The sequence below is a fragment of the Plasmodium vivax genome, chromosome 13, assembly GCF_000002415.2.
Source record: "Plasmodium vivax chromosome 13, whole genome shotgun sequence".
NCBI lineage: Eukaryota > Apicomplexa > Aconoidasida > Haemosporida > Plasmodiidae > Plasmodium > Plasmodium vivax.
The window spans coordinates 5146-66790 of NC_009918.1; the positions used below are offsets into that span (position 1 = coordinate 5146).

Genomic DNA, 61645 nt, shown 5'->3' on the forward strand with positions numbered 1-61645 from the left:
ATTAATACTTTCTTTTATAAACACTTAATTTATTTTTTTCCTACTTTACGTTTCTCTTGTAGCGAAATGGAACATTTCCGCAAAAATATTTTTATAGTTAATTTATATAGCATAATAAAAGATACGAACTTGTCAAAATTCAAAAAGGTGTATTTTTTCTAAGGGTACGAATAAAATGCATGATGTTTCCACGAAATTCATACATATAGCGCTCTTTTTTTTTAGCTGTATGTACCCCTTACAATATATGCGATTACACAGCGCCGTTCGATGCGTTTAAACGCGCGCGCGTTTCGTCACTCAGCTAAAAGGACGACTTCTGCAAATTATGAACGTTTACACAAATGAGAGTGAAAAAAATCGAGAAATAAACATAAAAATGCATATATACACAATGTTGCAGCTTTATCGTTATAATGTGAGAACACTTATCATCCTTCGACGTTGTAAGGCATTTTTCTTTGCAAGTACGTTTGCGTTTTTGTGTCAAGAAGATGTATAAAGTATAATGTTTCGTTTGCATCGAAAATGGGTTAAAAATATATGTGATATAAATATAACAGCCAATGTTTCTATTTTACTGGGGTTTTAAAATCCTTCGGTTGTAAATAAAATCACGCGCTATCTGTCCTTCGCCAGTCAACTGCTATCTCCATAAGGGTTAAAAAATAAAATTTGCCTTTGCGCACGTGGATCGTTCAATCACGTAAAAATAGCGATGCAATTAAATCCTTCAATGTGACATATATATATAAATATATGTGTATGTTCATGTTTATGTAATTACGTTCGAGCAAATTTCAATTCGACGGATTTTCCTCACATGCAAAAACGTTCTGTTCTGAACAATTCTTCCAAATGTGACATGAGCACAAAAAAAAATGCACATGCGCGGAATTTTTTTCCTCGAATATATAGAACTCCTCCTTTGATGCTTTCCTCTTTCATATATATTTTTTGTTCCTCTTTTTCGAGCATGTTTTTGCCTCTTGTTTTTGTGGCCCCTCTTTCACGGCACTTTGCCACATATAATTCTTCCCATTTTTTCGCCTTTTTTTGTTTCTCTCAAAATTGAAAAAACTGATCAATATCCTCTTTTTTTTTGAAACGTAAATATGCAAAACGTGTACATGGAAACTTATGTGGACTGGTTGTTTTGCCCACTAAGGGGCCAAATTTTGACCGCAACAAGCATTTTTGTAACCAGCACAAATTCGCACCACTGAATGCATGCACATGTTAAAATAATTAAAAGGCAAAAATGAAAAAAAAATTATCAACGCTTTTCAACATAACGATTGCAACTTTCATTTAATTGTACATATTTAACTGTACATATTTAATTTGTAAAGTGAACACAAAAAATACATTTAATCGATAAGCGATCAAAACGCAAAGTAATTCATCAAACGATAGTTCTACAACGCAGTGACCCCTTAAATAAATAAACGTGTGATTATCTGGACTTAACCAAAATGAAGGCGACAAACCATTTAAGCGTTTTTGCCTTATTTTTATTTATAATTGCAATAATTCCGTGCTTGGCTGTTTATTCGGACATACCCATTGAGAAATTAGACTATGAAACAATTAAGGCGAATGAAAAAATACGATCCAAATCAAGAAAGGATGAACTGATCATGTTGTCACTTGTATGTGGAAGCATTCTTCTAGCCTTTGCATCCCTGTGGGGAATCAGAATTCATCATACATTGAAATATGACCGAAGAGGCAAAGTCACAAATGATCAGGAAACAATGACCCCGATGGGGGAACCCACAATGTCTTTTGAAGATGACTTGTTGCACCAAGAAACAGAAGACACCTGAATTACTCTGGTACTCCTGTGCCGTACATTTGGTGATATATTTTTTTTTTTCTTAACCATCCAATTCGTCGAAATAAGAGCGTTAAAATTTTCAGCTGTTCTGTTATTTTGCTGCTAAATGTAAATAGTTACATAAATGTGTGTTGTATGGCAGCAGAATATATATATTTTTTTTTATTTTGTACCACATAGTGCATCATCATAGAGCATTTCAAATTGTGTACGTAATTTCTTTTCCTTTTTGAGCACATTTTTTCTTCACATAGGACACTGTATAGAGAATTCTTTTATTTTCTTGTGCGTATCGATATTTTACCTTTCCTTAAGTACTATGCTGCGCAATTTTTTTAGCTTATATGTTTTATATTCCAACGAGTGAATTCATTATTAGACCCCTTTACAGATTCATTTGTAGCATAAATGGTGAGTTGCATTAAGCCGCTCCTTGCATGCATGTGCACATCATTCTTCACACAGGTTCATGCGTATGTAGAGTACCAGCCCAGTAACCTTGTTCGTAAGCAATATTATAATATATAAATTATAAAGAACCATAAAATTGAAAGATTAAGTACGAAAATAATTTTACACTTCAATCATTTAGAACAACTTTAAAGCGCCAAATAGTGTTAAGGCAAGAAAGGGAGGGAAAGGGGGATTCCTATCCATTACGCCACTGCTGCATTGGCGAGAAAATAGATACCCACATTGAGAGTTCAAAATGGGAAATTCCCTCCAGAGCAATATTTTTTTTTCCCATCATTTCTTTTTTTTCAATAATCCAACGGTTCACTTCACACTTTGGAAGCATAACTCAACGTAGCATAATGTTGTGGATGCAGAAAGACAAAATTACTGCCATACTTTAGGCAATTCGCTGCATATCTCTCATATCCCTTTTGTGAAAATTGCACATTTTTGGCATTTCATAATATATTCATTTTTTAGTAAATTTTTCACTTACTTTATTCTTCGATCAAATTGTAAGCAAAAGTAAATACGTAAAACTATAACAAATTAAAATGACGGTCGAACGAAAAAACGATATTTAATGAAAAAGACACATTTTAAACAGTGTAGCAACAACACAATAATGACTACAAGTTTGATAAATGAACTCACAAAAGGAGCATTACATGGTAAAATTTAAGCATATTTCTTACCTACGCAATAAATTTATAATTCTCCGTTTTAATTTACAAAAAACACACAAAGTTCTACACAAATGTGAGAAGTACTATTCTGCAAAATTATGATAAAGACTATTCTTCGTGTACTCTCCTGTACAGTTTTCTATGCGGTTCTCCGCACATTTCTCACAAGTGGATACATTGGCTAATACAACCATGAAGCCACAATTTCCTCGAATTGCTTCAAATAGTTGTAATTAATTCTGGAAACACCTATTAACTGTGAAAATGAAAAAAAATTCCGAAAAATACACACGTTTTCAAAAATAAGTTCCATTTATTGGGCTAAAATGCCCCTTGTAAAGGCACTATTAAATGATGCTCATGTTCCTATTTACACATACGATATTTATTTTTTTGTAATGTGTTACTTCTTTCAATATTTATTACGATAACAGGAGATGTCTTCCCATTTTTATAATAATTTTTCGATTATTTGATTTCCCCACTCTTTATAACATACTTTTTTGAAGCTCCCTTGACAAGTTACACTCAGGAATTCTTGCATAGGGCCACCCTTTTCCCATATCCTAAGAATCTTTTATGCAAATACGTAAACAGAAGCTATTTAAAAGATACATTATTTCTTTTCTTGATACCATGTTGATTAATTTGTTTTCTATTTTTTTCACTAAAACAAAACGGCCATCCTGACTCCTACCCACTTTTTCTTTTTCCATTATTATTTGGTTTTGGGAATAAAAAAAGACACGGATTACTGCGTTTATTCACCTTTTTAAGCTAAACCCCCCTGAATTAGAAAGCTAATATGTTCTTCTGAGTATATTTAACCTAATCAAAATTTAAATTATCCGCTTCTTCTTGCTCCAATGTTTCGGAAGATGTTTCTGTGTCTGAATCTGTGTCTGAATCTGTGTTCTCTTCGCTTTCAGACTCTTTCCATAAATCATGAGAAGAATCTGATGAATTTTCTGAGCTATCTGAATCTACTTCGTCTGTATTTTCTTGAGAATCATCCTCACCATTATTTCCTTGAGAATCCTCCTCATCGTTGTTTCTTTCAGAATCCTCCTCATCCCTGTTTCCTTGAGAATCCTCTTCATCATTGTTTCCTTGATAATCCTCATCGTCCATATTTCCTTGATAATCCTCATCGTCTATATTTCCTTCAGATCTTACCTTAATTAAAATATCGCTATCGTAACAGTTAAATTCGTTTGTTTCACATTGAACACTAGGCTCTATTGATGGTTTGTTTTTACCCAATTCTTCCTTATCTGAAGTTGTGCTACTAACCCCAGGATCTTCAAGTTTAATGATTTCTGAATCATTAGAAGTTCTGTTTTTATATGCATATATTTCCAAAAGTTTGCTATATTTCTGCTTTGCCATTTCCTTTTCAAATTTAGTTATAAATATATTTCCGTATTTACGATTCGGTACTCTTGGAACAAGAACTGGTTCTTCTTTGATTGCGTTATTTTCTTCTGAATCACTTGGCCTTTTCCATCTATACTTACGTTTGCTTTTACCATATTTGGGAGCTGTTATAATTTGGGTTCTCCTTTTTCTTTTCTTTTTGGTTGTTTCTTCTACTTCTTCTTTTTTTTTTCCACCTTCTTCTACAGTAGTAGCTTCTGTTTTTTCATTTGTCGTCGCATTTCTGCTCATTCTGCTGTGGTAATTGCATTGTTTACCTATATTCTTGCAACATTCTCTATACCACCTTCTTCTTTTTTTCTTTTTTTCTTCTTCCGTGTCTTCTTTTATAGGTATAGATTCAGTTATTTCCTTTTCTTTCACATCTATATCCTCGAGCATTTTTGTATCGATTAATGACATAAAATTGTCCGAAAAACTCACATTGTTATCTGTTATAAACTGCATTAAAAATTCATCATTATTATCCTCTGCAAGGTTAGAAAAACAAATAAAATGATGAACATTACAACATTTACATCGCTAAGAAGGTGCAATTATTCATGTGTTTCCGAGCTTTTTTCACTACATATACGCATACATACATACAGATACATTTTTGACACCTTTGCACTTTCCTTTTACCTTCTCGTTCGGTAAGGATTTTTCTTTTATATACTTCTTCTCTAGTTTTAAAAAATGTCCATAATATGGAACCCGAAAATTTCCCTCTTTCCTTTGTACGTGCAAATTCGACCAAAAAAATATGCACCACTTTGCTAAGTAAAGCTGCGAATATAGCTATATTCCACAACGTAGTCATTTTCATTTTTGCTGGGTGGTTAAATTATATAAAAAGTCACAAAAATTGTTATGGTATGTATATTTTTCTTTATTGCCATACATATGGTTATGCATTTTTTTTTATTTTTTTTTTTTTCCTTTCACCACAGTATTGTATCTCTTATATAATGCTTAACACGCATTCAGAATTTTTAATTCCCTCGTAATACTTTTGGTTTAAGCATTTAATTTTCCTGTCCTGTAAAACATAAAACTGTATGTTTATTTTTTATGTAGAAAAAACATAAAACTGTAAATGCAAGCGCAAACATAATTTACGATTTAATGACGGTTAAATTGGGGAAAATTTATTTGTTCTATTTAATCATATAGACGTTAAACCTTTTGTGTTCTGAACCAAGTCGCAGACTATCGAACAAGCATAATTATACGAAATATAATGCAACCATTTTTGCATGCGTTCTGAAGTAAATTCTCAAATAAAATAACGAACATTTTTCGACATATTCATGCGTAAAAAAAATTGCGTTTATTTTTTTTTTCCCTCATCATAAATTTTTTTATGGGGCCTTTTCCCCCTTTTTTCATACAACTGATTGATTGCTACATGTGCAGCATATTCGAACGGATCGTCCCTACTCGAAAATAATAAATTTGAAGGCGTAAAAAAAAAAAGAGGAAAAATTTAAACGTTAACACATATGCCTTACATTTATGTAACGATTCAGGTAAAAGGCATAAAAGCTATAAGAGAACAGCCCTGATACATGATGCTGAACGTACAATTGTATAAACAAATTTACATTATCTTGCGAATAGCCCCATTTTGCTAACAAAAAGGAAATAAATACTTTCCTGAAAGAAGGCATTACTCAAGTATTTACGCCCAGTCAAAGCAGCTAGATTTAAAGAGCAAAAAGAAATCTCTTAAATAAACAAAACGGAAAAGATAAATCCGCTTTGTTTATTATTCCGTGTGGAATGCTTTCATACATTCATGTGCGTATAGATACATGTACACAAGCAAACCTTCGAAGGTCTATTGCAACATCGTTCATCATTTGAAAATAGCATTTCATAACATACGCAAACTTGCACAATGCCGAAATGGGACCTTCCACAGGAGTAGAATAATTTTGTTTTTCACGCGTCGCCATCTTTCCATTTCACCATACAGGCTGTATATATCACCTTATTTTAAGTAAAATAATGAGCCTTTTCCAGGTTAATTCATTTATTTCAATTTTCCCCATATGCCACATAGACTATTCGCACATTTTATAACCGTCAAATTTATCAAAAAGGTGTAATGTTACTTTTTTTTAAGAGACCACAAATGAAGCAAAGTTTCAGGCAAAACATGTAACAGTTTCCCCCCAAAAAATAAAATGGATCAACGAGTTACCCATTTTTTTCACGCATATAATTTGTAGCCAAGCAATGTGCAAACTATGTACTTCCAACAATCGCGTGTGACCCTTCCTCTTTTTTCAAAAAGGCTAAAAATGGAGTGCGGTAAAATATGTTGCAACATTTTTTTTTTTTTTTTTGTACACTTCGTATGTAAAATCTCCTCAGCGCAAAACGCATTTTTATCTGTGTGAAAAAAGATCCTTATTCAATTAAAAATACGCAAATGGCATTTTATTTTGCTTTGCTAAATATCACAAAAGGCCTGCTGCTTTAATTTCCCACGGTGACTTTTTCTTCCCCAAAGAAACAACGCGAAAAAAAAAAAAAATTGCGCCGTTTTAATGTGAAAAATGAAATACCCATTCAAATTCATGAAATGTTAAGCCGAATTAATCCACAAAAAAATGACCAATTTTTTAATTACTTTTTTTTTCCTGTTAAATGGAATAAGCGCTTTTTTAATAAGGCAAAGGAGCACAACAAAATGTTCTCACCTTCGTCGTAGCTTTCTTCATGATTAAAAAATGCATACCACATATATGCATAATATGCTGGTACAACACAACAACGCTTAAAAATGCGAGCATATAGCAATATGCAAATATTTGATCAATTCGCTTAATGGAAAACAAGCGACTGTTTTTATCTTTCGCGTAAACTTCAAAATTGTATGCCAAATTTAAACACGTTATAGTCGAAAAGCGCGTGTTGCCAAAAAATGGAAGAAAAAGGCGAAGCAAAAAATGAGGAAACAGGCGAAGCAAAAAATGAGGAAACAGGCGAAGCAAAAAATGAGGAAACAGGCGAAGCAAAAAATGAGGAAACAGGCGACGCAGAAAGTGGGGGAAAAAACCTATTTAAAATTGAAAATTACAAAATAAACAACGCAAAGTATGAAGATATGTTAAAAGATAAACAAAGCGAAAATGAAGCAAGTGATAACATTTTAATAAAAGAAAATTATAAGCACGCCGAAACGGAAAATCAAAAAAGTGACAGTCGTGAAATGAAATTTGACAAAAGGGAGTGTATAAATGTTGACCTCACCAGCCAAATTAGCGAACAGGACGTAACGCAAAGTGTAAGCAAAGGAGAAAAAAAGAGAGACAGTTTGCCGCAAAATGAAAAAGAATCCGAACTTTCGGCGGAAAAGGAAAGCCAAATGAGTCAACCCAAAGCTGATGAGGCAAATCTGAAAAGGGAAAACTCCCCATTGAGTGAACCGAATAGGAAGGGGACAAGCGTGAATAAGAAAAACGATTGCGAAACTAGTCATACCGACAAAGAGACCAATCTGAAAGAATACTACAAAGACTTGCCAACCGTTATAATCGTAATCGGCATGGCCGGAAGTGGGAAGACGACCTACGTCGGGTCATTATATAACTATCTAAAAGTAGAAAAAAAAAAAAAAGTATACACAATGAACTTGGACCCAGCTGTTAAGTACGTGCAATATCCAGTAAACATAGATATACGAGATAGCATAAAATATCACGAGATAATGAAAGAGTATAAACTAGGGCCAAATGGCGCAATCATGACTTGTTTAAATTTATTTGCCACAAGATTTGACAAAGTTATTGAAATATTGGAAAAGAGGAAAAATAAATTACACTACATCATTGTGGACACACCGGGGCAAATTGAAGTATTTAACTGGTCAGCAAGTGGCAATATCATTTTAGAAACCCTATCAGTTAGCTTCCCTGTGGTCATTAATTACATTATTGACACTGTTAGATGTGAAAGGCCCATCACCTTTATGTCCAATATGCTTTATGCGTGTAGTGTTTTGTACAAAGCTAGACTGCCCTTTCTGGCTTGCTTCAACAAAGTTGATATTATTAAACATGACAAATGCATCGAGTGGATGAAAGATTATGACAGTTTCAATGATGATGTTATACATGATGAGAGCTACATGGCTAGCTTTAGTAGATCGTGCGCACTCATGATTAATGAATTTTACGAGGGCATAAAAACTGTAGGCATTTCTTCCAAAACGAATGAAGGGTTTAATAGTATACTAAAAAATTTAGAACTCTTGAAGGAGGAATATATTAACGAATATGTAACTTCCATTGAGAAACAAATGAAAAGAATTAAAAGAAAAAAGGAAAAAGATATCAAATTGAAAATGGAAAATTTGCTAATCGAGAAACAAAAGGATCTCTCCAGTTCGAAAAATAAAAGTGTAAACTAATGAAAAGGGAAAGAGAACGAATGAGGGCATTTTGGGGGGAGAACCCCTTTGTTTTGTTTTTCCCAAAGTTGTGCCCTTCCCTGGGTTGGGAAATTTGCCCAAACGCAGCCCCATGGTTCAACCCCTCGAAAGGCAAAGGGTGCATACGTACATGCACACATGCGCGCATAAGCAGCAGGGTTGATTCGCTATCGCTATCCCCTTTTACAAGATCCAATTTGGCAGAGCACCCTTTTGGACCCTTAAAGATCGACCGCGTCTATAACGCATTTGAAAAATTCGAAAAGGAACGAATTTTCACGATTCATGTCTGCTGTCTGGATAGGAAAAGCAAAACATAATTTGTAGTAAAAAAGGTGTACTTTGTGTAAACGTTTTTATCAATTTTGAATCGTTTCTAAATCCCCCTTTATGCAGTTCTTTTACTTATTAATGTAGTGGGCATGTCTAAACGTTTCTATGCTTACGCATTTATGCTTACCTTTCTACTTTTTTTTTTTGATAAAAAAACGTAGTGATGCATTTCTTCTGATTACTCGTTTAAACCAAGTAATGCGTGAAAAATGCGTCCCCTTTTCTCATTTGTTTTTACAACCTAGCAGAGGCAGTTTTTCCCCAATTGAAAGATCAATTTTGCGTTAAACTATTCTTGACAGTTGTTAACTGTTTTAATTTAATGCAGAAATTTTTTCTTAATTTTTTTTAATTTTTTAACTTATTTTATTTTTTTTTTAAGTTGTAAAAGGAAAAACTTTCATTCAATTTTTAAGTATTTTCCCATTTGAAGTTGTGGAAAAAAATAAAATGTATGTGTGTACATTTACACATACCATGGAAAGATATTTATGCTTATTATTATATAAATATGAATGCGCATTCATTTTATCGTTATTATATAATTAATAAAGAAAAGGGGGGTTATTCTCCCTTTCCAGAATACATACTGCTTCAGAAGTGACGGCGACTTCGATTGTCAAACAAATGTTAACTTCAACATTTATTTGAAACAATGGAAAGTACTCGTGCGCACTTCTATGTTTTGTTTTTTTATATTTTGTTTTTTTTTGTTTTATTTTTTCTATTTTTTTTTTTTTTTTTTTTTTTCGATTGTTTTTTTCTTTTCTTTTATTTTTTTTTTTTCTTCTTGTTTTTTTCTTTTTTTTGTTTTTCATCATTTTTTTGTTACATTTTAGTTTTCATTCTTTTGCGTATTTTCACATCTGTATGTTTAAGCGAAGCTTGTTTGCTTAATTCATTTCAGTTCCATTTTAATCATCTTTTTTTGGTATCACTTTTTTTTTAATCTCTAATCTTGCGTATGCTTGTGTGTTCTCCATTTTCACTTCATGTCCTTTTGGATTCTTAATTATGGTATGTTAACTGTATATTTCATTTTTCAGTATGACTACTTCTTTGTTCAGTTTTATCTGTCTGGTTAGCTCATTTTGTCCAGTCTGTTTAGTCCTCTTTTTTCGCCGTTTCACTTCTGTTAATCATGAAGAATTAGAATTGCAAGACGTCCAGTCGTATGTCCATCCAATTTTTAGCTATCTTATTAGGCTTCTGATATGTTAATTAAAAATTTTCATTTGTTCAAAAGTTGAGTTGCATGTTGTACTTCCTTTTCATGGCTTTAAAATGTGGTATAAAAATGTGTGAGATTTGTAAATTCTCCTTAGGGTCATAAGTGCAGGTAGTGTGCTACACTGGGGGGATAATACACTTAATCGTTTCTGATTGGTGTGCAAATTGGCACAATTGCAATACTCTTCATTAAACCGTTTGTACGATTCTTCAAACGTACTTTTTTTGGATGGTGGCTCGCGTAACATCTCATTTTTCTTCCCCAAATAGCACATATCTCCTACACTCCCAACGTGCGGGTGCACCTTTGCGCAATTTTTCCCCTTACGCAATAACATATTGAGCATTATTTGAAACTTCTAAATTTAAACTTTCTGTTCTACTAAGATTATAGTTGGTGATCGCTTCCAATCGCTCTAAAGTGTTCAAAGATAAGAGCTTTGAAATGATGTTGACTAGCTTATCTGAGTAAATATTTGAAATGTCCTTAACAATATAGTTTTTATAATTTTTATCTTCAAAGAAGGAAATCATATCGCTCATGGTGTTGGCAGAAAAGGGAGATGACAAAGTGGCTAATTCGTATAAAATACATCCAACTTGAAATAAATCACTCAATTTATTTGTTTTTTTTAATAAAATAGATTCATAACTTAAAAAGTTTAAAGTCCCTAAATTATCATTTGACCCTTTTTGTGATATTCCAAAATCTCCTATTTTAATCGTATCATCCTTAATAAAAATATTTGTACTTTTTAAATCACCATGGGTTATTCCATTACTATGAATTGAATTTAATCCATTCAATATTTGATTAAAAATGTTAAAAATTTCACTCTCAGTGTACATTTCATTGTTCATTTTTCTTTTTAAAATATCAGCATATAAGTCACCTTGACTACAAAATTCAGTTATAAGTGAGAGGGAATCATTCTGCTTAATAAAGTCTACAACCTGGACTATATTTTCACAATTTTCCAACTTCTGCATTATATGCAATTCATTCATGTATCTATTTAAGTCACTTTCACTGGCTCCATAAATGTCATATACTTTTGAAATAAAGGCTTCTCCAGTTTCTAATGACCTTATTAAGTGTATTTCACTATTAGACGTCAATGTGTCTAAAACGGTTTCAAATTTATATCCATAATTCATATATGCGCTTTGTTTCTCGTCCGTGTTGCTAATTGATGGTAATAATAAGGAAAGCATTCTACGGATTGTAATAGAAAAAGTCAGAAAAACGACCAAAAGAAAAAACAAGAGAAAAAAAAAAAAAAAACAAAGAAAAATGAAAAAAAAAAAAAGAAAAAAAAAACGTAAATGTAGAAAAAATAAAACGAAAAACAAAACAAAAAACAAGACAAAAAAATAAAACAAAAAACAAAAGAAAAAGAAAACAAAAAAAAAAGAAAAAAAAAAAAGCATAAAAAGAAACAAAAAAAATGTAAAAAGAGATAGATAAAAATGGTAGCAGTTTAACAATAATACAGTTCGTATTTTGGAAACGCCACCGTTTTAACTGTGTTAATCTTTTAAAATTGGGAGAAGAGAACGATTATCAATAATGTCGTATAAAATATACTTTTTTAATATGACACTATGAGAAATATTTTTTAATATCATTAAAATTGAAACAAAAACAATTTTTAATGTGAGAAAAAATGTTTTAAAGTTTTGTAACAAAAAAAATAACGTTATTTTTTCTTTTGTTTTAAAGTGAAAAAAGGAAAGAAAAAGGAAAAAAAATTAAGGGAAAGAAAATATTTTGTAAGAGAAATTCGTGAAAAGAAATCACGCGCAAAAATGAGAAAACATAAATGGCCCCATAAAATCCCGCGAAAATAGCCAAGAACTGGCAAAAAAAAAGAGGGGGCGAAAAAAAAAAAAAAAACACAAAGCTATAAAAGTGCCTTGCACACGAAAAAACACAAATCGTAGTACAGATTCCGCTGTGTCTTACGCGGGACTATGCTACCCCTTTTTTTCGCCCCGTGTGATGGTGTATTTTGCTTTCTTTTTACATTTGCATGTCGTTTTCTGCGTATCTTGAAAGTTTGGCCCCGCTGAAGACATGAGAGACAGCATTTCGGATTTACTATACAATCAATCGTACCTTTTAATAGCACCTATATAGGTGCATCTGTGCTTACGTTCCAGTTTAGTTATAGTTAATGCTTATTATGCACATCATATATAAAAGTAAAAACGTCCCGCGTAAAAATGCACTTGCTGGATTCGGTGTTTTTTCTTTTATATATGACGTGCATAATTTCACTCGATAGGTATTATACATAGCAAATAATTCTATGACACATTTAACAATACAAATGCTCATTTGAAGCGATGGGCGTGTAATTTGAAGGGGAAGCATCTCCTCTTCCCTTAACATTACACGGGAGGGGGCAGATATTTATGCGTACACGCTAACGCCACATTTTTTGCAAAACGTGACATTCGAATAGTACTACTTATAATATCACAAACACTTACACATTACATACTCTACAATAATGATAATAAAAAAAAAAAAAAAATTAATTCCTAGGAATTGTCGTATCATACTACTAACGGGTACTATGCGAATAGCAAGCAAAACATGTAAGGATCGCTTCACATGAAGCCATGTACTTAGGTATCCCGCAAAAAATATAAAACATAAAAAAAGCATAAAAGGAATGCTTCCATTAGGTTCAAAATTTTATGCGAAAAACGCTACTGTGTCAAGGTTTGGGTAATTAGGTGTTCATAGAATTATATGAATATTCTCATTTTTGGCAATTCATTCTGGGGGGAATTCTAATTTGGGGGACTCATTAAAGGTTTATTAAACGTAAAGCTAAACCTGTGCAAATGCGTCCCTAATGAAACGATCCAGCCTATTTGTGTTAAGGTTCTTCATCCCTTCCATAATATACAGTAATTTATTACACAAGTACAATTTTTCCCCTCATTTTTACGAGAAGTTTTTCTCACCATTACTCATTTGAGGTAATTCTTTCTCAGCATTTTTCCCTGGGTGCACTTCCTTCTCAGAAGGGTTAACTTGGGGCAATTCCTTTTCCTCCTTGCGCACAGGTGGCAGCTCCTCTTTTACTTCTTCTTTGATAATTTCTATTTTCATTGGGGCAATATCATCATGCACAAATTTCTTCCTCCTCGATTCATGGCTTTGCTGCTCCTTGTCTAATCCAAGTGCATTTTTTTTTTTCATGTTTAGTTTTGCCTTTTCATTGTCCTCTAGCATGTCGTTTATTTTGGTCTCAGCATCCAGGGGGAATACCATCTTGGCAACATTAAAAGACGGCTTTTCCAATGCGAATGGGTCCTCCAAAGGTTTGCCATCTGATCCAGTGTTCTCATCAACCGTAATGCTTATTTTTTCCCCGCTTGGTGCTGGTTCTTCCTTTCCATTTCTGCGTGTGTTCGAAAGAGCTTGTGCCTTTCCGCTTTTGTTCCCATTTCCGTTCGACTGCGCATTTTCTGGTGCGAGCGCGTTTCCTTCTGTGGGGGAAATCCCTGATGGGAATGCACCTCCTGCCGTGGGTACGCTCCCTGCTGTGGGCACACTCCCTGCTGTGGGCACACTCCCTGGGGGGAACACATTCCCGTGCAAGTAGACATTGCCTCGTGTGTGCGCTCTCTCCGCTGCACCCGTATTTCCTTGCACGTTTGCCCTCACGTTCGCATTTCCTCGTGCACTTTTGCTCCCTTTGGTAGATGACCTTAAATTGGACTTTGAATGTGCCCTAGCATTTGCTCTTGCATTTTTTGTTTCGTTTTCTATGGCCCTTACCAACGTTTTAAACCTTCGCGTGTAGTATAAGGCATATATATTAAACACAATGGAAAGGAGACAAAAGCCAATAATCATGGTCATAATGGAATAAAAAAAATTACGGTTTACAATAAATTTAGCCACGTACGACATGTTCCACGTGGACATTCTAAATATATTGTAAATAAAAAGTAAGGCAATTAAAAAGTTCAGCAAAATGTCGAAATAAACGGTCCCTATGTACAGCTTTCCATGTAGAGCAATGGGCTTTTCTGATATGACACCCAAATAGCCAAAAAGCATCATGAGCAACGCAGTGGAGATGGTGAAACAAAAGGCCAACGTATCAAACAAAAGCAACACAGTTTTCATGAAATCAGAAAGCAGTGACAGCACATAATACTGGGTGACCTTCCTCCTCGACTGTAAATACATAATGTCGTTCTGCATCGAGTACATCCTGTTGACATTCATTGGGGGGAAAATATAAGCAAAAGAAATAAAAAAAAAAAAAAAAAAAGCTTCCAAAGTACAATTATTGAAAGAATAGCAATTTGGATTTGTTCAGTTTAAAGTGTTGATAGCTTAAGGGGAAAAGATAAAGCGATTGTGTAACTGGTGGTATAATTGGTAAACGGTTTGAAGGTTTTAAGTTTTATAAAAATTTATGAATAAAATGGAGATAAAAAAAAAAAAAATAAAATAATAACAATTTTGTTAAGAAGAAAAAACAAAATGTATACAAATTTTTAAAAAATTAAAATTTCAAAATTTTTATACCAATTTTTTTTTTTTTTTACAATACAGGTTTTTCCTCGGTCCTGTGCAAAACAACAGCATGAGACCACAAAGATATGAACATTACATAACGCATATGTATAATTATTTTGGTTACAATTTAATTTTATATATATTTTTCGTTTGACCTATGGCATTTAACGACAAGGTGGTGTTAAAATTTTTCACGCACTTGCGGCAATTTGGGAGAAAGTCCACTAGTGTTTATACCCATGACTTGGAAGCCGTTTTTTTTTTTTTTAAATGCTCACCAAAAATGGCATTTTTTTGCTTAATTCATTTTCCTTGGAATTTTTCAGAAAAAATTCCCAAAGAACAGATTTTTCTGTGCTTGGAAATGTCGATATATGCCGATGAAGGTAGCAGCAAAATGACTGGAAAAAAACCTTTATATACGCAGTGACCGTTGTTATTAAAATTTGCCTTAAACTGTGGCAGCTTCCGAAAGACCACATGTCCATTTGGGAGAAACGAATTGTATAGTCATTCACATGTGATAATTTTTTTTTTTTTTTTTTTTAACTAGCCATTTTTGCATTCCATCCTGTCTGCACAAATCTTAACCTTAAGCAAAAAAGCTGTTTCTCCACCTTTTACATTAACACATATAACATACCGATAAATGCTCCTTAAAAGGCGGAAAAATTAAAATACCGACGGTGATACAATATTTTCTTCATTTTAAAAAATACAGAAGCTTTATGCTTTATTTTTACTCAGTAATTATTACGCGTGAGGGAGAGGTAAAGGTTTTTTTTTTTTTTTTTTTTTCATACACGATCAACTCAAGTATGCCAAGGCATACGTAGCAATTTTTATGTTTTATTTGTAGAGGGTTTGTATATGAGATAAACCTCAACACTTTTTAAGTGCCAAATATGCGTATTGGTTCCGCTTATCAAGTCCGGAAAGTTACGATGTAGAAAAGGAGCATGACAAAAAAATATAGCCTCAACGAAAGGCGCAAACGCTGGAACGAGGCGTATGCGTATGTACGTATGTGAACGCTTGTAAGCGTCGAGGGAATAAACACGTTTATGCACATGCGCTTACATAGGCAAATTTAAACGAATGTGTTGTATGCATATGGACACGCATGTGAGTAGAAAAAATTTGCTTCGTTGTTCACCCCTCCATTGGCATGTTGCCCTATGGAAAGTACCGTTCTGCTACTTCCGCAACAACAAATGGCGTCAGGTTCCTACACAGCATTAACTTCGCACCCACGTTTTCGTCATTTAACTCTCCAATGTTTACTTCTGCTCCAGTAAGCGTTACCTTTTCTTCCGCATTGCTTATAAAATGAACAGTTAAAGGTCTTTCAATTTGCACAAGGGGAGAGCAGCACACAACAATTTAGGCTGACGCAAAATTTGCTACATAAATTTATTTATTTATTTACATTTTTTGCTAACTATACTGTCTTCCCACTTTCATTCGTTCGCGCCAAGTGACACACTTCATGTGTTACTACTCTTAAATATATTATACGAAAAAAGGGGGTGTCTTTTTTTTTTTTCCACCAAAGTTTTTATGTACTCCTTTCCAGCCAAATAACCTTCTTCCTCCTTCCGTTTTACTGCAATTTTTTTTTCTTGCGTAATTTCGAACACTTTTCCATTTATTTTTTGTTCACCTTCCTTATCGTTACGAAGATTTAAAAGCAAGAAATCGTCTCCTCTTGCTGGTTTCATATCCGCTTTATTGTCTCGCTTCCCTTGCGTAAGTTTCTCCTCTACAAAAACTGCACCACTCGCGGTGTCAGTCCTTTTAAGCGCCCGCCCCTTTGGAAAACTCTCCATTGTTTCATTATACACGTTGTAACTGTACACATCCTTGAAGTGTTTTATGCGGCTCTCATGATTTGTTTCATTTTCAGAAAAGCCCAAATCGTTTAAACTTTGCCTTTCCAGTAAATTTTTGTCCATTCGGCAAATAAAATATTCTTTGGAATATTCTCTGCAACTAACGTGATCATTATTGTGCTCCTTTAAGCATTTTAAATAATCATTTTTTATTGGTGTGCATTCACTGTTGTGATCCAGCAGGAAGCTCCCCCTCTCTGGCTTCTTAACTATGCTCCTTTTTTTGTCCATTCTGTTGCGGTTTTTTGGTAGATAAATTTCATTTTCTTAATTTTACACTACATAATTTGGGAAGTTTCCATTTTTCCTGAAAATTTCATTTTCTGTATTGTCTTTCGCCCTTATCGACTTGAAAAATAATTCATACGCAAATGCAAAAGCGTAAATACATGTAAAAATGTGTGCATATGAGCACATATAAGCAATACACAACTGAAAGATCGCACCCGTTGCGTTGAGAGCGGTGGCCAATCAAACAGTTTCCTGAAATGAAGGCCTTCCGCTACGGTTATTTGTGTGGAATTATGTATTACCCCTAAAAATAATCCAACTTCTTCATAATAAACCGCAAATATATCATAACATGAACAAAAAATTGAAAATCACTTTGTGCGATTTTTCTCCCTTGCGCAAATTGGCGCCATGAAAAATATGCCCTTGATGCTTCATAACTTTTGCAGAGAATTGTTTCAAATTTTTACATTTTTTAAAGCAGTTGTGTAGGTAGAAAAAACGAAAAAATTAAACAAGGAAAAAAATTAGCTATCGTGAAAATGTTTTAAAAAAAAAAGGAACAAGGAAACGTGTATTAATCAGTTTCCATATATAAGTAAAATTATTCACGTCACTTCTCAAATTTGTGAAAGATTACACGCATACATATTTTTACATGAACATGTGGCTTTTCTTAAAAGCTTTCACAAAAAATAATCTTAAAAATAGCGTTATTCTTTGTTGCATATACGCAAAACACCATTTAAAAAGCATATTTTATTTAATCATTTAAAAATGGGATGAAAAATCATTCAGAAGAGGGGCTCCAAATGCAAAGGTGTAAAAAATAGTATATATAATTGCTTCTGCAATTATCATCACAACAAAATTTAAAAATAAATTTGTGTAATGGGTGTAGAAGTTAAATATGGCTATATTTTTATAGAAATAAACAAAATAACAAAGCATCTCGCAAAACAGGTACGAAGAAAAATGAAGCAACAGAGACTAAAATGTTGATTTTTTTTTTTCCCCTTTTAAAAGTGCGAAATTACTTAAAAACTTGATCGTAAAAAAGCCAAAGTGGAAATACCAAATCGTATATAAAGTGAAGAAAGCTTGAGAAATTGTAACTTGTAAAAAAAATGTTCGTACTTTCTTTTAAAACTGCTTACAAAGTGTAAAGCGACCCTTCCTGCATTGCATTTAACCAACCAGTTGTCTATGTTGAAATGAAACCAGAAACGTGTTTGAATATGTAGGCAGACTGTCCCTTTTTTTTCCCCCTGTCAATGATTTCATTTGCTTAAACTTTCCTTTTTTATCAACTCCTCATCAGAATCATCACATGAACCCTCTTCAGATTTAGGAGGCTGTTCCAACAGCTTAATAAACTCACCTCTTAAACCTCCAAAGTTATTTCTAAATGCGTTATTTTTTTTAAGTACATTATATTTATATATCGTCTGGTGATGTTTCGTACCACTTAGAACTCCATGTTCTATGCAGTACTTTATAGCAATGACTGAATTGGGATTTTCTTCCAGTAGACTTTCGTAGAAAGCTCTTGTGCCATCACCGTTCGGGGGGGTAATACATTTTTGTCCTTCTTTAAAATACTTCCTGGCATCAGCAAACGCTTCGTCTTTGTCGTCACCTCCCGCATCTTCATCCTCTTCGTCTTCATCTAAATCGGGTTCTATATCCACGTCCAAGTCCGCGTCTATGTCTATTTCCCCATCTACATCCTCATCTTCCCCATCGAATTCTTCTTCGAATGATTCCTTGACGGATTCACTGCTTGCGCTGTCACTTTTCTTGCCCTGCTTTTTCATATCACTCTTTTCTCCCTGTTCGCCCGTTTCGTTTTCTTCACCTTTGACACCACTACACTGGCTTTTTAGCTTGCAAATTTTTACTTTTTCATTGGTTCGTTCCTTCTTTTCGCTTTTCACAGCATTATTTTTATTTATTACGCACACCTTTTTTAAGCATTCATCGTTTTTCTGCAAAATGTGCAAAAAGTACACATACATATATGTATATATATATAATTCACTGCGCACCTAAATATGTTGTTTCAAAAGGAACATCCGCGTAAAATTTTGCAGAGGCACCAACTCCTATGTTGTCTAGCAAATTTTTCCACGTAACGGCAAAACGAATTTGCGCATCATACGGATGAATTGGCCGACTCGAAAAATGACGCACCCTTAAGTGATTGTACGCGCGCGCGAATAATTGCATAGTGCCATATGCACACACACTCGTTTGGCTAAACGGAGAGTTACACATAAATGCAGATACGTCCGAATGTGCATGCACATATGCAATCCTTCACACACACACTATACACAAATATATGTACATTTCCCGCTCGTTCATGCAACACAAAGTGAACACTTTTTGTTTTTTTAATGCTCATTACCGTTGATGCGTTGGATGGTGGGCTACTTTTCATTATTTCACCAGGCATATATAAACAATTGAATGCTTCTCCTTTCTCGCCCTTAAAGATTACTTATTTTTTCACTTTTCAATTTTTTTTTTTTTTTTTATTTTCCTACTTATGCGCGTTTTTTTTGTTTCACCCTGTGGAATTTTACTTAAACATTGAAGGGCCCACGTGTCCATTAAATGCCTTTTAATTTTTTTTATTCATGGCTAATTTTTTTTAAGCACATCACATACAGATGAAATGGTTTTCCCTTTTTCGCTTTAAAAGTCCACAGTGTTATCTGATATATGTGTGTAATCAAACAAAGTGGATGGAGAAAAGTGGCGAACTGAATCCATAAAATTGTTGGCTTAATGGGTAATCTCAAATGTGTATGTGCACATGTACCCCAAATACGCGCGTGCGCACATTTATACATATATGTGTAATGTTAAATGAAAATACGAAACGTTTATTCCTCATCGAAATGCACAATGCACGTTTGCCCACCGGTGTTCGCCTTATGCACATATCAAATTTTTCTTAAAATGGAAGAAAAAAATCTGAAGCATGAAAAGGGGGAAATAAAAAATCATATCTCTGCAAACTTCACGTAAATTTACAAAACTGAGGTAACAAATAAACGTTTACACATTGTTAAAATTTAAATTGTGGAACGAACAATGTGTGCCCAAGCTATATCTCCCTAGCTTGTACACATTAAAATCGCGTGCCCGCGTGCCGCCGTGCCGGCGAAACGGCTTAAATGCGAAACCGCGCAATGGCATCGCTTACGCAATTGCGAATTCACGCAAACGAAAAGGGAGAGGAATAACTGCTAAAAAAAATTGTACACGTTCACGGAAAACGCAAAAAAAAAATTACTTTACCTCATCCGCTTTATGTAATCCCATTTAAGTTCACTGCACGGGGCTAAATTTGCCTATTTATGTCTTTTATAATTTCAGCGCTTCCTTTCCTTTTATACTCGTTCGCTTTTCTTCCTAACACTATAATTTTCTTTTTCTGCAATTTGCTGTAAGGGAAAAAGTAGGCATGCAAAATTGAGTTAAAACGATATGCATTCACCTAAACGTAGCGTGAACTGCCATGCGCAAAATAAACGCATATGTAAAAATTCGCATAAAAGAGCGCTGCATATTTGTAGAGATGTAGGGGGAGAAACTGCATGACGAACATTCGCATTTTTTTTAAAAAAAAAAAAGAAAAAAAAAAAAGAATTACGTACAACAAATCAGCCATACATTTAAATATGATTTACATGTGTACACAGAAAAAAAACATTTTCGATTTGATCAACTCGTATAGATGCAAATGTGTGAGGGCAAAAATGCCGCGCTCTTTCCGCATAGCAGACCCATGTACACTAAAGCTTATTCATTCATGTGCGAATGCCCTTCCAAACAACAACGGAAGAATGTGCAAGATGTGAAGTAATGGCCGTCCCCTCAAAAGGTTCAGCTAATTTATACACGAAATGGAATCACAAATGGCTAAACATTTTTTATGTAATTATAAATGCATACTATTTTATCCATGGGACTTTTCTGTTTTTTCTTATGATGGTTTTTTTTTCGCGAATCAATGGAGGTAATTCTATTACAGTGTCAATTTGTACACCCTTGTTCTTATATTCCGAGTTGGAGCTATTGTACAAGCTTATAATTTTATTAACGTGCGTGCTAGAAATGTCTGCAATGTAGCCCTCATCACATTTGGCCACATCTCCGACAACCTAAAAGGGGGAATTACGCCAAAAAAAAATGAAGTCTCCGTGGTATTTCTTTTTTTTTTTCTTTTACTTTTTCCATTTATGCGCTCTTACATTTGACATGTTTTTATTTCCCGTGGTGACTTTCATCAAGTTAACAATATCGTCCTTATTTTTTATTGCCTGCTCGGAAGGGTAAATCAGATAGGGGATTTTCTAACTACTTTGCCTGTTTAAGCGAGTTTAAACGTGTGCACCTATACATATGAACATACACATTAACAAGTTATTCCCCATTGGGGACGCATAATGAGCAATTCTGACGCTCTTCCACTTTTGCAACTTTTTACCTCAAAAAAGGGGTCCTTTATCAAAACAGCGACGTAGTTCTTCTTTCCAGATAGCAGAGAAACGCTGTGTCCCTTTCTGTCATGTTTTAGCAAAACGGAGAGTATCTGCGCGATGATTTTTGTACCATGCGTTTTTAGTAGCTCCTTTGATCTATCATTAAGAAATTCGTATTCCTCCGGGGCGATCTTCATTATGCTTTCTAAAGGGGGGAAAGCGCAAATGGAATCCACATGTACGCCTCAAATTTTTTAGCACATGCATAATGCAATTCGTCATGCTAACATAACTGAGCATCTCTATTTAGGGGAATTTCCCCACTTGATAATCCTCCACAGATCGCTCTTCCTCCCTCCTGTGTTACCTGTCAAACTGTCCACTGAAAATTTGTAGACTTCATCTACATGGGGGCATAAAATAACTTGGAAATTATTTTTGGTATACTTCATTATCTTGTCCAGATTTTTATATTCATATTTATGGTACATCGTTAGGCAGACTCCCTTCTCTTTCGCTCTTCCGGTTCGACCCGATCTGCAAAAAAGTGGGGAATTAATTCCGCATGAAATGTTAACAAACGAACGGGAGAGAGATCTCCCTCTTTCGCGCTCTCAATGTGCAACTCTCCGCGCCTCACCTATGTATGTAATCATTTGGGGACGTAGGGGGCGAGTAATTCAGAATGAAAATAACGTTATCTATGTCGAGCCCCCTGCTCACGATATCCGTCGTGATGAGGATGGGTTTTTTCCCCAACTTAAACAGATTTATATTTTCGTTTTTCTGCAACGTTAGCAGTTCCGAGTGCATCATAACTGAGTGGGGCTTCAGGAAGGAGTTCTCGTGCAGCTTTTCGACCTTCAAAGGGGGTAGTAAAAATGAAACGAATTTCGCTCCGTTGGAAAAGTTTGGCAAGCGGGGGGGGCAGAAGCAGTGCACACACGCGGTAAGGAAAAAACGCACAACGTAGACGGCATAACGCATAGTCACCTCTTCCTTGGAGTTGGCAAAAATTATGCACTTGCTTATTTTATCCTCCTTCTCCCTCTCCTCAAGGGGGTCCCTGCCCATGTAATCCCGGATCAACTTGTCACCATCGCACTCGTCATTTTTGTCCGACAACTGGTGGGTCCCTCTTTTCCCTGACACATTTTTTCTCTTTAAAAAAAAAAACTCATTTAAAAAGTACGATACATACTTATACTTCGAGGGGGTATTTATTTTGCATATAAAGTGGGCGATGTTTAAGCTGCACAGGCTGGAAGACTTGTTCTCTCTGCTGAGCAACTGAATTATATGTTGCGAATTTTTTAACACACTCGCTCTTTCTTCATCCACTTTATTTTGAATAACTTCTTTAACCCCATTAATAAAATCAAAAAAAACAAAACCGCATAAATGGTCGTTAATTTTTTTCCTCATCAGTTCATTCATATTTGCTGTGAACAAATATATTTGATAATTTTCACGATTAAATTTTTCCCCATTAGTATCATTCCCTTTTGCGGTCACCTCATCATCCCCCCCGTTTAGCAAATCCCTTTTAAATAAAAAATTGAAAATCAACTTTCTACTTTCGACTATGTAATCAAACTCATCTACAACGATGGTGTGCACACAATTTAAAATATTGTTCATGACGTTCTTTTCATTTTTTTTCGTATTCTTATAATTCTTTATGTAAAACTCTAATTTATTTGGCGTGGCTAGGTAAAAATGGATGCCGTAGTTTTCTCTATACAAATCGCTATTCTGTTCATTCAACTTGTGAGCGAATTCTTCCTTCCCAATTACGTCTTGCTTTATTTTTTTCACACGATCGGACGGATCATGTTCATCGAACAAAATGCACACATTTAAATTGGGGTAAATGGACAAAATGTAAATATATAACTGTTTGCAGAGATAAATATTCTGCGTCAAAATTAATATCTTCCTCTTACAATCGAATTTTTCATTTATCAATTTTTGTATTAACGGTAGCAAGTAGCTGAGCGTTTTCCCCGTCCCTGTCTTGTTGTAGACAAGTACATGCTTGCCATTGTTTGCAAAAAATTTCGTTAAAAATTATGTACTGATACATGTACAGCTTATCTATTTTGAGAATCACCTTTAAGTTATTCACAATTTCTTCATCGATGTTTAGCAAATTCAGATCGACGTATTCATGTCTGTTTAAAATTTTGTTCTGTCCACTCTGCGGGCTATCTCCATTTGTGAGATTCTCATGTCGGCTCGTTTCTTCCCATTTCCAGTTAGCAGTCTTTTCTACATTTGGAAAATTTTCCTCATCTGCACAACCCTCTGAAGGATTTTCCTCATACTTTTGATCAATTTTGTTGCTATACGAAATGCTATTTTTGCTTCCTCCGAGTCCTTTTCTGCCTTCAAAAAAATGGCTGCTTAAATTATTCCTATGGTGAAAAAATCTGCAGTCCCCTTTTTCATTTTTTCGAACCAAAAAATAGGGATTATAGTTAACCAATTTTATTGTTGTAGAAATGGTTCTTTTGGTTGAAATTTCATTGAGGGCAGCTCCGGGGATATCACCTTTACGCAACATTTTTTTCTTAATCGGGTTAAAAACACCACGATGGGTTATTTTTGCTGCACATAAATACGACACCATTTCTTGGTCATCTTGAATCTCTTTTTTTAGGGGGGGGGAAAAAGCTCTCTAAAATTAAAGCATTTTCGCCATCAACTTGTGAGGCATATTCTGCTTCGCATGTTCAGATTACTCTTGTTCTTCTCCCCGATGCTTTGCATACATACCTTTTTCAATTCATGCCGCTTTGCTGGGCATTTTTTCCATCTTCTTTTCGCTCTCATGCGATTCCTCTAAAAGAGTTAAATGAAAACGTTTCAAATGTATATCAGCTTATAAAAAAAAGAAAACGCATGGCTACTTTCTCTCCTGTCCTTTGCTCGGTCAAAATGCAACCGGAAAGGAAAACTTTTTCACGCCTTTTTTTTTTTTTTTCTCATTTGTTCAATTTACAGAACGGGTCAAAATTAGTGGAAAAAACAGCATTAAAAAAGGGTGGCGTCACGCAGTTTGCCTTTCCTCCACATGCTCCCAAGCACTTGTGCATGTAGAGATGCGTGCGTTCGTGCACCTATCGACATGCTCACATTCGTATGCGCACCCACCGACATGCAGCCATTTACCCAGGTGCGTATACACTTATATGCGTGTCGAAATTTATATATATGCCCATATGCGCACATTCGCGTGTCGGCACATGTGCACACGAATGCATGCAGTTAATCATTTGTGCTCATATGCACATGTGCACATATATACACGTCGGTTTTTGTGCCGACACATGTGCACATATGTACATGTCGGTGTTTCCACCGGTGCCTGTGCCCATGTAGTTGCTTACATATGCAGCACATAGGCACATGAGCACATGCGTACAGGCAGATATAAACCCATGTGCGCATAACCCTGTGAACTAATGTAGGCATGCCTATATGCGCACATGTACAAGCTGGTTCACCCATATGCACATGTAGGCATACCTATATGGTGCTGAAATGAACGTGTGCGTATATATGTACACATGTACATGGGTAGATTTACTTTTTTTTTTTCCTTCTTACGTTATATATGAAAGTCCAAGTTAAGCAAAAGGGACGTTTCTGAAACTGACACTTTTCTACATCATGGTGGTTGACCAGAAAAAGGATAACCAGAAGACCTCCCCTTTTCTTCTTTTCTTCAATTTATTTTAGTGGCTTAAGAATTCCCAAGGTTGCTTGACTTTCTTTGGTTTTAATTTTATGCATGATTTTTTTTTTTTCATTCCTTTTCTATTTTTGTCAAAATGAAACTGTTTGTGTTTTAATTAAATTGCATTTTTTTCCTCTTCATAAAGTTTATACTTAAAAAAAAAGCAAAAAAAAAAAAAAAATTATTCACAAGCACAACCTGTATAAAGCAAAACAACGGCAAAAACAACATTCCTATTTCATTTTGTCATTTTCCCTGTTACATATTTTCACAAAATTGCGAAAGAACAGAAAAAAACGATTTCGCTTAATCCCTTTTTTCGCGAACTTTTTCCCACAGTTGAGCACACAAAAATATAAGATAAGGCGAAGATGTGTGTACGAGTATACTACAATATCGACATAAACGTTTTGAAAAAAAAGTACAACTGCAAGCAAATTCTGAACAATGAAAAATTAAGGAGAGGAATGATAAATAAGTAAAGAAAAAAAAAAAAAAAAAAAAAAAATCGCGCTCAATGAGCTGCATATATATACATATAAAACGTGCATACGTGTACACGTGTATCTCTATGCACAGCGCATAAACATTCAGCCATTTCTTGTAACTGCATCGAATGCGCTGCACGCAATGTGACATGACATGACGTGACGTGTGGTGTTCCGCACAAACTTAAAAATATTTTTAGGAAAAATTACATGCCCATTATCTACGAGAGCGTTGAAAATGAAAACGGAAAGGGAAACAAAGCCCCACAAAAAATCAAAGTAATTCAAGTTTGCCTATGGGGACTAAAGCCATACAACTACGGAAAACTCGACAAGGAAGTCCTTTTGATTAACGCCAGAGTGGAGAGCCTGCAGTCGAAGAAGTCGTTCAAGTCGGTTTGCCTCCCGAGCGGTCAATCTCCACGCCCGCACATGTGAACCGCGGCAAAAAGATAAATAAATATGTGCACATGTGTATATGCATATATGTGTACATGTGTATGTGTGCATGTGTGCCGCCGCGCATTGTGCACCTGTCCGGGCCATCACCAACCTGCCGCTTTTTTCCCACACCCCACAGCGTGCTGATCAATAAGAATCGATGCGCCGTTGTGGTTAACGGCTACTTCGAATGGATGGACATCAAGGGCTCCTCAAAAAGAATCCCATATTTTGTATTTTTTGGAAAGGATGACAATTCTTCTGAAGAAGTAACCGAAGGGAAACTCGAAACGAAAGTTGAGGAATTAGCCGTGGAAAAAACGGAAGAAAAGAGCGAAGAGAAAATTATCCCCAGCATAAAGGAAGAGGGAGTGACCATTAGAATTAGGGTTAAGCAAGAAATCGAGTCGGACGAAAACAACAAAGGTGAAATTAAGAAGGAAGAGAAAGACGAAGAGGAAGAAGAGGAAGTAAAAGAGGAGGTAAAGGAGGAAGAGGAAGAAGAGTCCCCGAGCAATGAAGAAGAATCAGCGATAGCGGATAGGGGCGCTCCAAAAAGAAAAAAAGAAGGAAAGGAAAAGAGTAAGAAAAAAAAAATTAAAACAGAGCTACCCAGCGAAGGTACTTTTAAAAGAGCAAATAATTGTAATAGTAGAATAATGACCATTGTCACTGCTATCATTATTGTGTCATTACAAATCCTTTGCTTGAACGTGTTGCACCTCTATTCATTTTTCATCACCCATAAGTGTTGAATGATAACAAGAAAAGACCGCCCCTTTTTAACGTAAGAGCAGAAAGGAAAACACGAAAATGGGCAGATATGAAGAGGACTCCACGAGATATACATATGCACATATATATGTATACGTTTTATTTTCCTTCCCCCTATTTCTGCCATATTTTTTTTTTTTTTTCCTTTTCCCCCTCTCAGAATTATAAAAAATCGAATGCCCATTTTTTTTTTTTGTTTAACATTGCCCCACTGTAGCAGATCTAGATGAAGATGACGAGGAGGAGAAGTCCCATGTAATAATTGCAGGTTAACTAGCAGTAATGCGTTTTCCAAAGGAATCCCCAAAACAGCGCCGGGCTCAGCAAAGCGATACATATTGAGTGCACCATTCGTGTTTTGTTTTTCCCAGGCCTTTACAGCATCTCGAACACAGACAAAAAGGATTGCAGATACACCATAATTACTACCGCTTGCGAGAATTCCTCCCTGAGAGACATCCATGACAGGTTTCACAGACATGTGCACACATGTTACTGCTTACACGTTTTTGGGATGATAGCATTTTAGATATTTGCCTTTGACCCCCTTTTTTTTTTTTTATTTTACCTCCTTAAAAGTGATCGATCGCGCATACGTTTCATCCCCTGCATTTAAATCACACAAATAGATGCCCGCTTTTGCTGAGCGAAAACACCCTGGGCTTGTGGCTGGACGTGGAAAAAAAATACGAAGACATTATAGAAAGTGTCAAGGAGGAGCACCAAGTTGTTTGTAAGATTGCGCATATGAAAAGGCAATGAAAAGTGCAACTATACACAGTTCATTCACGTAAAAAAAAAAAAAAATCTTCCTTTTTTTTTTCCTTTTCAGCGAACAACTTAAAGTTTAGGGAAGTTAAGAGCTGGACTGATTATGCAACCAAATCGAAAAGGGCCAAGAAGGCCGCCAAGGCAGCCATTGCAAAGCAGGCAAAGAAGTAAAAGAATACTTCTCTTATGTTTCCCCCTTTTTGCGTTGACTTCACCTGAAAATTTGTAAATTATCCGTATTAACCCTATGATGTCAATTCGCATCATATTTGCTTTATATGTGCAACCGCATATTAATGCATACACACCTGATACTTGTGTGCGTGCGAATTTTTATTTTTATATGAACCTTTGTGGCGAGCGACAAGTGGTTCGTTTATTTGTACCATAAGTTTTCCCCTTTTTTCATTCCTATTGCCTGGGCAAAGGGGCTGTACACAATTTTCCGATTATTATCGATACGATTTTTTTTTTTTACTATCATTATTGTTGCTACTGTTTCGAATGTTGAATTGTTTTTTTTTTTTTTTTTTTTTTTTTCTTTACACAAAAACACGAAACAGACAAAGAATAAAGAAGCTTCAAAAATATGTACCATAGATAGATGTACATTTTTTTTTTTTGGCTAACAGTGCGCACACATTTTGAAACTGCATGTATCTCCAAATGCACTTTCAAAATGTGTGCAAAAAAGAAATAAAACAAAGAACAAAATGGGGTGGCGATTTTATGAATTTTTTCTTACTGTTTATACGATATGGGCTTTCTTCGTAAGGGGGCCCCTCCTCTTTGGTGGCGGCCTTTTAAATATGCTTAAACGTGGGCACACGTTTTTTCCCTTCTTATTCTTTCCCATTCTGTGCTGCTAATTTGCTTCTCATTGAAGGTTGTAAAAATCGTGCGATTTTTCTCCCCACAGGAATTATTTCTTCGCGGATGAGCCACTGCCCGAGGTACCCAAACCCATAACGGCCTTGAAGGTGTCATAAATCCACCACTGCAAACCGGTCAATGTTCCTATCATTAAAACTCTCGTACATATCCCCTTGGTGAATAAATTTACCATACCCATTTCTTTCGTTATGACTGACAATTTTTTCCCCTTATTTTCTACTTTGCCTAATTGAGATATCATATTGTCTGCCGGGTGCGAAACCAAGGCGCAAATAATTCCAGACAAATAACCAGATGCGAAAGTGATGCCCAGCTGAGTGGATTTAGAATAGGAATCCTTCGGGTTGGTGAAAACTTGGTCATACATTAACTGCACAATTTTTTCAAAGAAATAAAATTTCGCCATAGTATAAGGTATCTGACGACACCACAAGGGTGCAACACTACCAAAGGGGAACTTGGTTTCTTTCTTATTTGCTAACATGAAGAACACAGATTCGGACAACTTCGTGGGGAATGTATTTGCCTTACTCGTTTGCATTTTCACTTTAATCATTTCGAATGGGCATAGGAAAATATCCGCAACAAATTCGGCTGATGCGGATGCGAGTAGCCATGTTACACCTTTGTACTTATACGAATATTCCTCTCCCAAATAATTTGAATAAACGTCCTTAAAAATTTCATAAAAGCCAAATTTGCATAACCCTTGAAGGGAGTAGCCTATTAATGTTGGAGACCATCCTAATGATAAGCTTCTTACCTTTTCTTCTTTGATTATTTTATTTACACTTTGGAAGAGGTTTTTATATATTTGAGGATACGACTGGATTCTACATTTTGTAACATCCAACGGTGTTATTACCGTATGTGTTAACCCACAAGACAGGACCCCCCCGAACATACACTTGCTGTAGTACGTCAAATTATGTTCATGTATATGTTTTATTCTGGTTACTGGGCTACTGACTCGGGAGTCCCACTTATCCGTTTCCGTCATTATTTCGCAACTGTCAACGGAAGGGGTGTGTGGGGGGGAATTATAAATGCGGGAGAAGCAACGTACTTCCCTTACAAATTAATTATCCTTCGGTTGCACAAAATGGGGGAACCGGTTTTACGGGGGGATATGCTCACACGCGTGCTTCCACAGAGGTTTGTTTGGTCAAAAAGGGAAAATGTTTATATGTACGCACTTGCGCATTTGTTCATGTATGAATCACCGCTCTGGTGAGATATTCTCAAACGACGAATAATTTTTACGAACACGAAATGGCACATTACACAAATTTGTGTTCCTTTTCAAACTTAAAACATCTCAGTACATTTTTCTTTTACGTTTAAATTTCCTTTTTTAAAAAGTGATGGTACTTTTTGAGAGTTTTTTTTTTTTTTTTTATTAGCCAAATTGGTATGTACTTTTTTTATTTATGTACGTTTGGTCAGCGGTTCAAATTTTTACGTGTGTTTTTTTTTTTTTTTTAACTATACATTTCGGGTAATACAGTTCTTTTTTTATGCATTTTTGCAATTTGATTTTCCTTCAGTCATTTCCATAGTGCTTTCTTATTATTCCTTTTTTTGTCACATTTTTTGGCATATTTTGTGGCATATTTGTTTGCATATTTATATGCTTATTTGTTTGCTTATTTCTCGTGTGTTCCCCACACTTGTTTTCCCGTTCACCACATATGTTAGCATTTTCTTCTTTCAAAGTAGCCCACTTTTATCGCAAAAAATATTGCCAAACGCTTAATCCGTATGTGCATTTTTACGTATGTAATTATGTTTGCTTCTTCCCCAAAAGCAAAGCGTCAATCTCAGGTGTAAAGATTATAAAAGTTTGCTACAATTCCTGTGTCCTCTTTAAAAGGCATGCGTCGGCTATAATTCGGTGACATAGTTATGCAAACAATTTGCCTTTTTTTCTCATCATTTTAGTTCATCATATTATAGTTCACCCTTTTAGTTTTAATTCACCACCGTAATTGGAACAGTTTGTCGTCCAGTTAAGCTTGCCAACTTGCTTAAATCATTCCTACAGAAGGCTCTTTCATTTCTTTACCATTTTGGGGTTCACCCCATTTTTACCGCGTATACCCCCCTCCAATTGTTCATACATTTTATCCACATTATTTACCTGACCATTTTTCTTTTTTTTTACAATTTATGGCTCATTTTTAACGCCGTTCCATTCTGTAGATGCTTTGCAATTGTCCAGAAAAAAAAATTTTCTTTTCCACTTAATCAGTACATTTGTCTCCTTTTGTTGCATTCGCTGTTCGAATAACTCCAACCGTTTAAGCAACTTTCCCATTCACACATCTTTAATGTGTGCAACGCTTTTCTAATCATGCACATCGAAAGAGGAAGTTCCTACAAGAAGACCGCAAAACGTTCCTCCATTTTACGGCAAAATGAACCTTGAATTTTTCAACAGTGTAATAAAAGGGCAAAGAAATATGACTCACACTTGGGGAATGCAAATCTTTGTGCTGTTTGCTAAACCGTGTCTGCCTTTTCATTTTTAAATCTTAAAAAGGTTTCCACTTCTTCTACCTCTAACTGTGCATCCAATAAATGGCTAGCACATTTTGGTGACCCCCTTGGTGTGCTTCCCACTGTTAGGGGAAATCCTCAAGCGAAACGTGTAAAAAAAGGTAGGAGGCACATAAAACGGTACGTAAATCGAAAAAAAATGTTAGTACTATCATATGGCTTCACAAATTAATGCTCATAGCAAACATTTCTACAATCCCAGGTCTCGTGAAAAATGTATAAATTTTTAAAATCTCTCGTAGTAATTATAGGGGGGGAAAATCGCTAGACAAAGCGCACTGCACACAGTGTATGTTTTTTTTTTTCCACATTTTAATAACTACAAGTATTTTTTTGTGTACATTTTTGCATAGAGGGCCTCCATCGAGACAGAAAGGAAGCTAGCTTTCCCAAGGTGGAGCTTCCCATCAAGGCCGCTTCCCATCTGCATAACTTACGTAAAAACGTAAACGCGAAAAGCGCTCGATTCACAGTGGGAGAGAACCTACTTTATAGGACCCATTTCGCGTCTAAAAAAATTTCGCACTTTTCGCAATATCAAAAAAAAGAATTCAATCTGCACCTACACACATAAACGTAAACGAAAACGTAAAGGCAAACACAAGCACACTTTTTCATTCTCAAAATCTAGACATCGACACATGCATTCTGTGCATACGCCTGCGCGCGCCTCGGTTCACTTGTTCGTCCTGCTCAAAGACATACGCTCAACAGTTTCAGGACCCAAAACATGAATGATGAACTGGAATGCTACATAAAGCAAAAGATCACTTCGTTGTTGAGGATTCGGAGCGACGACTTTAACTGCCTCATACAGGAAGTTAGCTTAGCTTAACACAACGCTTGTTAATTTTTGTTCCCATTTTTTTGCACCACTTCGCAACCATGCGGATGGGAGAAACACCCCCATTGCTAACCCTTCTCGACCTATTAGGGAAAGAATAAAGACGATTTAAATTACTTCTTTCTATCGGCACCTGTGAAGAGCACTTTGTTTTTCGTGGTACATAGGTACACTTACGGTAAGCAGCTAGAAAAGGGGAAGAAGTTCGCCCACTTTTTGTTTTCCCCAAACGGGCGTTAGTTAATAAGTTTTCCCTTTCCTTATCCGTACACTTTTTAAGAGGAAGAAGCGGACGAAAGGGGAGAACCGAACGCACCGGACGATGTGACACCCCCCCTCCAGAATGACAAAGAACACGACACAGAAAACCCTAGTGGAGATACACCGCACGGGGGAAAAGACAAAGCAGAAGAATCAGAAGAAGCAAAAGAGAAAATAACCAATCACAGCCATGTTGAAGAAACTGACAATGCAGTGAAAGACAAAAGCGAAGAAGGGGGAAACGTTCAGCGGGAAGAAAAAAGAAACGATACTAACCGGGGAAGCACTCAAATAGCGAATATTGATGGGGAGAAGGAGCCAAAAAGGGAGGCAAATGGCACAAAAGGGGAACACGAATCGGAAATTCCAAACCCATCAGAGGAACCGATAAATGATAAAGTGGAGACAAATCTAGAGACAAGCAAAGGGGAGGAACAGACCCAAAGTGACAACAAGCCTATTGATAATTCCACAGATGGAGCGAATAAGGAGGAGGAGGCGTCACCGAAGGGGGAATCTCCCACCGAAGAAAAGCAAAATGAGAAAGAGAAAAAAACGAAGATACGTTACACCTTAAAAATGAGTTTGGGCCATATAGAAGCGGACGACGTGGAAGAAGAGGCAGCAGTAACAGAAGCATCCAACTTCCTCCCCAATACAGCAGAGGCAAAACAGAAAAGGAAGAATCAGGCAACCAAGCAGATAGTGTATTTCTTAAAAATTAACAGTGCCGCAAATGATCAAGGGCACGAAAACCTGGACGAGTATTTCAACGCCAATTACACATTCGGAAATTTACACCACAATTATATTAACAATTTGAAGGCCTACTTTAAAATCTTTTTTATCCCCTTCTTTCAATGTTTGCTAAAAAAAAACGACGTGTTCGAGTACATCGGGAAGGAGACAGACCAAAGCGTAAAAATTGACCAGGTACTAAGCAAACTACAGCACCTTAAAAAAACGGAACTGCTGACCAACCAACTGGATGACACAAACGAATTGAACGAAAATAAATATTTGAATATAATGGAGAGAGGGAAACACACAGAGCAGCTGAACGAATTTGGGACAGAGGACAAAGTTGCCGATGGGGTTACAAAAAGGAAAGGTGCCAACCGGAGTTACCCTCCAACTCAGGATAGTATACGGGGGAATGGAATCCACCCTGGTGGGACAAAGAAAGAGGAGAATTTCCTCAAAAATAAAAACCTGCTCAACTCCTTCTACTACCTTCTAAGCTATTACAAACAAATTTTGAAAGTGGAACAAATCTCGTACAACGAAATCAATGCAGACATGATCAAACTTAAGGATGACACGATTAACATTAACAACTACTTGAGGAACATTTCCAACATCCTAAAAGATTTTATCATCAAAGAAAAGAAAAACGATTCGAAGAGGAAAAACGACAAGACGGCAGTGGAGTATTGGAAGGAAAGGTACCACCGAATCTACAGCTTAATTGAAAAAATCAACAGCAAAAAGTTCGAACAAATTATAGAAAATATTAAGGGGAAAAACTACAACGGAGAATTGTGCAACGAAATAAAATTGCTAATCAAGGAGGTGGAAAATATGCACATGGAATCGTTCGAAATGATCAAATTTAGCAAAATTTTGGAAAACTCCTTCGAAACGTTAAAATGTAGTCACATCAATCAAATGAAAAATGGCATAAAACTGGTCATTCGAAAGTTAAAAAATATTTGGCTAAGTTCAAAATATTTCCGAAAAGACGAAATTATAATTGCCTTCTTTGTTAGACTCTCCGACATTATCTTCGAGTTCATCCTTTTCCTAGCCATCAAGGTGAAAAAAATGAACAAGCCAAAGAGAATAAAAAAGGTCATTTCCAAATGTATAGACATTTTAAAATTCTACGAAAAGGAATTCATTTACGTCAAATTAGACATCGAAACGATTGATATAAGAAAAAATTGGTACTTTGACAAAAATGTTATCTTCAAAAATATACGGCATTTGCAACATGTCTTGGCCACGCTATACACCGTGTACTCGGAAATTATTTACTTCACCGATTTGTGTCTCCTAAAATTGAAAAAGTTGGTGAATAACAAACAAATTATGAACAGCATCATCCTAGAAATCAACAAGCTGTACGAACCGTTCAACGATGTGCTTAAGAATATCTACCTGTACGATGACGAGTCCATTATGCAGCTGATGAAAAAGCTAAATGAGCAATGTCTGAAGATAGAAAAAAAATGCATCAAAATTATTTACATCCAATTTTCCAACTTGAGGAACACCAAATCGACGTACCTCTTAGTGGAGAAATTTCAAAACTTGAAGAAGAGCTACAAAATCGATAGACTCCTCATTAAGAAGCTGTACGACATTTTATTTCTCTACAAAAAGGAACTCTACCTGTACATCGACCTGTTTAATAACATGTGCGCAAACAAAGATCTGGACATATACAAAAAGTTCCTGTTCTGTTTAAACATCTACAAAAAGATAAAGAAGCCAATTTTAATATTCAAAAATAATAGCTATATCACCACCTCTAATGAGTACAAAATTATTGTTAAGCTGTACGTCACCTTTTGCAAAAAAATGTTTTCCTACATCATCGAGACGTACGTCATATGGAAGAACAACTCCCTCTCCCAAATGAACAAGTTTCTCTCCTCCAACTTAATTACCATAAACAAGCAGCTCAACTTTTTCTACGTCATCAATTTTGATAGCACCTTTTTTAAGACCTTATACGAATACGCCTACATTGAATCCATGTACGATTTTAACACCCCCATCGAAATTCTGAACATGTACAACTTGAAGAAAAAGCTGTACAGGTATTTGTACGAGCTGAACGAAATTATTTTTTTCTTCAAAAATTTTACTTCCACCACTTCCATCATTCAGCAGAAGGTACTCATCAAATTTTTCCAATGCTTCGAACAGAAACTCATATACATATCGAACAACATCAACTGGCTAAACTTAAATATAGACCACTACATAAACGATTTAAAAAACTGCAAAAGTGTAATTGAAAATGTGCACGTGTCTCTCTCCTACTCCCTCAACAGCATAGACAAAATTATTTACAACATGCAGAATGTGAACCTCGTTAGGTACATAGAGTGGGGAAACATGAAGCCCTTGCACATCCAACCCTTCTTCAATTATTTTGAAGAATATAGAATAAACCAAGTCAACAAAATTTTACAAAAGTACAAAGAAATATCACAAATTTTAATTAAAATAGAACAGATAGTTGAGAAAACCAAAAAGGGAAGATGTGAAATCATGGACGAGCTGTACTACCTATATCAGTGCAAAATTTACAAGTGCCTAAGTCTTATTATCATTAAAGGGTTATGCAATTATGAAACCCTAATTGAAAATGATTTCCAGAAAAAGTTCCTAGAGAATTACAAGCCTTGTCTCTACATCAAGGAGGACATTTACTCGGATGTGTTTCTGAACAACTCCATACAAAATATCTTCAAATTGATCTCTAAGTTGTTAACCAATTTGCTTCTAACCTCTTCCGAGTTTATCCGATGGCTGGACTACTCCTGCATCGAAGTGCCCATATCGCTCAAAGAAGACTTCGATTTCCTCAAAATGAAATTCTCCTTCTACCAAAGCGTCAGCAAAAATAAAATCATCATCGACCGGATCATACACATACATCAGCTAATACAAAACGTTTTCCAAAAGGCCAACAAATACATATACAGCTTTATGAACTACGACAATATTATTAACTCCATTGTTAGGACACAAGGCAGCTTTAATATTCACCAAAATATTTCGTACCCCCTGATTTACTATGATAATATCCTAAAAAATATTAGCAACATTCAGAACAAAATTGACAGGGAAAACGACAAGAAGACCATTCAGTTCATCTCGCTCAACGTTTCGTTCGTCCTGAACTCGATAAAGAACAAGCTGCTCGACTCCAAGAAGTTCTTCTTTAACAACCTCCATTTTATATTCACCACGCTTAAGTGCTCCACGCTCAGCGAAATTACCAAATATAGGTACTGATTGAGCGCCCCCCTGTGGGTTTAGAAGTGTGTGTGGATGCGTGTGTGGATGTGTGGGTGGCGCACCCCTGCATCTTCCCACCACGGGGGTGATCCAAAAGGCGACGCACGATGAAGCCTCCCCCTGGTAGTGTTAGCCAACCCCCCCACATGTACACCTTTTTTTATGACGCCCTTTTGCACCCCAACCCTCAGTGGCATACTGGAGACGTGCACCAGCTCCATGGACAGGTACGAGAATATCATAAAAACGATAAACACCATTAAGGCTGAAAATATAAACATCGAAATGAACATTCAGAAGACGGAGGAAATTTACAACATGCTTACCATCTACGGGGACAACACAACAAAGGAGGAACAAAAGGAAAAGTTGCTTCTGCTCTACCCCCAGTACCTGAGTATGCTCAACTCCGCTTTCTTCAACGACAACCTGATGTTTACCATAAAGCAGGAGTTTTACAAAAACACCAAGAATAAGGTAAATCGGGGGAGCATCATATACTTTGGCAAGATGTCCAAAAAGGCTACCCATACGCATACATGCTTCTCTCCCTCATGTGTGTGAACTTTTGCCGCATATACATCCTCTTCCCCACCCCCACAATTTAGATAACCGTCTTCGAAGAAAAGGTGAAAAGTATTTTGAAAAAGTTTCACATGTTCGGACCGTCCTCGGAAAATATCGACTTAAGCGAAGGTAACCTGGAGGCCTCATAGGGGAGGGTTACTCCATTTTGTAAAAGTCCCCCTCCATCGCGTCTGCTATAACGAAATGCCCTTAGAAGTGCCCATCTGCACACCCATATGAGCGTTCCCCCCTCTCGCCACCCAGGAATGGAGAGCCTAAAAAAATACATCAACGACTTCAAAACGATGGAAATTGAAAAGGAGGAAATAATTAAGGCCCAAATTTTGTGCAACATGAAAATTTTCCAATTCGAAAACTTCTACCTTTTGAAGAACACCATAAAAATTTACAACTCCATCTACTCCATCTACAATTCGTACACCACTAGGATAAATGACTTCCTCGACGTGATATACTACAAGTTAAATATTAAGGTGCGTAAAATGAGGAGCTACACAAAGTAGGGGGAAGAGGGAGTCCACCCCTAATCCCACATTTGCATAACCATCCGTGTGCAAACCTATCTTGTCAATTTTTCAGGAGATAAATAAATCCTTAAAGGAGGTGAAAAGCGAGTTGACGGAGCTGCAAAAGGATCAACCCGAAGCGAAGAACATTTTGGTACAGTCATCCATCACCTTATTGTGGCTGTCTCACCAGGCCACTCCTCTCTCCTTATCACGTCCAACGTCTCCTCTACTCTTTCTTCTCCCCACAATGACGTACACTCCTACTTCCCCTCCCTTTAGCCATTCAAAAAAATAAATGAAGAACTAAACAAAATGAACACAACGCTGATAATCGTGTACCTCCTACAAAACACAAACATGAAACTGACCAACTGGCAAGAAATAATAGACCTCCACTTGAAGAGAAACAACATAAAGGACCCAGTCACCTTTGAAAACACCATCATCATAAACGACAAAAATATTAACATCAAGTCCATCACGCTGTACGATATGTACGAGCTGAAGATATACCTCTACTTTAACGACATCAAGTATATTATATACAAAATTAAGGTGCGTGCAAAAAAAAAAGGGTGTGCGCGTGTGTAGGCCCAGCTGCGAGGGCGCCATTGTGAGGGATACCCGCGGCATCCCACAAACCATGTTTGGCGAATATTCACATGCACACACGGTAGGACACCCCTCGCTCACTCCCACACATTTTCACCTTTACTCCTCGCGCCACCTTGCAGGAAGTGGAGAAGCTGGAGAAACACCTGAACAAAATTGAAAATAACTGGAAACAGGAAACTCTAAAAATTATAAAATGTAGCGACCACTTCATACTGGACGAAAACAAAAACATATTTAAGAATATCAAAAAGACATTTAGCGATTTGCACCAAATGAGGAACTTAAATTTCGCGCAGGATTTAATACCCAAAATAACTCATTTGCAGAACAAGCTGCTTTTCATTCACGAGCTGCTGTCCTTATGGATGCTGGTGCGTATTGGACACTCCTTTGAAAGAATGGCTCCTCTAAAAAGGCGTGCCGTATCATGTTTTGTCTTCACACTCGAATATGTCTACGTATGCATATTCCACATTATCATGTCCGCTCATCCCCCACGTGTGTGCCCGCGTGACACCCCTGTAGACCCAAGACAAATGGGCTAGACTGGAAAAATTTTACAACAATGAAAATTTCAACCACTTCAGTAACGAAATGAAAAATTTCAACAAAATAAATAAAACGTACGTGGAGATAATGAAAAACGCGAAGAAAAATCTGAACCTCTTCCACGTTTGCAACACTCAGTTTTTTTATTTTTTGAAAAATTACTACGAGCGTGTGTTGTTTTTGACGAACGAGACAATCAGCTTGTTGCAAGACAAGAAATTTTCCTTTCCGGATTTTTTTTTCCTGACCGACGAGGAGTTGTTCTGCCTGCTGTGTAGGGCGAAAGAGGCGCGGATAGAAGTGCGCCAACGCGTGCGCTGAAGATTGTGTGCCTACGCACCTACAACTATTCCTATGCGGATGCACTCCCAACACTTGACCCGCTCAAAACCAACCCCCGCAGCCAACACCGAGACGGAGAATTTGAAAAAATACTGCTTCGTAATTTACGAAGAACTTTTGTCCTTTAACGACATAGACAAAACGGTACACTCGCTGAAAGGGCCATCGTGGCACATCCCTCGCTATGCAAATGTGTCCCCATGTGCATATGCATGGACATAGGCGCCTACCCACTTGGCTATTTATTTGTTTGCTTGCTTGCTTTCTTGCTTATCTGTTTACTTTTTTTTTTACCGCTGCGCAGATCATCGAAGTCGTTACTACCAAGAATAACACGCTCAACTTAAAAAATGGGGTGAAGATAATAGGCATAGACACGTACGTCATCTTGAAAGAGAAAATCAAAAGCACCCTGAAGGAAAACATCGTCGCGAGTTTGAAAAGCTACTACAACACTACCAAGTATGCACACATGCTGTACTACGTCACTGCGCGTGGGTGTAATTTTGCCATTTGACGTAAACTGGAAAATTGTCATCAGTTTGCCACCCATCGCAAGAGAGCACTACTCCATTTGCTAATTGCCCAACCATGTATTTACTCCTTTTCTGTGCCCCATCGGCTCCTCCCCTCCTTTTGAAAATTGCCCTTTTTTGCATATCACATGTTGCACATTTGTTACAAGTGTTACGAAGATGTTTATCCCTCATATTTTGTTCTTCAAATTTGTTAATGTCTCCTTAATGATGCTGCCTCATTCCACAAAATGGGAGATAACCGCATCGATCTTTGCCCCCCCCTTCCTTTCAGGATAATCCCCATAATCATGAACAACGTGTCCGTTGTTTCCATCACGGTGATAAAAATCATTCTAAGCGAAGAAATGAGAAACGTACTCCAGCAGAAAAGTGTGGAATACACCCAGGGGGTTCTTGACAGGCACAAAGATTTGGTACGCCAGTAGATGGGCAAAGAAGCGCATACGACAGTAGTGCGCGTGTAACATTTGAGAATAAGCGCTCTCCACTACCCCATTGTGAATAAATCTAAAAACCTGCTTCCTCTTCACCCCCCAGTGCAACGACATTGCAGAGGAAATAAAAAAAGAAAAAGGAAAAAACACGCAGAAAATAGAACAAGCCTTAATTATATACTTGGAATTTATCAACACGTTAAAAAAAATCATCCAAGAAAATTTATTCGATGAAAACAACTTTTTCCTGTACTACCAATTTAGATACAGCGTCGACAAGAACAAGGAACAGATCGCAGTGAAATATGGGAACTACACTTTTAAGTAATGAGATAGGCAAATGGGGGGAGATCAAGGGAGGGGCTCCAGATCTGCGGTTTTTTAAGGCATCCCTCTGATGTGCTCTCCTGATGAGCTCTCCCAATGAGGGATCTCCACTCCCCCCAATAATGCTACCCCGCTTGCAATCATAACCACTTTCTTTTCATTTCACCACCCCACCTCTAAGATACAACTATGATATATTAGAAAATAACAGCCTATTCATAAACATGCTTCCAAATAATAAGTACGTCTTTTCGATCTGCTCCAATATGCATAAGAGCTACTACAACATCCTGTGCGGGAAGAACAAAGCGTCCACAATCCGGTACATCACATCTACGCTAGGTAAGCATGAGGGAGGAAGCCACACACATAGCTGCCTCTCTCCCACTCGTCTCACGTCTACGCACGCATATGTACAGGTATTACTACGCGGAGTGCTCCTCGATTCACTTAATCCTCATTTTCACGCAGGACAAAGGACGTACTTCCTGGATGGGAAAACGCACAACATAAGAAATTATATACTGGGCTCTATTCAGATGGGTACCCAGCAAAATGACAAACAAATGAGCAAGCATATTTTTACACTTATATATATGCGTGATTGCGCGGTTAACCGTAGGGATATCCCCCCCGTAGACACACATTCCACTTGCCATTCCGCGCACCCACCAAATGAACCCCTTCCCCTTTGACCCTTTCTTTTTAGGCTACGCTTTGGTTTTCCAAAATGTGGACGAAATGAAAGTGGAGCTGTTGTCCGTCCTCACAAATGCATTCAGATCTATCCAAACATGTAAAGCACAATTGTTCTGCCTATATGAATAAGCAAAAATAGAGGGGCTAGAATGTCGGCTTGTTTATTTCACATTTGCATAGTTTTACACACACCTATGTGCCGTAGTTTCACATGGCCTTTTTTTCCCTCCAAATTGAAAGGCCTGAAAAAGAAGGAGAAGAACATTTACCTCTTCAGCAAAGACGTGGTGTTTAATAGCAGCTCCGTCATATTTTTCACGTCAAAGTCGTGCGGGTAGATGCTTCGTAAATTGACCTACACACCTACTACGCACCTACTACATACGTATTAGCTTTCCTCCCTACTTGCATATTCCCCGCTTCTCCCAAAACAGGTGCAGAGACGTCCCCATCAATTTAAGGAGCCTGTGCAGAGAAACTACCCTAAACAACTGCCAACAGACCGAACTCGTGGAGATACTCCTCTACGTCAACAATTTCCAAAACGTGAAAAACCTGTGCCTAAAAATCTGCAATTTTGTGGAGTACTTGAATTTTATTTTCTTCAGTTCTAAAAATAACGTGCTAAATGACATCATCAACATTATACGCTTGTGCAAGAAGGAAAATGAAGAGAGCAACACAGACGAGTTGCTAGCGAAATATATTTTTATCTACTACTACGACAAGTTAAAAGATATCAAGCAGAATGAGCTGCACAATTTGATAAACAAATTTCTAGACGTCGACCTGAATGTGAAGTATGATTTGCAAGATGGGAGGGACAGGCTCAAGGAGGTAATAAAAAATGGAGACTTCACCACATAAAGATTTTGATATTTAACAGGGGATAGGTTCACCTACATGCCGATGTGCCCCCCCTAATAGTAATAACACATAAGTACCCCCCCCCCCCCGCAGCTGCTCAAGCAGGAATGTATTTACCTCAAAGAAGACCTGTTCCACAAGTACGAAAAGGACGTGTACGTGCTGAAAGAGAAGCTGCAAAACCAGTCCCTATCTTTACTGTTCGGAAGACCCCACACGGGAAAGTCGACGCTGCTAAAAATTTACAGCAAATTGTGCGGTGATAAATATGGCTTCATATATTTGGACTCTCTATACGGTAAAAATGAGAGAAAGCGAAAGGGAGAGATACATAAAAAGAGTTTCCCATTTTACTAATCAGTGTGTTCCGCAGGGTGGACACTTCTCTTACGTATAGATATGCCCACATCCTTACTCACACACTGTGCACTTTTCCCTCTTCGCAAAATGCCAATTCACAGACTCCCAGAACCATTTCAACGAAGCCTTTCTACGCCAAGTTATAAAGAAGAAACTGGAAAAGCACGAAAAATACACACTCATCATGAAGCTCAATTTTTTGAGCCCCATCATTTACAATGTGCTGTCCTTGGATAACTTGGTTTACCCTAAAAGGGGGAAGGTGGACGGGGAGGACGCCGAAAACGGAGTGAAGATAATAATCGAGGTAAAGAGAAGCGCGACCGGATAGAGCAGCAAAGGAGCGAAAAAATAAAGTTGCAAAATAATGTTGCAAAAGAAATGATGGCACAGCGTAGCTAGTAACGCAGCTCCACAGGTGTATCTTACAACGATAGGCAAATTCCCCCAAGGGAAAGGCAGAAACGCGCGTGTGGCGGAAAAGAGGCAACTCCCAGCGCCAAACCGTAGCTACTCACTCACACAGATAATTAAAAACGAGCAACGCCTCAATCAGTTAATTACACACAATTCATAATTAGTAGGCATGTAAAAAGTTAGACATACACCAAAAGGCATTTTTATTTTCCCCTCCCCCCTATTGTCATGCGAATCGCTCCTTGGAGTGTTCACCCGTACGTGCTTTCCCCTATACGTCCTCTTTACCCCATCCCCCCTGAAGTGCAAAGACATATCCGCCATGGACCCGTACCTGCTGAACAAAATGAACAAAATTGCCGTCAAGGACAACACCAACATTTACAACTATTTTAAAAACAAAAGCTCCAAACTGATAGACGACATTCTTAACACAAACTTCTTCTTCGAAAAGAACGCAGAGAATGATAAAACGTCCTTAACCTATATAAGCAATTATGAAGAAAAAAAAAAAATTCTTCTCGAATTGTACAATGAGTTAAAGTCATTTTATAGGAATTTCTTTCTTCCCATTTTTCATTACATAGAAAGGAAAAAAGGAAATAATTTTAACATACATAATTTTTACACAAAAGAAGAAGACGTAAAAAACATGACCCTGGGTGATGCCCCCGTATCGCGCACTTGTCTCTTCCATACCAGTGTGGAAGAAAAAATAGTCATAAATAATTTCATCGACATTTTTAAAAGCAACATATTAATTTTTTTAAGAGAACGGGAACTGAACCAGCTGCTACCCACCGAGGACGCCAACATAGGAAGTGCGCATAACGATTTGTCTACCCCACCACAAATGGTAGAACCGCAGGAGGGTATACACTCCCAGGTGACCGAACTAACTGAGCAAAACTATGAGCAATACGCCACGAACGAGGAATACGACTTGGATAATATAAACAAAAATTACATAGAGAATGTGTGTATATTACAGGCTGAAGCGGAAAATAATAAAAAAGTGGAACTACATAGCAAAAAAGAAATCTCTAAAATTTCAATCATTAAAGAGAAGGCTCTTTTTATTCTACTAAGTTGTCTCGTCTTTTTGTTTAACAATTTTTTAAATGATCAGGAGAAATCTAACTTTTTTATCTTCTTAAAACAGTTGGCTTCGTCCAATAACGTCAACATTGGCGGCAATTTGGGGAGCTCCTTCTACCACATACAGAAGGACGCGTGGATTCCCATCAGCGACTTTTTTATGGTAACCCCAGCGTGATGCTCTGCGTGCACATGCGTATGGGAGAGGGACGCTAAACATAAAGTGAGGCCACTCTCCAAATGGATGTCACACAACCCTTTCTTTTTCGCTTCACCTCCTGTGCAGTCCTCTCCGAAAAATCATCTGGACGAAAAATTCTTAATATTTTACGACGAAGAAATGCAGAAGAGGCTCAACTCGATTAGCTTGCTCTACAAAGGGCAGTCCAACATTTGCCTGATCGGAAGCAGAAGTAATGCGAATCCTATGCGAGCATTCACGAGCATTTATGCGCACTTACCAAGTGGACGTGTGTTGAATGTGCATGTAGAATAACCCACAGTTTGTAAATCTGCTCCACTTTTGACTGTTGAAAAAGGGGCAAAAGTAACGAATGGCACGTCCCCACGTGGGCGGTACATCAGCATAGGCAGACATCCCACTGTGAGCCCTCCTCTCCAACGTTCTTTCCTTACAATTAAAACCTGTGGGGTTACCCTCATGATACCCCAATTTTTGTGCCCCCTCAGAAAACTGCAAATCGGCCATACTAAAAGAAATCGTGAACAGTCACTCCAAAATTGACCATCTCATGATCGACGTTTTGAAGCACACAAATGTGTTAAATTTTAAAGTGCTCTACGAGAAGATGACAAAAAAAAACGTCAAAAAGTATTTCCACCACTCGGTCCTTTACATCTGCATAGACGACATCCACATAAGTTACGTAAGTTGAGGATTGGAAGGGAGGTGGTGCGGCGGTTTAGGCCAATACACTCATTTCCTCTCACCCGTTTCGAATCTACTTCTTGCCCAGTTCGAAGCTAACCACCTGCGCTGACTATTCTCCCATTTTCAGGAAAAAGGAAACAACCCGTCCATCGAATTCCTGCACAATTTGCAAAGGAACTTGTGCTACTTCGAGAACAAAGCCCTTAGCGTCCAAAATGTGAAGAGCATGATATCCCTAAACTTCGAGCACATGAAAGGGAATAGCTACTACGAATCTGTTTCCTATTCCTACGCCTCGATTTTTTTAAACAGCGGCAGAAAGGGCCTAGTGGGTTATTTTAGCGCGCTCGTGAATCACACTCTGAAGGGTGCATTTCAGGTAGATCAAAATGGTGCACATGTTCGCGCGCGTGTGTACATATGTGCGTACTCTTTATTTGTCTTGTCTCCCCTGAACAATTCCACACGCACACCGCTTCCACACCGCTTCTCCCCTTCCAGGGCGTACACAGCAAGCTAGTAAACTACAGCCTGGACGTATTCTTCAAAATACACGAAGACATCAATTTTGAGGAGAAAAAGGAAAACCACCTGCTGTTCACAAAGGAGAATATTTTTCTGCTCTACGAAGACTTCTTTTACACCAAGTGGAATTTTCAAAATGAGCAGGACGTTGTCGCAAATTGGTGGTACGTAGAGAGCACGCACAGATAAAAAGGAGAAAAAAGGGGAGAGATAGATGGATAGATAGATGGATAGACAGATGGATAGATAGACGCGCCGAAAATGCAGCTCACCCGATACGTATAACACAGCCCAATATGCAAAACCACGTGTTCCCCCCCTGCACACGGATTGCTCACTTTCCCCTTCGCAGCGAAAGTGCCGAACGTGTTATCCTAAATAGGATCCTCAAAAAGGAGAACAGAAAGGACATCCTCAAAACGATGAGAAGTAACGAATGAGAAAATGATCGGGGAACTTTTCATTGTTAATCTTCCGTCTTCCCCCGCTTCTTCATCAGCATTCATGGAAATAGAGACACCACTTTTCCGTTTCCCCCCTTTTCAGCCATGGCGGAGAAGCACTTCCAGCATCTACACTGGGAAATCTCGTTCACCTACTTGAATTACTTTTGCAAGGAGGTAGAAAAGGGGAGAAAAAGCGATAAAATTGGAAAAAATGGGAAAAAATCGGAAAAACACTTTTTTAGAACCCTTTCCTTCCTTAGGAGTTCCCCGCCCCTTCACTGTTCATGTCCGTCCTCCCCCCACCCGCAGGTGCACGAAAAGGTCGACGCAGACTCGCTGAAAGACGAATTCGTGAGGAGCCTAAGCAGCTACAACAACCTGTATATTAACACGAAAATGTTCGTGGAATTCTACTTCAAAAATATTCTACAAGTCTACAAAAATATAAGCAAAAATATAAATTCTTCGATGATCATTTGCATGAACAAAAAGAGAGCCATCATATTGCTAAACGCAATTGCGTTTATTTTGAATATAAACACTGTACTGATTAACAAGTCTAGCAATTTGGAAAATCCCCAAGACAAAATTAACTACTACAACAGATTAAGATTTAAGAGGCACCTATTTATACTCATAAATCATTCCTACCATTTTGATGATTATTTTTACTCCCTCATTTATAAGAAGTTTCCATCTGCCCTCTTTGACAAGAAGGAGCTTTTCCATTTGTACACAAAAACGAATTTGATATCGAATGAGCTCAAGTGGGAGAACATCCAAACTATTGTAATGGAAAAAAAAAAAAAAAAAGGATCAAATGGGGATAAAGGGGCTGAGAGATGCCCTCCATTTTGTGAACTGCTCTGTCCCTCTTCCCATTTAGCGGAGAGAAAACCGTTTTGCCAAATGGGAACCTTTCCACTGCACCTTATGTGCATATGTGCACGGTTGCCTTCTTTTTTTTTCCCCTCCACCATCACGACAACATGTGGACACCCCTTTCGTGCTTCACCCCCCCATACAGATGAAGAAGAATACCTACGTTTGCCTAGTTCACGAGAAACGGTTCGACCTTTACTCGAGCAACTTTCAAAATTACAAAAATGTCTACAGCGACTTAAATGTTGTGCACCTGGACAGCTGGTCCAGGGAGGAGTACACGCACTACTGCCACCTCTTCCTAAAGAACCACCAGGAAAATCACTTCATCGATAATATACTGAACAACTTCAAAAAGAAGGCCATCCTAAATACGCTGGAGGATGACATCGAAAAGGAAGGCAAAGGCATCACAATGCAGAAGAGGGAAAAGACAAAGGGGAAAAATAAGGCCAACCAAATCTTCATCAACTCGGAGGATTATATAAAGAAAAATAAAAACGATAACCCCAAGGGGAGCGAAAATGAAAAAGGAAGTGAAGTTGTAAAGGAGAATGCCCTTCCAAATGAGGGGGAAAAACAGACAGGCAGTGAGGAGGACAACACGGAAGACGCTCAGAAGGGAGGGAAAAAAGAAGCTAACCGTGGAACGGAAAAGGAGAGCGGAAGCGAAAACGCCAAAGCAGATGATGAAGATGGTCAAGTTCGTGATGGCCATAATGGGGATAACGAAACGGGAGGAGATCTCCCCAAGACGAATGACGAAAAAAGCGAAAGAAATCCACAGGGGGAGTCAAACCAAGAGGAGGAGAAACCAAAAGACGAAATGAACAAAACGGATGACATCGACAAAGGAGTACCCGAGAAGAAGAAAAAGATAAAAAAAGGAAAAAAAAACAACCAAAGTGGAAATGAAAAAAAAAGCGTTGTCAAAAAGAAGGAAGGGGAACAAAGCGGGAAGAAGATAAATAGTAGAGCAACGAATGAAAAGAAACCGAATTTGAAAAACAATGAGGGAAAACCCACATCGGCGTCGCGCGTTAAGGGAGGAATACTTTCGTTGGGGCCTCAAACTAAGGCGAGAAAAGAGGGTGATAAGCCCATCAAAAAGGGAGTAGCAGGCAAAAATGCGTCTCCACCGAAAGGCCCAATCAGTGCTAGTGCGTCCAAACAAAACGGTCAAAAGAAGGAAAGACAACCCATAGGAGGTGCCAAAACGATGAGAAAGGAAAACGTGCCGCTGAAAAGGGTGCCCAAGGCTAACGCTAAGAAGAACGGAGAAAGGGACACACATAATGTGAAGGGCAAACCAGCACATAAGAAAGTTTCCCAAAAGAGTAGCAAAAAGGAAATGAGCCAAATGGACAACGCTATGCCAAACAAACCGATGAGGGAGAATAACGAATGCGAAACGGGGGAGGATACGAAAGAGGGAGGAAGCGAAAAACTCACGAATGACGCAGCAAGAGGTGTCATTGCCAACGATAAGAACGATGTCCAACGAGATGATGAACAGGGGGACCAACCGAAAGAGGGTCAAAGAAAAGAGGAATCTCATCAAAGCGGAAAAGACACAGATGGACAGGAAAATGAAAAGGGACCTCAGAAGAAGGAAGAAAACGAGCAGGATGCCCATAAAACCGCGGAGGACGAAACGAAACACGCAGATGAAGATTCTTTTCCAAAAGGAGGAAACGAAGAAGCGGCAAAAAATAAGGACGGTAACAAAAAAGCAATGCACGAAATTAACAACTTCAACGAAGAAGTAAACAAGCACAGCTTCTACAACATGATAGAGACGCAACTGGAAAATGTCGTGGACGTGTTCATACAAGTGTACTACGATTTGAAAAGTTTTTTAAAAAAAAAAAACTCCAATTTGAATTTTATACGAATTAACAAATACAACTTTACGGACGCACTAATCATGTTTTACATTTTATTAAAAAATAAATTAAACTACAAAAATAAGCAGCTGCATATGTTCAAAATGGGACTCAAAAAAGTGGAAAGCATCTTCGAAAATTACAACAACATGAACGAAGAAATACAGTCCGTTCACTCGTCCATAAAGAAAATAGAGGAAGAAATTGAGCATCTGAATAATTCCATTAAGACACACTCGAAGATGCTACTAGACACAGAACAACAGTTTAATGCAAATAAACAGGTGCTCAACAAAGTCGCTAACGATATCGACGAAATGATGGAAAATAAAAACGAATCGGAGAAACAAATTGAAGAAGAATGCATCAATATCATCTTCAAAATTCAAAATGTAGAAGGTAGTGAAATTAAAAATATAGTAAAAATAGGGACCCCAGATTTAACACAAATGTGCATAGCGATTATGATAAACACTCTGGTGAGGAACTCCTTCCTAAATGATAATAACGACAATTGGAATTATTTTAAAAATTTTATCTCAAAGGAAAACTTTTCGAAATTTTTTTTCAACTTCAAGAAGGAAAATATTACTGATAAGCAGATTAAAAGAATCAAGGAGTACATGGCGAGGGACGAAATAGTCTACGGCACGAAGAAAATCCTCCAAACGGACAACTTGTTTAAGCACTTTTTCGAATGGATCACCTTCCTAATAAAGTATAAGGAGTACTACAAAACTAGCTGCGAAATGCAAGAAACCATTTCAAATAATAAGTTAAAAAAGGAGCAATACGAAAATGAAAACGAAAAGCTCATGGAACAAATGCACCAAATAAAGTCCACCATCATAAACAACAAAAGGGACGTACACATACAAACAGAAATTGTGGAAAATTTAAATCAAAAATTACAAATAATTAATAAATCCTACCTGCCCATTTTTGAAGTCAAACAATTTTTAGAAAAAATACAAAAAAAATACATCTACACGATTGAAAAAATTGAAAATAATTATAAGTACATCGTATCCGAAGTTTTGCTCTTCTCCTTCTTCTTAAATTACTCCTCTCCCTTTAACTACACATACAGATGCTACTTGCTCAATAAGTGGAAACAAATTATAAAAAAGAATAACATCCTCATAAGGGAGGACATCAAAATAGAAAGCATCTACTCATGTGACAGCATCGTCTCGCTCTTCATTTCGGACAACTTCCCTAGACACATTTTTTACATTCAAAATGCGCTAATCTCTCTGAACCATTTCAGGTGGCCTCTACTGCTAGACCAGCAGAACATCGGAATCGAGTGGCTAAAAAAAAGCTACAGCAATAACTTGGTCATTCACAATTTTGATGAAAATTTAAGCAAACATTTGGACATGTGCATAATATATGGAAAGAGCTTGATCATTCCCTTTTTCAATTTCCAAAATTTGTACATCTATGATAGGAAGAATGACGAGGGGTTCAACTGCGAGGAGCGGCACGAGGACAACTTCAAGCGCGTGCGGATGGACCTCCTCGCCAAGAAAAACTTCCTCAAGTTTAGGCTCAACCGTAGGGAGATCAAGCTGAACTCCAACTACGCCATCCTGGAGCCCGTCATCGAGCGCAATGTGTACTTGGCCAACGGAAAGTACTACATCAACATAGGTAGGCAGATAGGGAGCGGCTCATGAGAAGCGGCAGATAGGGAGCAGCTGATGAGAAGCGGCTGATAGAAAACAGCTGACGAGAAGCGGCTGATGAGAGTTTTACCTTATCGCTTCTACCCCCACGCAGGCAAGAAGAAGCTGGAGTACAACAGCCAGTTCAGGCTCTTCCTCGTGAGCGACTCCTGCGACAGGTACTTCCAAGACGTGGAGGACTACGTGAACATCATCGACTTCCAGATAGACAAAAACTTAATAGTAAACAAAATTGTAAACATCATACTGAAGCACGAAGACGAAAAAAAGGTCATCAACTTTAACACGAAGATTAGAAACTTTTACGAAACCAAGCAGACGCTGAAGTTTCTGGACGACGGAATGATCATCGAGCTCTGCACATTTAACCACAAAGCGAATAACAACAAAAATCTGATGAACGTTATAAATAGCAACGTTTTGAAAAAAATGGAAATCAAGAAAATGCTCAAGGAGTACAAACAGGAAATCAACAAAATTAAAAACTCCTCGGAAAATATAAAACTCCTGGGGTACCGATTCCATACCATTTACAAAGTGCTCCAGAAACAGTCCAGAGCGAAATGGACCTACAGCTTCAACTTCAATTATTTGTTAAATATTCTGAATAACTTAATTAAACACATCAACAAGAAGATGCTAATTTGTAACTTCAATCAGCTGATAAAAAAATTCACGCACAACTGCTTTGTGTTCCTGTTAAATACGATACATAAGAAGGACCACCTCTTCTTCAGCTTCCTCTTTTACTCCTCCTTAATATTCGAAGAGAAAAAGCTGCACCACATTGGTAGGTCTATCAAAGTGGAAAAGGAAAAGTATTTCTCCCTGTTTTTACAAGTTCAAAAAATTGCTCACATGGACACACCCGATTCGCTCTCTCTAAAGATAGAGTGGCTAAATGAGAAGAAAAAAAGACAGCTCCAATTCCTGCACAACGAATCCCCAAATTTTAAGGCGCTCATTCAAGACATGAAGAATAACTCCATGGAATACCTCAACTGGTATAAGCAAAAACGGCCGGAAGATAATCTGTTCTTTCTTTCAAAATCACAACTAGAAAAGTTAGAAAATTTAGAGCTGATCCTATTTCTGTACATCATGAGGAAGGACAGACTCTACTATTACATACACTTTCTGCTCTCCAATTATTTGGACTTGTCTGAAAATATGAACAGCGCTACCCATTTGAATCTCTCCAAGGATCTAAACTACATAGATGCGAAAACGTTCATGTACATTACAGAGCCGAATAGCTATTATGATCCCGTTCTGCTCAAACATAGAGGCACAAAAACGATCAGCGTGGGGAATAACTTCAATAGTGAGATCCAAATAGTGATAGAAACTTCCCTACAAAATGGAAATAAATTGTTACTAGAAAATTTCCACTTGATAAATTTCAACATTGAAAAATTCTACGAAATTTATAATAACAAAAAAATTCATTCCAATTTTGAAATGTACTTAACATCAGAAAAGGGAGAGACTTCCATTTCGATTATGAAGAAAGCCATTAAAATATATTCACAAAAAAATGAATACTTAAAAAATTTCCTCACAGATTTATTTTCCTACGTCCATCATAGGTATAAAGGCAGACTGAAAAATAACTTTGTAAACTCCTTTCTCTTTTCCCTTTCCTTCTTCCATAGCATTTTAGCATCCAGATGCATTTACCATAATTACGGTTTTGATGAACCTTACTACTTCGACGTGAAGGATTTCGAAAATACATTCGACTGTCTCCTCGCCTATTTCGATTTTGTTCAAATTAATGCGGCGTTACCTGGTGGATCAAATTCGTCTGCACCTACCGCTAATCACCTTAGTGAGAAGCACACCCATGAGGAAGTGCTCATCCAGGAAGTGAACATCAACTGGGCCTTCGTAAAGTAACCCCCAAATGGAAGCAGCTACGAAAATGAGCTTACTCCACAATGTGCAAACATCGCCGTGTCTTTTCTCTCCCCACCGACTGTTTAATCACACCAAATGTGGTGCACCCTACGCCGCCTCCCTTCCCTGCAGAGAGATCATCCTAAATGGGTACGGAAACAAAGTCAACGCCAATGATCGGAAAATCATAAAAAGCTACGTGAAGGAATATTTCAACGAGTACTCGTTTAATGAGAAAAACGAGTTCGTCTACTCGGCCGACGAAAACTTCGACTACAAATTTGTGATGAACCGGTCCATCAAGGAGTACGTCAATTTGGTGAAGGTAATGGTGCAGTTGCAGTGAAGAGGAGGCTGAGACGAAATTTGCCGCACCATGGCGGCCCGTTCAATATACATGTACCCACATCGTATTCGCACCCCCCTCTTACCTCAGAGCTACCCCCTCTTCAACAGCTGCAAAACGTACGGAATGAAAATCGAAGCTGACAAGAAGCAGCACGAACAGTACAACGAAAATATGCTCAAAAATTTGGAAAAAATCTGCAGCGAGGAAGTTTTAGTATACAAGAAGGAAAACAACGACGGTGATATCTTCTTCAACCTGGACAGTGACTACTACTCCAGCTCGTTACTCAACACAGATGATGAGCAAAGTGGAAAGTCCCCCCGAGGAGATAAACCAACTGGGTGTGCATCAGAGCGGATTGAGAAGAACACATGTGAGGGCTCAAACGGGGGAGACACAAATGATGCCCTTCAAGTAGACCATGCGACTGAGCAGGGAGGCGACCCAACCATCACTTACACGAACGATGAAAGGAACGATGACAAAAACGCCGACGCGCACGATGACACGTACGATGACGTATGGGACGACGCAAAGTTCTTCGCGAAGACGTACCGCTGGAGCCCCGTGGAGGAGGAAGCGCTGGGCAGGCGCAACGCGGAAAATATGGACTTCCTAAAGAACATAAAAAAAATGAACGAATTCTACGAACTGATAAAGAAGCTAAAGTGGACATTCAAATACAACATCAGCATTAAGGCAGAGTGGGCCAAAGGGAACATAACGACCATCCAGTCATGTTGCGAAAAAGAAACAGAGAAATTTAAACGAGTTACAAATTTAATATACAATGATGTAATCAAAATTGAGCAGGAGTTAAATAAAAATAAAAAAAAAATCGACAAAGAGACCAAGCTAATTATGATTTCCCTCTCTCGAAATGAAGTCCCAACAAAATGGATGTCCAATTTTAACAAAAAAATAAAAACAATCGACAGTTTTGTTACATACTACGAAAATGTGAAGGAGCAGCTGTACTTTTGGAACATCACAGGGGAATTACGTTTTTATAATGTACAATATCTTTTTGATCCGTTAAATTTTTTTAAAGCCTTATTGATTAAATTCAGTTCAGTTCATAAAAAAAAATTAGACGACTGCATATTTTTGTCCTGCATAAATAACACCCTGGAGATGAAGAGGAAACAAACTCCTCCCCATTTTCAGAAAAATTTCTTCTACAGCAGTGACGAAGAGGAGGCCTTCTCGTCCAACCAGATGAACTACTCCGATTACGTCCACTACGAGGTGGATTCCTGCTGCAATGTGGACGTCTCCGGGCTGCACACGCTGGTAGGCGCGCAAGAGCAGTTCGCCCACACATACGCTTATAGGTGCCTTCTCAGACGTATCTTCTTACACACGCTTGCTTCCCGCGCAAGGAACTCCCACTTGCGTTGCTCAGATGGGGGGCCCAAACCGTTACTCATTTGTCATTCTGCAAATGGCCCACTCCCCACACACTTCTACCCCCCGCAGAACAACAACTTCGAATGCCTGGGCGTCAAGTCAAGGAGCAACAAAAAGTACGACGAAATCCCCATCGTAACCTTAAGCGTAATCGAGAGGAGAGAGAAAAATATCCTCAAGGACAAAAAAATACCGCTTTACCAGTACAAGTATAACTCAAAATGGAACAAAAAAAATAAAAAATTTATAACGAACTTGTATTTCAAGTCGGACAAGCACAAGTCATTCATTTACATTAATAAGGTGTATCTGTTCGTTTATAACTGATGTGTGATGGCGTTTTTTTTTTTTGCACTTCTTGCATTTTTTTGTTTTTTTTTTTCCCTTTTCGCTCAAACGCGCTTGCTATACTTGTACATATTTTTCAACTCGCTGAAGTCCGCATTTTCGTTAAAATGGATGTCCCGCTCCAACAGCGGCATTTCCACATCCTGCAAGGGGTGCGAAGCGAAAGTGAATGCACATTTAAGAGAAGTAACTCTCCATAATAAAAATACACCGTACGTATGGGAAATCCAAAGCATGTTGTCCCGTAGAACCAACTGCGAACCATTTTCCCTCCTTACCGGTATGACATAATCATCGTCGGACGTCGCCTGCGACTTGGGTTTGATTCGATCCAGTGGTATCACCCCGCTGTAAAAGGGCCAAACAAAGGTTGCGCATTTGGAAGACTGCGCATTTTGAGGAGTCTAATTGGCTCGCCCAAACCAGTTCGGTGTGCTACAAACGGTGCACACACAGGAATGTATTATTTGTGCGTGCCTCCCACAAGCTGTGCAGCCAAACCATACCAGTTGTAAATGTAGACTTGCTTCTTCGGCTTCCCAATTAGGGTCGACTGCTCCTCAATAAACGACAGGGTGTCAAATCCGTATTCCAGGTGCCCAAAGACCACCTGCAGGGAGGGGGAAAATGGGCAAGTCAACCGGTGGGTAAATAAACCGGTGAGCAAAATTTCGCGAAACTTCGCAAAAAAGCAAAACACCCTGGGGATGTTCCACCCACTCACATGCTTCTTATCCAGCCATGGGCAACTTTTAAAGGTTACAAAAAATTGGGAGTTATTTGTGTGTTTGATCCTCGTCTGGCACATGGACAGCACGCCTGTCAGTATGGGTGGGGTAAAATGTAGGCAATCGTTCGATGGGTACAGACATGTAAGCGTGCCTACGTGGGCATAACAAAATGAGGAAGTTTCTACGAATGTGTAGCGAAAAGAACCCATCCACGGAGTGACCCTAAAATAACGCGTCATTCGTTTTGCGCCTCTCTGTTCGTTTTTCCTCCCGTGGGACCTCTTTTCGAATGCCGGTAGATGAACTTTTCGTTTCGGAAGTACTGTCCATATATGGACTCCCCGCCAAAGCCGTTCCCAAAATTGAAGTCCCCTCCTTGGAACATCTGAAGGGGGGGGAGAATAATGCAAAGTGCACATAACGTGTGTGTTTTGGATAGGCACACAGAGGTCAACATGTATATACAAATCACTGGGGGAGGGTTACACAAGTGCACCCTTAGTCGCTACACATCTGTCGTAGCCATTTTAGGTGCCTTACAAAATCTGTGACAATTCTATGAATGGGGGAGTTCTTGTACCAGCGCGGTTTCAGGTAGTAGCCCAGGCCTGTCTCACCTTCGAATGAAAAAAAAAAAAAAAAAATCTGCTAAATGGGAGAAGAAAACGATTTACACTAACTTCTTTCTTAAAAGATCCTTTCCCCATGTGAGGCAATCACCTGTGCAGAGGCAGCGAAAATTTTCACACGTGATTGGTAACTTATCCATGAACAGCTGCAAAGGTGGGAAAAGGAGACCCTCATTAGTCATGCTTCCAATTGCGGAGGTGCGCGGTTTGCGCTCATTTTTTTCTTCCCCCATATTCTCTTCATTCCTTCCTTCGTGCTCCCTTTTGGGGCTCCCCCCTTCGGTTGACTCCTGGCTCACCTCAAATATCAGCCTCCCAGCGTTCCTCCCCCCTATGGCGACATCCAAATAAACGCGGGGGTTCGGTATTTTCATCTTCGTTAAAAGTAGGGACGCTCGTAAGAAATGCGTTTCATCTTACCAACCAGAAGTGTTTAACCAAACAGTTCGATTAACCTTTTCGCCTTCACTATTTTATGTGTAATGCGGACTTCAGTGTGAGGTCCCTTTTTTTTTTTTTTTTTTCCTCACAATTTTGAACGTAACGGCAACGTGTATATAGGCCTATCTCCGTCTACCTCCTCAAACACAACTTGGAGGAAGCTCTACCTTTTTAAGCGAACGAAATTATTTTCCCGCAATTCGCACTGAATTGACTTATCAAAATTTAGTTTTTATTTCGCACCATCTTATAAAAAGTCATCCGTGTATGCATTTTTTTTTTATCTGTTCGGTTTTGCCTTATTCCCGCGAGCTGCTTCACCCAATCAGGGATTCACATGGAAGTGCGGCAAAAATGAGCAAACAGGGGTGTGCACATATGTACATTATAACTTCCCTACGGGTACTAAAAATGTGCATCTCCTCGGAAGTACATGTTACACCCCTTTGGCAAATTATTTTCCCCCTTTAATCGCCAGGTGGATAGCACAGCATGCCGGGGAGTAGAGCGATCATTTGCAACGGTATAGATAACCCCGTTAGATGTGCGCGCATCTGATGCTCCCCCTTTTACAGCCATTCCGAGCAAACTCGATGCTTTACAGGGTCGATGCTTTACAAAGTCGGGGGGAACTCCCATTTTTACCGCCACCCTTCTTGCCAACTTCTAAAAGGGAACGCTGTACACACTTAGTTGTGTTTACTATTCCGAATGTTAATTAACACTTTTGTGTTGACTAGACGATGGGGAAAACAAAACATAGGGGGGTCAAAAAAAAAAAAAAAAAAAAAGCGATTTACTAAAAAAACATTTTTTATGGTTACAGGTATGGGCAGCACTCGCTGTATGTTAATGTACACAAGTAGAAATACATCCGTGGGCGGTTGTACACGGAGTGTAGCCCAGTTGCTAAGGGGGGCGAGTGGACATATGCTAGGGCCGAGCCTACTCGGTGGTCAAACGGACATGCAAAGCTGCGCTACAAAATAAGCGTAGAGTGTTGGATTAGTAGGGGCCCACGCCACACAAGCAGATATGCCCATGCAAGAAAAATATACTAACCGCTTCACCACACAAGCAGATATGCCCATGCAAGAAAAATATACTAACCGCTTCACCACACAAGCAGATATGCCTATGCAGCAAAAATATACTAACGGCTACCCCCCAAAAAGGCTACAAAATTTTGACGCAAAAACTGTCGTAGAGGAAACTATTCAAACGGGCCACAAACAAATTTGAATAATTCCGGTGGCACTTGGACAAAACATACATCTGGTTGAAGTAGAAATAAATCAGCGAATTGAAATAATCCAGGAAGGACATTATGTTCATGTTGTAAAAAAACTGCTTGGTGAGGAAGTTCACCGTGGAAAGGCACAAATGCCACTGGTAGCACTTCACCTGGTCTTCGTCTTCCCCTTGCTCTTCGTAAAGGCTACTCTGCAGTTCGTATAGGAGAACATTCGGATCATACACGTTGAACAAAAATCGAAAATACAAATTGGTAATCTCCTCCGTGAGTATCAACTTTCCATTCATCTCCATGTTAACGGAGAGGGTAATAAAATTTTTGATTAAATTTTTAAAAGAAAAGGAAAAGTCCTTTTTACTTTTATGCCTAATAAAGTTATAGTCATTGTTTGCAATGTCCAAATGTTCCAATAAATTCGCCAGCCCGGTGCTCACAACATTTTTGTTGAAAAATTCCTCCAACTTGATATTATTGCTTAACACATTTTTAAACAAATCAATGTAGAGGACAAATTTGAACAGCAGTCGAACAATGGTATAGTGGATGTTTTTAAAATTTTTTTTATTTCTCAATTTTTTTATTGGCACTTTTGCTTTGTAAAATTTAAAAAAATATTTCATAAAACTGATATCGTGCAGATATATGCCAAACAGAATGATCACCACTTTTTTAATTTCACTCAAAATCATGTTAAAGTAATCTGTTATGACGTATAGCCCGCAACTTTTACCCAACATGTCCGAATAAATATACGTTTCGTATTTTTTTACGTTATGTCCCATGGTCAATCTTCTCGTCAAAGCGTTAAACATGGAATTGTCCAAGTTAATAAAAACTTTATTTAAAAAGCTGACTTTTTCATAGCCCATAATATTTTTTACATTTTTAAAAAAAAGGCCAAGGATGTTGCTCATCAGTTCGTTTAATTTTTTATCAATAAAGTAATTTAGGAAGGAGACATTTCTGTGGTTAATTAAAATGTTATACGTCCTTTCATTTTTATTCACACAAATTTCCCTCTTTTCAACTTTCCTCGTGATATTGTGAAGGACGTTTTTTTTTTTATTACATAAATGCCTGTACAGGGAAAAATTCGTCTCGCCTTTATTTTTCACCTTTTCCATGGTACATTTGGATAACTCCTTGTGCAGGTAGTATATGCTGTTGTAGTTGATCGTTTTGTTTTTTTTTAGCACTTTGGTTATTTTCCCCAGGTATACGACCATGCACGTGTTGTGCCACTTCCACAGCGACGCGCGCTTCTTCTTCCTGCCACGATGGGCGTGGGCTGCTGTGCCTTCTTCGGTTGGGGCACCCGTTTGGGCGTGGACTTCTGTGCCTTCTTCGATTGGGGCACCCGTTTGGACTTCGACTGTTGCGCCTTCTTCGATTGGGGCACCCGTTTGGACTTCGATTTTTGTGCCTCCTTCTCCTTCTGTACCACCTCCTCCTTTTGTGCCTCCCCCTTTTGTGCCACCCCCTTTTGTGCCTCCCTCCCGTTTCGCCTCCGCCTTGGCCTCACTTCTCTCCCCCCCCACGCTAATCCTGTAAATATCCTCCACATGCCCAACGGTCCTCTTCTTCTTCTTCTTCCTCCTTTGCGCCTTGGGCAGAGTCAAAAACTGGTTGCACTTGTCTATGTTGACGCTGAACAGATTCCCCTGCTTCCCAATGTCAAACTCGTTGCTCGGCATGTCTGCCTGCTTGTTAAAAAAATAGTGAAAATTCTGCAGAGAATTGTCTTGCTGTTCGTCCACTAGGCACCTCACTCTGTTGGCATACAGCTCGATGAAAAGTTCATTCGAAATGCTTTGGTTTTTTACTTTATTCTTTCCATTGGCCAATTTCTGGTAGTACCAAAATAAGCCATACAAATCAGCCATACGCACATTTCGAGGCAAATAAAAAATTACATTTTTTGTTAACTTCAAGGACTCCCTCAAACAGGAATATACAGTTAACTTCCTCCCTGGGCTGTTTAACTTGAAATTTTTTTTCTTTTTGTATGATGGTCCTCCCCAGGGAATACTCAAAAAAACTACGTCGATTGTATTTTCCCTAAATAAATTTACTATATTAAAAAAATCGCACACAATAAAATCTACGTTGTTATTATAAAATTTGCAATTATGTTGGCATTCCTTTACTCTGGCCAGTTCTATGTCTGACGAGATGGTGAAAACGTGGGACATGCTTAGGCTATTTCCGCCCGCCCCGCAAAAGGGGTCCAGGTAAATTAGCACTTTGTCTGAGTCCCCCTTGTTCGTTGGAGTGGGCGCGCTCGGTACCTCGCCTACGTGTGTCGCTATGCCAACTTTGCCCATTTCGTCCACTTCTGCCACTTCGCCCATTTCGTCCACTTCTGCCACTTCGTCCACTTCTGCCACTTCCTCCACTTCTGCCACTTCCTCCACTTCTTCCTCTCCGCTGTCCTTCCGCACCAACACATTTTCATTGTAACGCCTCTTCTTCCTCTCACTCAAAGGCAGCGCTCGCTCCCTTCTAACCCTTGGCCTCCTCCTAAATTGTTTCTTCTCCACCGGAATTAAGCTATGCCCGATATTCTTGGCAATATACTCTGGGGTCATGGAGTACACCATATCCGTGTCGATGATAAAGCACCTGTCCTTATGTACCGTTGCCATTGTTTTATTCCTCACTAGGTTTCTTTTCCTCGCGTAGTAATTTATGGAAAAATAATTAATCACCTCATGATTGTGCAAATTAAATTTCTGTAAATTTTGAAATAAAATGGGCATCTTAAATTTATACGTGTGCTTTAGTAATTCCCAGCTTTTGATATAACTTAGCTCTCTGGCTAGGTTATCTGTTTTTTTGTAATTTTTCTTTGGCTCTGTTTTGTCATATAAATTAATTTTTCTTGCGAGCTGCAGGAAGTTGTGCCGTATTTCATTGTTTATTAAATCTTCTTCCTCCAACTCCAGCACTGTGTAGTAGCTCGGGTGAACCAGGAAGCACAGGTTCAACGTCTTGTCGCTGTCTCGGGGCTCGTTGAAATTTTTGTACGTCTTTCGAATCATCTTGTTCTGGTCTCACGAAGTGACGTTCGTTGATAAGAGGGGGCTTCCACTTGGGCAGCTAACCTATCATCTGGAGCTTCCACTTGGACAGCCAACCGATCAGCTGATCATCCCAACGCGGCTCTCCAACAGATTAACGCGCAAGCTGCTTTTTTTTTTTTTTTTTTTCTTCCGCTTCTTTTCTTCCTGCTCGCCCATTTGCCCACTCTATGTTAACTCTCTCCCTTTTCCTTTTTTCATTACAAGCGAACGGGGAAAGGCGCAGAACTTCAAAAACTTGGCAACCCCTTCGATATGAAAAATAAATTTATTTTACAAAAAAAAAAAAAAAGTAAAAGAGCGTAAACTTGGTATACATTCATCATATACAGGCATGTTCAAATCCACAACGATGTTTATAAAAAAAAACGGTTATTAATATGTTCTCATTTTTCGCTTACAATTTTGATAACAATTAAAAAATATTCCTTTTTGTTTTACTCAAATGATTATTTACTTTTTTTCTTTTTTTTTTGGTGGGGGCACTTACAAAACAGCACAATTGTCCCCAATTTTGCTAAAATGAGAGAAGCACATGATGTTATATTTTTGTGGAAAAAAGTTTCGGAAAAAAAAAAACGTAAATGTGCGCCGTTTTTTTTTTTTTTTTTTGTTCTTGCCACAACGGCTATGTAACGTCGTGCGCGGGATGAGAGTCACGTGCGTAGTTGCATATGCTCACACGTTAAGCCGTTTTTGGAAAAAAAATACATAAACGTATGTACATATATGTGACATACATGTGACATATATATGCATATATATATGCTTACATATGTGCTCATGCGCGCTTGCCAACGTGTGAGGACCACCACATGTGTGCATTTCTTGCGAGCCCGCCCACCACGTATGCAGGTAGAACATGTGCGTATGTAACAGTTACGCACATGTCGTAAGTGCACTCGTGTCGGTGCGGCTGCTCGCAGGTAGCAGGTAGTAGGTGGCAGATAGCACGTGCTATGTGCGCTAATGTACGTTACGATGTTGGGCACATGTGCGCGCAGTTATGTTACCGATAACATCCCCCCCTATATTTAGATTGGCGCATACGTGTGCACCTGCACGGATATCTGCTTATGCCCGCCGCACTTTCGCACGTGTTCCTTTGCTTACGCACATATACAGCGCAGCAATGCGCATTCACATATGCGTCGCGCTTTTATACATTCACATGCGCAGTGCGAAAATATCAGTGTCACTTCACCCATGTGCGCATTGCGCAATGCACTGTGCTGACATGCAAAAAAGCAACATACGCGTAAGGCGCACTTCAAGGAAAGAAAAACGGCGAAACACACACTCTCCGGAGCTAACCATGTAACGATTTATATATGAAAAAGGAATTTTTTTTTTTTTTTTTTTCTTCCCAGGGGAGGCAAATTTTTACTTTTTTGTTAAAACGCCCTACAAGTGGACGTTAAAAAAGGAGCGCCTTCTATACTTTCCCAAAAT

At 38.1% G+C, this 61645-nt stretch overlaps 14 protein-coding genes across 14 annotated transcripts, besides 93 other annotated features; 5 read left to right on the plus strand and 9 right to left on the minus strand.

Annotated features, from left to right (window-relative positions):
- The first annotated feature begins 425 nt into the window (after positions 1–425).
- Positions 426–451: a microsatellite.
- A 1024-nt stretch (positions 452–1475) lies between these two features.
- PVX_084090 (hypothetical protein, conserved) lies at positions 1476–1829 on the plus strand (the record flags this gene model as incomplete). Its single annotated transcript, XM_001616438.1, has 1 exon — positions 1476–1829. The coding sequence occupies one exon, from the start codon at positions 1476–1478 to the stop codon at positions 1827–1829; it is 354 nt and encodes a 117-aa protein (XP_001616488.1).
- A 1480-nt stretch (positions 1830–3309) lies between these two features.
- Positions 3310–3340: a microsatellite.
- A 247-nt stretch (positions 3341–3587) lies between these two features.
- Positions 3588–3690: a microsatellite.
- Positions 3691–3810: 120 nt separating this feature from the next.
- Positions 3811–5300, minus strand: PVX_084095 (hypothetical protein; the record flags this gene model as incomplete). The annotated part of the gene is made up of 2 exons (XM_001616439.1): positions 5044–5300; positions 3811–4889 (listed from the first exon to the last, which is right to left on the minus strand). The coding sequence occupies exons 1-2, from the start codon at positions 5225–5227 to the stop codon at positions 3811–3813; spliced, it is 1263 nt and encodes a 420-aa protein (XP_001616489.1). The 5' UTR covers positions 5228–5300.
- Positions 3926–3957: a microsatellite.
- Positions 4021–4129: a microsatellite.
- Positions 4033–4065: a microsatellite.
- Positions 4997–5019: a microsatellite.
- Positions 5301–5897: 597 nt separating the features above from the next.
- Positions 5898–5918: a microsatellite.
- A 1115-nt stretch (positions 5919–7033) lies between these two features.
- Positions 7034–9566, plus strand: PVX_084100 (XPA binding protein 1, putative). Its single transcript, XM_001616440.1, has 2 exons — positions 7034–7346; positions 7395–9566. The coding sequence occupies exons 1-2, from the start codon at positions 7334–7336 to the stop codon at positions 8819–8821; spliced, it is 1440 nt and encodes a 479-aa protein (XP_001616490.1). The 5' UTR covers positions 7034–7333; the 3' UTR covers positions 8822–9566.
- Positions 8264–8310: a microsatellite.
- Positions 8859–8891: a microsatellite.
- Positions 9567–9752: 186 nt separating the features above from the next.
- Positions 9753–9785: a microsatellite.
- Positions 9786–10197: 412 nt separating this feature from the next.
- Positions 10198–10225: a microsatellite.
- Positions 10226–10632: 407 nt separating this feature from the next.
- On the minus strand, positions 10633–11620 carry PVX_084105 (serine/threonine-protein kinase Nek1, putative; the record flags this gene model as incomplete). Its single annotated transcript, XM_001616441.1, has 1 exon — positions 10633–11620. One exon carries the CDS (start codon positions 11618–11620, stop codon positions 10730–10732), a length of 891 nt encoding a protein of 296 aa, XP_001616491.1. The 3' UTR covers positions 10633–10729.
- Positions 10651–10672: a microsatellite.
- Positions 11344–11379: a microsatellite.
- Positions 11621–12657: 1037 nt separating the features above from the next.
- Positions 12658–12690: a microsatellite.
- A 59-nt stretch (positions 12691–12749) lies between these two features.
- Positions 12750–12803: a microsatellite.
- A 320-nt stretch (positions 12804–13123) lies between these two features.
- Positions 13124–13148: a microsatellite.
- A 216-nt stretch (positions 13149–13364) lies between these two features.
- PVX_084110 (hypothetical protein, conserved) lies at positions 13365–14660 on the minus strand (the record flags this gene model as incomplete). Its single annotated transcript, XM_001616442.1, has 1 exon — positions 13365–14660. The coding sequence occupies one exon, from the start codon at positions 14658–14660 to the stop codon at positions 13365–13367; it is 1296 nt and encodes a 431-aa protein (XP_001616492.1).
- Positions 14574–14601: a microsatellite.
- A 300-nt stretch (positions 14661–14960) lies between the features above and the next one.
- Positions 14961–14990: a microsatellite.
- Positions 14991–15356: 366 nt separating this feature from the next.
- Positions 15357–15379: a microsatellite.
- Positions 15380–15399: a microsatellite.
- Positions 15400–15413: 14 nt separating this feature from the next.
- Positions 15414–15562: a microsatellite.
- A 67-nt stretch (positions 15563–15629) lies between these two features.
- Positions 15630–15650: a microsatellite.
- Positions 15651–16159: 509 nt separating this feature from the next.
- Positions 16160–16288: a microsatellite.
- Positions 16289–16444: 156 nt separating this feature from the next.
- Positions 16445–17343, minus strand: PVX_084115 (hypothetical protein, conserved; the record flags this gene model as incomplete). Its single annotated transcript, XM_001616443.1, has 1 exon — positions 16445–17343. The coding sequence occupies exon 1, from the start codon at positions 17078–17080 to the stop codon at positions 16445–16447; it is 636 nt and encodes a 211-aa protein (XP_001616493.1). The 5' UTR covers positions 17081–17343.
- Positions 17232–17251: a microsatellite.
- Positions 17344–18264: 921 nt separating the features above from the next.
- Positions 18265–18297: a microsatellite.
- A 63-nt stretch (positions 18298–18360) lies between these two features.
- Positions 18361–19098, minus strand: PVX_084120 (hypothetical protein, conserved; the record flags this gene model as incomplete). The annotated part of the gene is made up of 1 exon (XM_001616444.1): positions 18361–19098. One exon carries the CDS (start codon positions 19096–19098, stop codon positions 18361–18363), a length of 738 nt encoding a protein of 245 aa, XP_001616494.1.
- A 42-nt stretch (positions 19099–19140) lies between these two features.
- Positions 19141–19186: a microsatellite.
- Positions 19187–19252: 66 nt separating this feature from the next.
- Positions 19253–19284: a microsatellite.
- A 251-nt stretch (positions 19285–19535) lies between these two features.
- Positions 19536–19568: a microsatellite.
- Positions 19569–20138: 570 nt separating this feature from the next.
- Positions 20139–20158: a microsatellite.
- A 449-nt stretch (positions 20159–20607) lies between these two features.
- Positions 20608–20635: a microsatellite.
- Positions 20636–21045: 410 nt separating this feature from the next.
- On the minus strand, positions 21046–24208 carry PVX_084125 (ATP dependent RNA helicase, putative; the record flags this gene model as incomplete). The annotated part of the gene is made up of 7 exons (XM_001616445.1): positions 21046–21255; positions 21346–21414; positions 21582–21781; positions 21944–22113; positions 22217–22437; positions 22570–23613; positions 23690–24208. 7 exons carry the CDS (start codon positions 24206–24208, stop codon positions 21046–21048), a joined length of 2433 nt encoding a protein of 810 aa, XP_001616495.1.
- Positions 21125–21145: a microsatellite.
- Positions 21677–21697: a microsatellite.
- Positions 23219–23360: a microsatellite.
- Positions 24209–24928: 720 nt separating the features above from the next.
- Positions 24929–24953: a microsatellite.
- A 414-nt stretch (positions 24954–25367) lies between these two features.
- Positions 25368–25394: a microsatellite.
- Positions 25395–25693: 299 nt separating this feature from the next.
- Positions 25694–25721: a microsatellite.
- A 10-nt stretch (positions 25722–25731) lies between these two features.
- Positions 25732–25758: a microsatellite.
- A 113-nt stretch (positions 25759–25871) lies between these two features.
- Positions 25872–25900: a microsatellite.
- Positions 25901–25952: 52 nt separating this feature from the next.
- Positions 25953–25991: a microsatellite.
- On the plus strand, positions 25956–27963 carry PVX_084130 (hypothetical protein, conserved; the record flags this gene model as incomplete). Its single annotated transcript, XM_001616446.1, has 6 exons — positions 25956–26198; positions 26387–26892; positions 27239–27289; positions 27393–27489; positions 27651–27754; positions 27854–27963. Exons 1-6 carry the CDS (start codon positions 26017–26019, stop codon positions 27961–27963), a joined length of 1050 nt encoding a protein of 349 aa, XP_001616496.1. The 5' UTR covers positions 25956–26016.
- Positions 26158–26216: a microsatellite.
- Positions 26717–26771: a microsatellite.
- Positions 27042–27070: a microsatellite.
- A 239-nt stretch (positions 27964–28202) lies between the features above and the next one.
- Positions 28203–28231: a microsatellite.
- Positions 28215–28292: a microsatellite.
- A 399-nt stretch (positions 28293–28691) lies between these two features.
- Positions 28692–28714: a microsatellite.
- On the minus strand, positions 28715–29686 carry PVX_084135 (mitochondrial carrier protein, putative; the record flags this gene model as incomplete). The annotated part of the gene is made up of 1 exon (XM_001616447.1): positions 28715–29686. One exon carries the CDS (start codon positions 29684–29686, stop codon positions 28715–28717), a length of 972 nt encoding a protein of 323 aa, XP_001616497.1.
- Positions 29432–29451: a microsatellite.
- Positions 29687–30192: 506 nt separating the features above from the next.
- Positions 30193–30233: a microsatellite.
- A 287-nt stretch (positions 30234–30520) lies between these two features.
- Positions 30521–30547: a microsatellite.
- A 1186-nt stretch (positions 30548–31733) lies between these two features.
- Positions 31734–31756: a microsatellite.
- Positions 31757–31805: 49 nt separating this feature from the next.
- On the plus strand, positions 31806–42545 carry PVX_084145 (hypothetical protein; the record flags this gene model as incomplete). The annotated part of the gene is made up of 17 exons (XM_001616448.1): positions 31806–32065; positions 32180–32267; positions 32370–36375; positions 36577–36862; positions 36994–37081; positions 37217–37446; positions 37762–38037; positions 38217–38468; positions 38623–38920; positions 39050–39132; positions 39293–39450; positions 39799–39940; positions 40065–40285; positions 40470–40529; positions 41422–41824; positions 41948–42152; positions 42316–42545. Exons 1-17 carry the CDS (start codon positions 31976–31978, stop codon positions 42543–42545), a joined length of 7116 nt encoding a protein of 2371 aa, XP_001616498.1. The 5' UTR covers positions 31806–31975.
- Positions 32160–32184: a microsatellite.
- Positions 32412–32431: a microsatellite.
- Positions 36934–36957: a microsatellite.
- Positions 38903–38958: a microsatellite.
- Positions 39029–39048: a microsatellite.
- Positions 39131–39168: a microsatellite.
- Positions 39532–39552: a microsatellite.
- Positions 41383–41428: a microsatellite.
- Positions 41466–41497: a microsatellite.
- A 386-nt stretch (positions 42546–42931) lies between the features above and the next one.
- Positions 42932–42972: a microsatellite.
- A 5-nt stretch (positions 42973–42977) lies between these two features.
- On the plus strand, positions 42978–54036 carry PVX_084160 (dynein heavy chain, putative; the record flags this gene model as incomplete). The annotated part of the gene is made up of 12 exons (XM_001616449.1): positions 42978–43892; positions 44016–44142; positions 44420–44616; positions 44749–45000; positions 45123–45310; positions 45499–45575; positions 45693–45766; positions 45902–46381; positions 46620–50016; positions 50146–51946; positions 52083–52275; positions 52387–54036. 12 exons carry the CDS (start codon positions 42978–42980, stop codon positions 54034–54036), a joined length of 9351 nt encoding a protein of 3116 aa, XP_001616499.1.
- Positions 43155–43222: a microsatellite.
- Positions 44330–44411: a microsatellite.
- Positions 44412–44431: a microsatellite.
- Positions 45159–45208: a microsatellite.
- Positions 45251–45293: a microsatellite.
- Positions 45820–45878: a microsatellite.
- Positions 46095–46118: a microsatellite.
- Positions 46200–46231: a microsatellite.
- Positions 46437–46478: a microsatellite.
- Positions 46632–46670: a microsatellite.
- Positions 48010–48127: a microsatellite.
- Positions 48602–48638: a microsatellite.
- Positions 49164–49187: a microsatellite.
- Positions 49552–49578: a microsatellite.
- Positions 50381–50429: a microsatellite.
- Positions 50659–50685: a microsatellite.
- Positions 51130–51156: a microsatellite.
- Positions 51771–51804: a microsatellite.
- Positions 51799–51823: a microsatellite.
- Positions 52621–52643: a microsatellite.
- Positions 52689–52732: a microsatellite.
- Positions 52879–53058: a microsatellite.
- A 55-nt stretch (positions 54037–54091) lies between the features above and the next one.
- On the minus strand, positions 54092–56612 carry PVX_084165 (cyclophilin, putative). The gene is made up of 8 exons (XM_001616450.1): positions 55717–56612; positions 55509–55563; positions 55329–55405; positions 55068–55173; positions 54782–54876; positions 54564–54667; positions 54336–54405; positions 54092–54200 (listed from the first exon to the last, which is right to left on the minus strand). The coding sequence occupies exons 1-8, from the start codon at positions 55789–55791 to the stop codon at positions 54102–54104; spliced, it is 681 nt and encodes a 226-aa protein (XP_001616500.1). The 5' UTR covers positions 55792–56612; the 3' UTR covers positions 54092–54101.
- Positions 54551–54587: a microsatellite.
- Positions 54678–54710: a microsatellite.
- Positions 55172–55192: a microsatellite.
- Positions 55398–55425: a microsatellite.
- Positions 55762–55803: a microsatellite.
- Positions 56525–56545: a microsatellite.
- A 338-nt stretch (positions 56613–56950) lies between the features above and the next one.
- Positions 56951–56983: a microsatellite.
- Positions 56984–57034: 51 nt separating this feature from the next.
- PVX_084170 (hypothetical protein, conserved) lies at positions 57035–60154 on the minus strand (the record flags this gene model as incomplete). The annotated part of the gene is made up of 1 exon (XM_001616451.1): positions 57035–60154. One exon carries the CDS (start codon positions 60152–60154, stop codon positions 57035–57037), a length of 3120 nt encoding a protein of 1039 aa, XP_001616501.1.
- Positions 57730–57752: a microsatellite.
- Positions 57819–57850: a microsatellite.
- Positions 59792–59827: a microsatellite.
- A 642-nt stretch (positions 60155–60796) lies between the features above and the next one.
- Positions 60797–60868: a microsatellite.
- The last annotated feature ends 777 nt before the right edge of the window (positions 60869–61645 follow it).

Bases quoted from the DNA above. Each gene is read 5' to 3' on its own strand.
- PVX_084165 (XM_001616450.1), bottom strand. From the start codon at position 55,791: ATGAAAATACCGAACCCCCGCGTTTATTTGGATGTCGCCATAGGGGGG. The intron at 55,564-55,716 runs GTGAGCCAGGAG...CCACCTTTGCAG, and splicing joins CTGGGAGGCTGATATTTGAG to CTGTTCATGGATAAGTTACC. The intron at 54,877-55,067 runs GTCCCACGGGAG...CCATACTGACAG, and splicing joins CTACCGGCATTCGAAAAGAG to GCGTGCTGTCCATGTGCCAG.